A 71,410-nucleotide genomic window follows, 5' to 3' on the forward strand; every position below is an offset into this window, starting at 1 on the left:
CAGGTTTAATCTAAAAAGGTCTAAATTAATATATTAAAAACATTATTATTAGACTATTAACATTAATATTTTGTAAAGCGACCTTGAGTACCATGAAAGGCGCTATATAAAACAAATTTATTATTATTAATCCTGCTATCTACAGCCTGGATGGGCTATGAGCAAAATATAGAAACTACAGCAGACTAAGCCTGTAGGCTATATCGCCTAGCACAAATAACACCCCATCCATTTTTTTAAACAATCAAACAATCGTTTTTATTGCATTTTTCTTTTAATGCGCGAGGCTATCTCCTGCAGTGGCCGTCGTCCAGATCCCCCCGCCCGGTCTGGAGCGTAGCGCAGCCACTTCTGCACAGCTTGTGCGAATTCATGTATTTGCAGCACAGTGAACCCTCGCTATAACGCGGTTCATCTTTCACGGTCTCGCTGCTTCACGGATTTGCATCGTGCATTGTGTTCTGCATTCTGATTGGCTAAACAGTCTCTCGCTTCTTCTCTACCTGTGTGTCAATAACGTTGCGGTTTAATATGTACACGTACACGTTCATTACAGTTCTCAAACATAATCGATGGTGGCATGTCGGTATATATAAATCTTTTTGCCCTGAAGAAAAAAGAGCGACAACAACTACCGATAACGATGTCCTTCTCTCAAAAAAACACACCTGCACCGCGGGCTTTAGAAGAAAAAAACGCTACAGAGCGGGGTCAGGATGCAGCGGCTCAGTCAGAAGAGCAGTGAAATACACGTGAGCCACTATTTGTCCCACTGTACTTTGTATTTTTTTTCAAAATCATTTTTCATTTTCTCCTGTTCTAATCCAATGACTCGGGTCGCGGTGAGGCGGCGCTGATCTCCGCAATTTGAAGCCTTCAGCTCGTATTGATGATGAAAATGATTATTTTACAGTAGGCTACAGTAGTTATTTGTAAAAAAAAACAAAAAAAAACGTTTATACAGTACTTTTATTTGTTAAACAAATGCTTGGGCCTGTAAAAAGGTTTTGTTATTTGGTTTCAATGCATTATGCAGTATTTCATTGTATAAAAATTGTAAAAAAAAAAGGTTTCTACTTCACGGATTTCGCCTATCACGGGTTCTTTTTGGAACGTAACCCCCGCGAAAAATGAGGGTTCACTGTACTCAGTCGTTGAGTCAGGGCATCTAAAATAAAAAAAAAAAACAAGCAAAAAATACATTTTAGTTTAGCATAGCAGACTTCTGCCTGTGAAGGATATAAGCATATAGGCCATGTAGACAGAAACATTATGTGTGTGTGGTAGCTATCTTTCCCTCAAACATAGACATAGAATATCCTATCCATATTTTAAGATGAAGCTTATTAAACTGAGGACTTGCTTACTTGACGATGTGGATTAATGATCTGAAAAAAGAGAAAAAGTAAATCACAGTGTCAGTAAACAGCAATTTAATTCTGAATCAATAAACCACTAATTAATAAAAAAACGACGAGAAGATAGTGACAGCCACTATCCAGGCATCACGCAAGCTGATGTGTTGCTAGCGCATGCTAACTTATTCATCCAGACAACGTTGAATTCACGTCAATCTTCTGATAGTTGTGTAGCCTATTCAATCGTTTTTTTAGACACCTTGCCTCTTTGATCGCTGATCCTAGCTAAAGGTAGGGCAAGGATATGCAGATATACTGTAACACCCCTTGCTGGGAAATAAACCGGTGAATAAAGCATTGTTAGCTAACTGACTATTTCGTCAGGGTGTTTATGAAGCCTGCAGTTAACTTGCTTTTGACAACTTGCAGTGTTGTTGATCGGAGGAATTCTGCTTGATTTATAACAGAATGCTATGACAGTATCTAGCCTATGCACCATGTAAACTATACATTTAACTGTGTAGTGCAGTTCAGCATTCAAAAGATTAAATCAAAGTGCTTTCTTACCTGAAATTGATTCCGAAATGAATGGGATGGGGTGCAGTACCGCCGGTCTACCACATGATGGTCTCCCGGTCAACTATAAATCCATGACTTTTCGATCATCTTTCCCGGTCAACTATAAGTCGATGGCTTTTCGACATTTCCTGATTTCCCGATCAACTCAAAATCAATGACTTTTCAACATTACCATTATCACCCGGTAAACCAAATATCAATGATGCATCAATCATACTAAGGATAACTATGTATCAATGTTGTTTCAATATCACTGAGGTCAACATTATGTTGTGTCGGGTTTTCATCAGTTTTCCAGTAGTGATTCAACATTTATTTTCCATCAAGATTTTAATGTCAACCATTCTGATGATTCAGATGGAAAAACAATACCATTTCAATGTCAGCTTGCTATCTGGGTTATCAATTTATGGTCAGACTATGTGCATACAATGTGTAATTAACACAAGTGTAGTGCAATTTGGGCAATAACTCAAACATAGTGCTATAACTTATTTTATTTAACTCTCTTTACTTTCTATATCTTGTATAGCCTATATTCTTTTTTACACTTTGTTTTAGATTAGTCTATATTAATTATATATTATATTAATTATTCTATATTATACTGTATTTTAGATTTACAGAGATCCTATGTGTGTGATTGGAGCTACTGGGGACTTGAATTTCCCTGAGGGAGTCATCCCAAGGGATAAATAAAGTTGAGTCATGGGGCAAATAAACGTGAAATATTTACTTTTTATTAAAAAAAAATATATGGACTTCGTCTGTAGTGTGATAATTAGCTTACTACTTTGATGTTCATAATAACCTAAACATTTGAGAATTAAGCAAGTTATGTCTTGAACGTTTGAATGTTTCACCATCAACACAATGTTGTCAGTGGTAAGATGGCGGCCATCTGCAGACGTTCCACTCCGTTGCCCAGCAACGCGGACGAGACATTCTATACCTATGAAAATAGCAACAGAAAGCTACAAGCAGGTGAGTCCAGAAAAAGGATGAATTTAGTGGTTAGACGTTAGCAGAAATGTCTTCAAATTGCTCTGTGCCATTGGTTTGATTCCTGCTCCTGGACACGGGCAGTCAGAACATGCAGCAGAGAGTAAAAAGTTCAAATAACCTAGCTGCTATTCACAGTTAGCACGTCCCGCTAATGCTAATGCTAACGATCGTTAACCGTTAACCGCCAAATAAGATGGAGCTTTCTCCTTTTAGCTGTGTGTGAAACATACTTCTAGGCCCTTTTCTTCCTCTTTTTTAACCTTTTGGGGCAGTTTTTGACCATCCTGTCACATTTTCCACTAAAGCTGCAGTTTTCTTAACTTCTTTCTATAGTTTTGCTGAAATCTTTTGTGATTTAAAAAGTTTGATGATCAATGTCAAATGTAGAATGGTTCTTTCCAGACTTATCTGAGTATCATTTGGCTTTTGGATAGAAGTGTGCAGCGATGTGTTTGATGTGTTTAACGTACACAATATGCCATATTTCATGATTAGATCTTAAAATGACTTAATTATGGTCAATATAAATACTTTAATTACATTAAGAGTTTAAGTTGTGTGAAGAGGAGTCATAGCATTATTATAAAGACTTGTTGGTGATCCAGGAAAGTATAACAGGAGCAGTAGAAATCCAGTTCTCCTCAGTATCAGTGTCTGATTTCTCAGATTTACACTCAGAAGCCCATTAAAAGACAGTCTGACTGTCCTCTTCAGACGTGTCTCATGAAAGCTTCATTATTCAGTTTCCTTTACATATCCAATATTTTCTTTTATCCACGAATCAACAAGGACTGAGCACATGATAAAAAGGTTCTGGAAATGAGAACAGGTTTAGAAACGGAGAGAATCTGAACCTCAGTCTTTGGGATGATATTGGGACCCTTTCCTCAAACAGGATCATTGTCTTAATGTAGTAAAATGATTTAAGTTGATGGTGTTCCACTGACTCAGATGAGATTTATGGGATATTGCACACAGTGGGTGTCAGTTTACAGAGTATATTATTAAATTTTTTTCTGAATTTGATCAAAAAGCTACAAATATTTTGAACTGTGACCTTAGTGGGTCTTTAAAGAAGCATTTTACAGTTCACAGGGATTTAAATAAAAAGCACAGTATTGAGTTTGATGGAATGTGACTGGATGGTTAAAAACTGTGCAGAAAGGTTATCAAGAGAAGAAGAAAAGTGGGTGTGGTTTAACACGCTGCACGCCACAACTGTATCTTATCGTATGTGCTGATTGTTGCAGAGTCCATCAGTCGGAGAACCAGAATGGAGCAGCTGAAGCAGGAGCTGAACCAGGAGCTGATGCAGGAACTGATGCAGGAGCAGAAACAGGAGCAGAACCAGGAGCTGATGCAGAAGCAGGAGCTGAAGCAGGAGCTGAAGCAGGAGCAGAACCAGGAGCAGAACCAGGAGCTGAAGCAGGAGCTGAAGCAGGAGCAGAACCAGGAGCAGAACCAGGAGCTGAATCAGGAGCAGAACCAGGAGCAGAGCCAGGAGCTGAACCAGGAGCTGAACCAGGAGCTGAACCCCTCCACCAGGAACAGAGCCGGCTCATCCTCTGGGTCCGCCGGGCCACAGGTCAGTGTGGAGGACGTTTTTATTTTATTTCTTATTTATTTGGTTAGGACCAGTGGCGGCTCCTCCATAGGGGCGATTTGTGCGACGCACTACCAAACACGGAGTTTTGTTTTTTTTTTAATCTAGTTGCTAAGGCGGGACTGATCTACTAGGCAAACTGGTTGTATATGTCATTGTCCAATCAGATTAAGGTCCCGCCTGGTGTTGCTACGCCCATCGATTTCTGTCAGGGTCGAATTTGCACCAGGAAGTTCCCATTGACATGAATGGTCCGTCAGTTTTTTTCAAAAATCCTGCTCCCAATGCATTTTCTATGAGGGTTTATGTGCTCGCACAAACGACGCACAACGTGCTTTCGTCATATGTCTGTTGCGCGGGACCATGAACATTCTACGTTGAAAAAAAAAACATTCTACGTTGTAGGGGTGGAACGGTACAAAAAACTCACGGTTCGGTACGTACCTCGGTACGGACCCTACGGTTCGGTACATTTTCGGTACAGTGCCGAATGAGGCGTGTAGCGAGGTTCGAGCACATGTAATAGATATCTGAATCCTGCCTCTTCTACAGTGGAATATGGGCGCATAGCAGATAAGATGTAAATTCCAATTGCTTCTGTAATTTTTTTGCTCTGCATGTATTCTATCCAGGGGTTACTGTAATACATTTGGGAGACGTAATTGGTCGGGTCTTTTCATGGTTCTATAGAACACATACACATCTGACGTAGGTGTGTGGTGGTCGGTAGCTACGCCCCATGTCATGCTATCACGGCTGAAATGTTTCATCATACCACACAGACAGAACCGGCGCGTGTTTAATAAGTTAAACTTACACTGGTCTCCTTTGTCTGCGGCGCGCTGCTCTCCTTTCTTCCTTCGTGAAACGAAGAAGTATCGCCTGCGCTTGATCCTGAGACTCTGTGAGCTCTTCCAGCCTCGATATTAGACGCCTGATGTGATTGTCCATGATTAATATCACCATCATGCAGACCATGAACACGGTGGCCTCCCCGCTCTCCATATTAGCTTCTTGGTGGTGTTTTTTCTACTTTTACCGGTTTTGTTTTGTTTTTTAATGTAGCGCTAAACGGCTAACGGCTAACACGTCACTGACGCAGACGGCTGCGCGCGCCGCATCAGTCCCGACTCATGTGCGAATGAAGACTGAAACAGCTCCGCTGGGGAAGGACAGTTATCAGAACGAAATTCGAGTAGGACAGTTCTGATAACTGCGTTCTTATAACTACTCTGTCCGAAAGCGTATATCTCTACGGACCAATCAGAGCTTGCATGTGGCAGTGTTTAAATGGGTCCTGAAGGAAACTCTTGCAAAATAACAGTTCCGCGTTCAGAAAACTTCCGTACCGTGTGTATTCTGCGTGGAAATGCGCGTACCGAACCGCGACCCCCGTACCGTGACGGTTCGGTACGAATACATATACCGTGCCAGCCCTACTACGTTGTTGTTGTAACGTTGTGGTTTTCAATAAAGAAAAAAAAAAAACATTCTACGAAGAAGTTTGGAAGAATTTTGCGGGATTTTCGAGCTCGCCTTGCGAAGCAAAGATGAAACAGAGGGCTCCACCAACCCTGCTATTTTTCGAGGTAGTATTTGATGTAGCTAAATAACTTTTGTGCTCAGTCATTGACTTGTAATGATTTAAATCTTTTATATAATGTTGACAATGATAGCAGAATGTATAATGACACATTCATTGTTAATGGTGCAGTATTACATTTAAAAAAGAGAGAAATCTCACATAAGTAAGCTGCACTTAACCATGTTTGACAACTGGTTATGCTTTTCTAAGTCATATTTTCCAAAACTTCAATAAACACTTGACTTGGATTTATATGCTGTCATTTTAATTACATTCTTTAGAATGAAAATTGAATGAATCTTATCATTAAGAGCTTGTGTGTTTACCTATTTCATAGAATCCTGGAACAATATGAGGAAAATAAATAAATAATGGTTAAGGTGTAATACTAACTGATTGGCAAATTATGCAAAAAATAACTAAAAATGATTACAATAAATTATGCTACCTAGACAAATATACCTCAGTCCTATGGACTTTGATGGTACTTATGGACATAACGGGGGGGAAATTGCAGTCACTTTGGTTATTTGGCAGACCAAATAACCCCTCGACTCTGCGTTGTGTTTATTTAAGGAAAACAAGGAGTTTCTGGACGATTGGACATTTTATTTCCTGTGTGGGAACATAACAGGTTTGCATCAGTGCAATCGGTTCAGCTTCGCACAGCTCACTCTGATGCAGCTTTCACAGACTGGAAATTGCACTACCTAAAAAAAATGTCAGGAGCCGCCACTGGTTAGGACACTCAGTGTTTCCCACAGATGTGAAGGCAATGTGTGGTGGTGGGCCACGGGGGGGTTTAGAAATAACAATTCTTCAAAATAATTCCTTCGTTTATAATTGGTCACACAGAACTTTATTGTATTAATATTCACATCTTCATTGTAAACAAATGAATAACATAGCTAATTACACTGGTCGGACTGTTCAGCTGTTTCAGACTGATACCTCCGGTTCAGGCTGCTCCTCATCCTCAACACGCACGTCTCTTTTTCAATCGCAGAAAATATTTTTCAATACTCGTCTGGACTGAAGCAGCAAACATTCAGTGTAAGAGTTTAAAAAACCTACTTTATTTGATTCACAGCTGCTAGAGTTTTGACCTCGACAACTCAACTACTTTTTTTTTTTTTTTTTTTTACGGCAAACTTGCGACTAGTTAACTTTATAAAGAAGGCGTAATCGCTTGTTTGCTGTGGGTCGGGTTGGGACAACATTGTATTAAAAATATAAATTATTTTTATAGGACTTTTTAATGTATGATTTTATAGAGGCGCACATGATACCAACCTTTCGTGAATTTCGCCAGCCGTCTTCTTTCGGTTGAGCTAATCTAACGCGACGCTGAAGCTAGCAAGCTTCCACGCTTCCAGGGAATCTTTTGAAAGATTCACATCAAAGTTAAGCGTCCGTACACAAAAGAGAAAAGACGCAGAGGTGACCCATGAGAGCAGCTCTGGCTGTTTTCAACCACTGTTTAAGGGTCTTTTTAAAGGTGGTGGAATTGTCCCAGTTTCTAACACGAGTTGGCAGTGTGTTCCAGCACTGTTCCTCTGATGGACTCCACCACTTGGCCAAACTTAGTCCTGCATCATTGCACATCAGTCTCCTCTAGTGCTCTGGTGTTTACTGTAGAGGATTCTGTCTTTATGAAATCCTGTAATAGTGGAGGGGCTAATCCTTTGGAAACCTGAAAGATGAGACAGACATCCAAAAACAGCTGATAGCTATCAAAGTCCAAGATTTTGCACTCTGATGTATGTGACCATGTTGTATAACAGCAGGAAATACGAGGAAGTATCACTGCATGCGTAGAAGTCTTTGCTGACTCCATAGTCAGGAAGGGTCTCGCATGTTTGAAATTTGATAAGTTAAATTTAATTGTATTTGTGACTTTTTTAAAGTGTTGCTTAAAATTAAGATTAGAATCAAAGATTACCCCGAGGTACTTAAAGTGTTGAACCACATCAAGTAGGTTAAGTGTAAAGAATGTCATGTATTACCACCACTGTTACTTTTATTCCTTTAAACCAGCGGCCATCAACCTTTTTCAGCCCAACCTCTACATGGTGTTTAAGTGAACAACTTGGACAAGACTCTGGTTCCTTCCATCATTTAGAAATATTGTAGCTCAAGTTCCTTTTCAGTTTCATCATGACAAAAAGAATTAGTGAAAGAGCAAAAAGCAAGAGTTTACTGCTTAAAAAGCTGAACGTGTGCAGAACACATCAGAGCACAGTGCTGATAGCTGAGGGCACTTATAAACGCACCCTCAGCATTCACGTTTGATCTGAGATATTGAGACCTGTGTGGCTCGGCCTGTCCAGGTCCAGTTAGAATATGTTGGTTAGCGTAGGTTAGCTTAGATAAATCTTTTGTGTGAACTTCAAAAGGATCTAAGTCTTCTTCCTTTCTGTCATTGCAGAAACATGAAGCCCAAGAGGGATCCAGATGGCACTGCTGTAAGGACTGTGGGAAAGTTATCAAACGATCAAATCTGAGGTATCATCAGAAGCTTCATACTGGAGAGAAGCCTTTCAGCTGTGGTCAGTGTGGGGCAGCTTTCACTACATTAGGTAGTCTAAAGACACACCAACGTATACACACAGGAGAGAAGCCTTTCAGCTGTGGTCAGTGTGGGGCAGCTTTCACTACATTAGGTAGTCTAAAGACACACCAACGTATACACACAGGAGAGAAGCCTTTCAGCTGTGGTCAGTGTGGGGCAGCTTTCACTACATTAGGTAGTCTAAAGACACACCAACGTATACACACAGGAGAGAAGCCTTACAGCTGTGGTCAGTGTGGGGCAGCTTTCACTAGATTAGGTAATCTAAAGACACACCAATTTATTCACACAGGAGAGAAACCTTTCAGCTGTGACCAGTGTGGGGCAGTTTTCACTGGATTAGGTAATCTAAAGAGACACCAACGTATACACACAGGAGAGAAGCCTTACAGCTGTGGTCAGTGTGGGGCAGCTTTCACTCAATTATCTGATCTAAAGAAACACCAACGTATTCACACAGGAGAGAAGCCTTACAGCTGTGGTCAGTGTGGGGCAGCTTTCACTCAATTAGGTAATCTAAAGAAACACCAACGTATTCACTCAGGAGAGAAGCCGTTCAGCTGTGACCAGTGTGGGGCAGCTTTCACTAGATTAGGTAATCTAACGACACACCAACATATTCACACAGGAGAGAAACCTTTCATCTGTGGTCAGTGTGGGGCAGCTTTCACTGGATTAGGTAGTCTAAAGAGACACCAACGTAGTCACACTGCAGAGAAATGATTGGCTTAAATCAACAACAATTTTTACAGCAGATAAGCAAACATTCACCTGAGAGCAGCAACAGGAACTACCAATCAGAAGCCTTGCATTTGTTCAGATTAAAAATCTTATGTATCCTCTGTATTTTATTGTTCTGCAGTTCATTAAAGGTCAGATGTTAACTTTTGTCATGCTTTTCCTGTTCTTGCTACACTGATATTTTTGAAGAAAATGTGTGTTTGGTTACTAGGGAAAGTTGACCCTTATCATCTTCCCCAAAGACCCAGAAATCTTTAACGCAGTCTGAAAAAGGTTTGGAGTTGTTCCCTGTACTTCCCAGACAGCTGTATGATGCTCATGACTGAAGCTGAAAGTTAAGGCTGTTCCAACACTAAAAGGGCACGAGGCTCAACTTCAAGCTGTGAAACTCTTTCAAATGTCTGTTGTGTTGGACTCAGATGTGTGAACGCATTTTAGTCCAAACGTCATGGCTGCACTGAGGGAAAAGGCAGCTAAGCAGGCTAACGATACTTTGAATTGAACCGTTGAACACGAGAAAACTGAACTGATCTGTTTGTTGCTTCTACAACTGCTCAGTTACTCACACAATCAGGTACTGAGCAGATTTACCAAACAGACATTCTGCTGTAATCTCAGATGCTTTCAGTCGCGCTGCTCACATTGTTTTAGTCCACAACGCTTCTTCTTCTTCTTCTTCTCCTGCCCCGACGGCTACACAACTTACCCAGAACACCCGGTGGCAGAGTGTGCACATGACACCCTTATACTTTATTGGATTGTATCTACAAACTCAAATGCTGATCATGTAAACCTGCTTCGGCTGTTTTTGTTCCCTTTAGTTTTAAGCTGACTGTGTTTGGCGTACCCTGAGCATTTCAGTGGAAAATGTTCAGCACAGACTTGGAGTTGTATTGTGTTCTTGTGGTAACTACGTCCCCACAGCTATTATGTCCTTAAGAGTTTCTTAGAAAGTGCTTTCTGCCGCTCACAGTGGGAGAATCTCACTGACAAATCCCACTTTGGCCTAAAGATGTGATCAGCGGTGACTTTTGTGTGTTAGCGACTGGCGCTACGGTCCTGGCTGAACAGGAAGTAGCCACCAGAAATGCAAGACAGTCGCTGTAGCGACTGAATGTTACGCAGGACTGTCTTCCTGTATGCAGATGGTCATCAGTGAAGTCACCTCCCCCGAATGAACCCCGTCATGTTGTGTATATGTGGCAAAACATGGCGAGGCAGCCGGGGGGCTGTGAGCGTGACAGAGACAGTCCCTCAGTCAGAGACCAACCTCAGAAGTTAAACCCAGTTTGTAACTGAGCTGACTCACAGTGGAAGTCACACGTTAGATCTGGTTCTCAGTGAGTGTTTCCTGTTGAGATCCAGCCGTGTCTGATCAGTGCTGCAGTTTCTTGTTTTGCATTATTCTCTCCTCTTACTCAGACTACACCTGAAACTAATCAAAATCAGGAAGCAGCATGAAGAATTGTCTCATTAGCCAATTCAAATAAGTAATAACAAGTGCTTGAAAAAGGCAAATGACTGAAGGGACGTAAAAATGAGGAAAATACCCTCAGTCCCCAGAAGTCTTTCTGGGGTTCCTGCTCCCAAAGCACACTGAGCGCTGCTTCTGTGCTTCAGTGTTTTTCAGTAGTTTGTGTTCACTTTTTCCACCTCTGTAATCATCTGTAAAACTGAAGGTTGTTGAAGAACACAGTGCTGGATCCAAACAATAGTGTAATGTTCCAATTTGACCTCCTGGTGGCAGTGTCGTCTCACTGGGGATTTCTCATTGATTCTTTTAAAATCAGGAATCAATGTCAGATATTCATAATCTGAAGGGGATGAACTCCTGTGCTTCTGCAGAATACCTGAGTTTCCTCCAGTGCGACCATGAAGTTAGTGTTTTTCGCCATATATATTTATATTTACACTAACTTATAGATTTAATCTGCTGTAACTCCTGGTTAAATGGAGGTTTTCCTCTTTAGTTAAAAAAATAAAATAATAAACTCATATGTCAGCTTTAGTTAATTATAAATGTAGATTGATGATACAAATTGGATGGAAGCTTTTGGCTCCGGATGAAATGTTGTGCGTTCAGGTGGAACCAAACCAGGTCAGCACCATTATTCCAGAATTCTTTGCATCTTCTTCAGATTTTCTCTGTGAAAACAGAAACTTCTAAAACATGTTTCTGAGCTGGTGTGGATGCTGCTGGAAGGACTTCTGCTGGTCACTCTGGTAGTTTTTCACATCTGTTATGATGCGTAACCGTAGCAACGGGAAAGTTGTTCACCTGTTGGTGCAGGTAACTGAGGCCGTTTCTCAATACCAAGAATGCAAAGAACAGACTTGTGTTCTTGAGGAGAATGTTCTTGCTAGTCAACCTCGGAAGAATGAACTCGGGAGATCACAAGTACACATGCTCCGTTTTCAGTTTTGAGACGATGCGTTCTTCGTGCCCGAGGCAGCCTGCTCTGATTAAACAGCTGGGCTTTTTCATCCAAGCGCTGACAAGTTTGAGGTGCAGAATTCTTCCGAACAAAATTATAAATAGCTGGTATTAAGACAAATTAATGATAAAATCGGGATCTAAAGGGCTACTTTCTCGCCTCAAAATGTTTTAAACGTGGATAAAGTGATATATTTAAAGAGTTTAGAGCTAAAATGAAATCAGCTTCAGCCTGTTGATTTCGGCTCGGGTAGGAGCGCAGTGCATTGGATACAATGCAGTGGGATATTTGCGCTGACAAGTTAGCACAAGTTAGCTACCGATGCATCCTCGGTAAAATGGGCGTGTCGAGAACACATCCGGGAACTTTCACAGTTCTCAGCGAAATGCGAACTTGTGTATTGGGACAGTACTTGGGCTGCGACTGATGACGTTTCACAAGAACACAAGAACACAAGTACGGACAAGAACGTATATTGAGAAACGGCCTGAGCTTCACAAAAGCCCAAGAAATGGCTGGAAAAATACCCCAAATCTGGATGAGCTGAAGAGGAGACGTCTAGGATGCAGAGCAGGAACAACATGGAGGAAAAGGAGGAGGAAGTTTAAAGCATTTCTTACCTCGATCATCAGGGGAAATGTGAGGTCACTGGTGGATAAGACAACTACATGGATCAACTACACACTGAAAGGTTGAATCCTAAACTTTCTCTTTTCATTTTCTATTCATAGGGACTGAGTTCAAGCCTTTTCCAGATTCCACTCAATTTTTTCAGTCTTCAAAGTTTGAAACCAACAAGTCGGAGCCTTTATTGGGATACAGAGCATGAGACAGAACACCAAGCAGCTGAACAAACCAGAGACAGTTGATGAGCAAAGCTGCTTCACAGGAAACATGTTGGAAGACTAATGTCTCCAGGTTTTAGAGGCCAAAGCAAAGAGTGAAAAGCTTTAAGGTGGAAAGTTTCATTCTTTGATTTAATGGCTCAAACTGGTTCTGAACAGCTTTTAGTTTGTCAAGATGAGGGATGAAAGCTCCTAAAGAAATAAAGTCTGCAGTTCAGCATCCCAACAGAAGAATGGAAGCAGCTCAGAAAGGAGGCTGAAGCTGTGATTGGGCGGTTCAGGCAGATGCAGAGCAGCTTCTGGAAGCAGAGGGAGGGGCTTCAGCTCCTGTGGATGCTGATGGCTGTTAGGAAAGGAAGGGCAGGTTGTTCAGCTCAGAGCAGGCTGGGATTTATCAAGCCAAAATGAAAAGAGAAACTTTAGGATTCAACCCTTCAGTGTGGAGTTGAACAGCTCAGGCTGTCGGCTGAAAGCTTTGAGCCTCAGAGAACGTGGAAACTACGACCAGACGACTTTTAAAGTTCAACAACACTGCTCACAAGGAGCAGCTCAGGATGATGGGACGCTGCCTGGGGTTGGACTCATCATGGGTTCAGTTCCCTCAGATGCTCTGAGTCACAGCTGTCTTTCAGCTCGCAGCCCAAGCCGTGCGTCCAGATGCTCAGTCATACATCAGTTAAAGGTAGATGATTTATCTGATCTGATTATTTACAACATGTTCATTCAACTTTGGACATATTAATGGTTTATGGCTTGTATCTTTAAAAACTTTGCCCCCTGGTGTATGAAGAGAAGAAGAAACCACAGGGACCCACTCAGGAAGAGGGCGGGCTTTATTTGGGGCTTCAACAACCAGCTCAAACTGGCCAAATGAGTGAGAGACACAACACTGGAAACAAGTGTTCAGCAGCTGCTCTGTAAGTAGAGAAGCTGTGTTTTTCTGCTTCAGCTGAAATCCTTTAACTGTTCCTGCTCTGTGGAGAACTTCTGATAGTGGAGGGGACATTAAAACAGCTCAGGCTGAGGTCGGATGGAAAACACATGATGATGAGCTGCTTCAGGAGGAACTTTACACAACTCAGAGCGGACAGAAACTAAGTGAAAAGAATGCAAAATAAATGCTCAGTTTGATCCAAACTCCTGCAGCTGAGCGTGTATAGAATAAACGGTGTGAGTGGTCTGTGGGGGGGGCAGCAGGGCTTTACCACTCCTCGCCCCACCTTGTTTCAGCTCAGGTGTTTTCTGCTAAAGTCGACAGCAGGAAATGTTTGAGGAACTCTAAGAGACAGTGGTGTCAGATAGAGATGGGCTTTAGGCCACGCCCACACAGAACCTTATCAGAAAGTAGAAATGGACTGTTCCTGTACAGCACTTTTCTGATCTTAATGAGCACTCAGAGCTTCAACACTACCTGCCACATTCAGCCACACTCACACAGCACGTCTTAGTCTGTAAATCATGCTTTCTACTCGCCCTCATGACGTCACACTCAGCACCTCTCACAGGATCCCTCGGGGGACGTGGTTATACGCCTTCTCTAAGTCAACAAAAACATGTGGACTGTGTGTTCAAACTCCCACGACCCCTTCAGTAACTGCGTTGATGAATATCTGGTCCGTTGTTCCTCTGAACCGCAGGATCAACAGTGGGCTGGAGGCTCCTGGAGTAAACCTTCCTGGGAGGTGAGCTCCTTCTCTAGGCCTGACCTGATTATCCCCCAAAGTGCTGCAACACTTCATTTCAGTCATTTCAGAGGGGGAACATGTCAAGGTTGGCCCGTTCCAGGTGTTGTTTCCAGAGGTGCATCTTTGGGCAGAATCCATTGTCGTGCTTGTGAGCGGGTTTTCATGTCAGTGTTCAGTTCATTCAGATGCTCTAAAACTCCGTCTGAAACTGTGTTCTCTGACGGAGGAACTTTAGCTGCTTGTTAAGCAGCGTTAGGCCCGAGCATCTCATTACAAAGGCTCTGCAGGCAGGTAGTATTCACGCCTCTGCTCCTGTGTGGCTGCTTTTATTTGCTTTGAGTTCAGCTTCCACGTAGCAAACATTCAGAGAAACCTCAGAGGTTTTTCTCATGAAAGTTGCCTGTTCCTCAGTGTGTTGATGCAGGCAAACCAAATACTTGGTGTTCTTGTTCTGAAGTGACGGATGTTTAGTTTGGAGATGAAGTTTGAGCTGGTTTGGGACCATGTTAGACGGTTTATTTCCACACAACAAGCAAATGTTACTGTATTGCCTAAAGATGTATTCTGAACTTTGCCAGAATAGTCCTGTGGAGTTAGAAAGTGTGCATGTGAAAGCACAGCTGCAGCTTCCTCCTGCAGATGCCCGTCTGTTCTCTGATGCTGAGACTTCTCACAGCTGCAGTCTACTCTGCAGTCAGGACAGACCACCTCACTTCTGGACAAACAGTCATCAGATCCAACAGGACCAGAGGTACAGCTGCTCTTTATTCCCAACTCTGCACAGAAGCAGCTCAGCTGTTCACCCTGCTTCCAGCCTCTATGCTCAGATAACCCAACCGGACTCCAGCTCTGCTGCAGCTCCACTGCTGGACGTGTCCCACTGCTTTATCCACCATCAGTGCATCATTTTCACACTCACCAGGTTCCCAGGACTTGGGATGGGAAATGTTAGAAATTGACCAATTCCGGTTCCATTATCGATGTCGCTTATCGATTCTCATCCAGTTATATAAAGTGCAAATATAGTACAAATGTCTTTGGCTGCAGAAACACTTTCATTTCAAGTATGCAGCAACATTTGATGTATTTGGTCTCAGTCCTTTGGCTTTTCCTGCCTGGATGAAAGGGGGAGCTGCAGGTATGCGGGAGCCTCTGATCCTGAACGTCCCAGAGATAATCAGCTTCAATCCTTTCTCCTGGAGTTGTGTTTCCTGCAGCTGGAACTGTGTGTGTTTGTTTTCAGAGTCTCCAGCAGAGCCAGATGTCCTCTACTCTTCACTGAGGTAGTCCACCAGTCCAACCACTGATGTCCAGCTGCTGGGACCAGTTTGCTGCACCAAACCACCAGTTTAGCTTAATGAATGGATCCGAATCTGACAACAAGCCAAAGCTGTTTAATGTCCTCAGAGACTTTCCTGTTATTCATGTTGTATTAATGAGTTCTGGACTCAGCTGCTGTTATCTCCGCAGCACTCGGCTTTCTTTGTTGTTTCTCTTGTGCAGAAGCAGAAGGCAGAGAGAATATTTGTCTTGTTCCGCTTTAGCTATGTCCCGGACCATAATTATCCCTACTCAATAATTCCACTTTGCATTCCATATTTTGAAAATACTGGCACCTAAAGGCTGAAAATTTGGGCTAAAAAGTTCAAATTGGCATCGAAAGGGTTCATTTTTTTTAAAAATAATTGAAAACTTGGAAGTTATGATTAGAACTGAAGTGCAATAAAAGGTTTGTGAAAAATAAAGTGGAAAAATATGAATATATGATGTTTTTAGGTGGTTTTAAAAGGGGACAAAAATGTCCCTTTTCAGAAATTAAGTTGTGTTTTAAATCAGGTATGAGGGTTATATTATAAGTATTATATTAGCTGTCAATAATATTTTATGAGGAGAAACATCCAATATTGAGAAAAAATACAGTATTTGGAAAAAGTCATTATCCGATTCAGTTAAATATCAATAGCATATTTCAGCTCTTCAGATTTTGTGATAAAACTTTTCTTATACTTTTCTGAAGAAAACATTATTATCTCTTCACCAAAACTACGAACTTCAGGCAGTAATTGTTTACATTTGTCATGATTTTTAAGACTCAGCGACCTCTTCATGGTTCCCTGGTGGACAGGACACAGAACACTGGGTTGTGATAGCTGTAATACGTTCTCATGACACCTGAGTGGAGACATCGCTGTGGCTGGGAAATGAAAATAAGGTCAAGCAGCGTGTTCCTGTCTGTGGTGGCAGAGGTGATCAGCTGTACATATCCCTTAGACTGAAACAGATCTACAACTGGCTTTGTTGACCTGAGTACCTGATTCTCATTGAAGTCTCCACACACAATAACAGGGTGACAGTCCATCCAAAAGGCTTCCCAGGTTCTCCAGGAACGGTCTCAGACTGTAGTCAGGAGGTCTGTACACAGCTGCAATCACTGCACAGACTGGAGCCTCAACCTTCAAAGCCACAAACTCCAGATCAGTCACATTATGCAAATACTGTCTCTCACGCACCTGAATGTGCTTTCTCACATAGACAGCAACCCCGCCACCTGCTCTGCTGGCCATCTGAGGATACTGAGTGTAGGACGTGTGTCTGTTGCGCTTGAACATGTTGTAGCCGTCCAGATGCAGCCTGTCTGCAACAAAGGAGCCCTGCAGGTGAGTTTCTGTCAGACACAGGACATCTGCCAGGCACAGCTCATGATGTCTCCTGATGTCACCGATGTGAGATGGCAGTCCCTCTGTGTTGTGCTGAACAAGGCTCAGAGTGTCGGGCCTGTGTACTGTTTCTCTCACCTGAAGAAGAGGCATCATGTGATCCACATCGGCTCGTCTCATGGTCTGGAGCGCTGCGCTCACTTCAGCATTGGCGTATATTTTCTTTTCATCCAAATCCAGTAAATCCAGCCCACTGAGAGACGTCCCCCTGCTGAGAGCTACATAAGCCATACCTGCTTCAGAGACTTTCTGCAGGGACACCACGGCTGCATGTGTTGTGAGGCCCTGGGTTTTATGGACAGTGCAGGAGAACGCCAGCCTCACAGGAAACTGTCTACGCAGCACTCCGTTCTGTTTCAGCTTCTCCTCTGCTCTCTCCATGTAAACCAGATTGGCAGATTCTGGAGCTCCACTCTGGATTCTTGCTACACCTGTCTGATTATCCATCCTCAGGCCCAGCTTAGTGATGTGTTGAGCATCCTCAGAAGTCACTATGCACATCAGTGTGGCAGAAGCACCGTTAACCAGACCGTTCTGAATGTCAAAGTTTCTGGTGAGCATGACATGAGCACCTTCAGCAGCTTTCAGAGTGTGGGCTAAATCATTTCGGCCTCCCTTACATGGTGTGTCTTTACGGGCCATTCTGCCTGTTCGGGATCTTTCTGGAAGTCATCTGCATCCATCGTGATAATGTTGGAATGGAACAAAGCCAGTGTTGCTGAGTTGTGTTCATCAACCAACTTATTGGAGGGGAAAATGTGCAGAAGCTCAGTGGGACAAAGAGCTGGTTCAGTGATGGCCTGTGACAACAAATCTCTGTCAGCCTGAGACAGCTCGTCTGCCTTTGGTTTCACCCCAATCCTGTTCAGCACGTCTGCAAAGGCAACATCATCCTTCTGTCTCATGATCTCAGTCAGAGTGATCATCTGAAAGTGTTCCTGCCACAGGTCAGTATCTGCTGGGTCGTGTACACACAGAGGTTTAGACTGGCGCACAGGCGGCAGCTGATAGAAATCTCCAACAGCTAAAACTGACATTCCACCAAACGCTCTCTGATTGCCTTTGATCTGTTTCAGTCCTGCGTCCACATAAGCAAAAAGAGGCTTTGAAACCATGGAGATCTCAGCGATAATGATGATTTGAGCATTAAAAAGTTCAGATCTGAGTTCATCCAGTTGGTTAGCGAGTCCTTGGATTGGTGCTTTCAGACTGCGTGGCAGCTTCAGCAGAGAGTGCAGTGTTGTGCCACAGATGCTGAAAGCTGCAGTTCCAGTGAAAGAAGAGAGTAAAACAGTTGGCTTTGATATGTCAAACTCCTCTGCATGTAGCTGCAGTTTGCTCAGTATCTTAGATGCCTCTGAGTAAATGCATTTCATCAGGTGGGACTTTCCTGTTCCCGCACCACCGTTGACATAAAAGAAAAACTGCTCTGGATTTAGGCCACACACAAGTTTAATGCAGCAGTCTCTGATAGCATGGAACACACAGGCCTGCTTCTGCTTCAGGTTCTGATACATCTGCCGCAGCACAGCTGGATCCACAGCTGGGGGTTCTCTGATGGCTCTCATTTCTGTCACAGCAGCAGACTGAGGACAATAGTCGGGCACATGTTCCTGCTCATCGTCTGGCTCTCTTTGCTGCAGCTCATCATCACAACTTCAGATTCAGGAGCCAGATTCCACCATTCATCCATCACATGCTCTCTGCTCTCCTCAAACTCTACAAGTGCATTCTCAATCTCCTCAGTGTGTTTCTCATATTAGTCTCTGTGTGTTTGTATAATGTTTTTCACGCTCTCAGGACGGTTTGAGCCTGGGAGCTGCACCCAGCCAGAGTTGTACAAAGACTCGTAGGTTGGAAGATGGGCACTTGGTATTTCATACTCGGATCGGTGAGGAAGGTACAGTCTCAGTAATCTGGCATAAAACTGCTCGGGGTGTTTCTCCTTGGAACATTGGTAATATCTGATGACAGAGGGCTTATCATTTTTCCGCCTTTGGACAAATCCCAGCTCATTCAGAAGTGGTGAAACACCATCACGCTTTGAGTGGTCTGCACTGACAAACCTGCAGCTAGCAGCAAAATCAGCCGAGCACATCTCCTCATACTCTGGGGTCTCGGGTCTGGCTTTGTATTTGTCACTCAAACTCGTCCTCCAGACATTACGAGACTCTGACGGGGTGTCCTCCAAGAATGACATGGGGCGACTCATTTTCACTGGACTGTCATCAGTAGGAATGAACACAACACTGCGTGAGCACTTCTTCATCTTTATTGATATATGTGTAACCTGGACATCTTGTAGCTTTTATTTAAGAGTCGTAACCTTTAATTTTATCACAATAACATGGTGTGTTAGACTTAAATGTTATAAAATGTAATCTCAGCAAGAGACATTATTAAAACTTTAATCAGAGTTCCCCAAAATGACTAATACGGTGCATGATTCTATCATAAGTTCAATGGATACAGTCAAATTTGCATGAGCTATATACAGGACAGGTCCGAGGGATCGGACCTGTCCTGCATAATGTTAATCTCCCCCTTTTGTGTAAATGGCAGAGCAGAGCCTTCCGTTATCAGGCCCCTCTCTGTGGAACCAGCTGCCAGTTTGGCTTCAGGAAGCAGACACCCTCTCTACTTTTAAGATCAGGCTTAAAACTTTCCTTTCTGATGAAGCTTATAGTTAGGGATGGCTCAGCTGAGCCTGAAACATCCCATAGTTCTGCTGCTATAGGCCCAGCCTGCTGGGGGAGCTCCCATGATGCACCTCTCCTCTCCATGTACATGTGACATCATTGTTGTCATTAACTTGTTCGTCTCTCTCAGCAGGTGTCCCTGGCCTGGTGTTACGCTGCTTGTTGTCCCCTCTTTTCTGTCCTCTCAGCCCCAGCTGCTCCAGGCAGATGGCCGCCCTTCCTGGTTCTGGTTCTGATGGAGGTTTCTTCCTGTTAAAACTCAGTTTTTTCTTCCCACACTTCTGTGCGTGCTCGGGATTGAACAGAAGTTACGGTGCATTTTGTAGGATTCCTTAGCTAAGCTACTTCTTTTAATTGTGTCTGTGTTAATAAAACTGAACTGAAATGACAAATAAATGAACATGTGCATCTGTACTGTTATATGTTACGTTAAAACAGAGTACTGAAATATATCTTTATTGAATAGATGAATAAATCTGAAGTCTGATTGTGTCCAGGGTTTCTTCCAGGTGTCCTCCCTCTGTCACCATCTCACATCTGAAATTCCTGTCAGTAGTATTTCAGAGCTGAGCCTCGGTTGGGAGAGTTTTTATCTTCACTTCATCTTCACAGACTATATTACCACAGCAATACAACTGAGCCAAATGCTGGATTTAAATTCATTTTTATTATATTTTCAAAGAAACGTCATTAATAAAAATAGAACATAAAACAATATTAACTATGTGTAAACTATATACATATATATGAAATTTATTCTGCCAGAGGGCAGGGTCTTTCCACTGCCTCAATGTTAATGATTTTTTTCCCAATATATTTTATATTTAGAAAGACTTTAGAAAGACCCTTTTCAAGGGCTCCCACAAGTCCTGGGAAATATAAAAGACTTCGGTGCTGGACATGAGGAGCTCCAGCACCCCCCTTGTGCTGCTCTCCATCACGCCCATCACCTCCACTCCAGCTGCCTCATCAGTCACAATCAGCACCTGCCAAAACAAACAGCACTTATGTCCCATAATACCTTGCAGCTAGATATTAAACCCCTTTCTTACTCCTTGTTTATTTCTTTAATCTCTTTCTCAATTGTGTCAGATCATTTGCCATTTTATGTCTGTATAATATACACTAGATTGCCAACAGTATTCACTCACTCATCCAGATAATTAAATTCAGGGGTTCCCATCACTTCCATGGCCACAGGTGTAGAAATTCAAGCCCCTCGGCATGCAGACTGCTTCTACAAGCATCTGTGAAAGAATGGCTCGCTCTCAGGAGCTCAGTGGATTCCAGCGTGGTGCCATGATAGGATGCCACCTGTGCAACAAGTCCAGTGGAGACATTTCCTCGCTCCTAAATATCCCACAGTCAGCTGTCAGTGGTGTTAGAACAAAGTGGGAGCGACTGGGAACGCCAGCAGCTCAGCCACCAAGTGGTCGGCCACGTAAAATGACAGAGCGGGGTTTGGAGGTCTGTAGCAATGGACTCTGCAGAAGGTTGGCGACCTTTCTGCAGAGTCAATTGCTGCAGACCTCCAAACTTCATGTGGCCTTTTACATGTTTAAACCAGAGAAAACAACTCCTTGTATGTGCCTACCGACTTGGCAAATAAAGCTCATTCTGATTCTGATTAGAATGTGTTTTTAGATTAGATGAATTAGAATGCTTTTTACTTCTACATTGCTGCTGGGTGTTGTGTGCAGGAAGTCCCCTCCTGCATCCATGTTGGACTTTAAGTGGGTAATCCTGCACTGGCTGCCGAGGTCCAGCTCCTGGACTGCAGCTTCCCGCCACAGCGTGAGGGAGGCAGAAGCTTTATCCTGTACAGAACACAGTATGAGATGTCAGAACTATAAAGGCACCAGAGATTACTCTGTAATGTGCAGCCTACAAGTGACCACAGTAAACATATAAACAACCAGCGCCGCAGAAAGAGACAGTTAGCACACTCCCATAGACTACTAAGGTACTCACAGAATATGAAAGTTATCTTATTTTATCTTCCCTTATCTAGAAACCACAGAGGTTGTCCCTCCTCTCCAATCCTCCCGTTCTCTGGTCTTACCTGCTGCAGCTTCAGCTCGCGCAGCGGGACCTCCTCTCTCCCACTGCGGACCTTTTTCACAGCAGAGAGCTAAATAAGAACAAGTTCAATCACTTAGTGGTCTAATTAGACCTAAACATGTCATTGCAACAGCTTTTCTGTAATAAAACATTTCAAATACTGGTAGGCATTACTTTGTCTACCTAAAATGTTTGTATCTCTGAATTACAATTAAGCACGGTAATTTATCTGAGTGTATTAGTGTGTTCTTCTGATGAAGACAAATCAACATACCTGAACAACTTTGCCCTCCAGTGTGAGGAGGCCCTTTGTCCCCTTCACATTCTTTATAGTTGTGTGTAGGGACGGGGGACAGAGGAGGGCTTTCCTGCAAAGGGGTCCATCCTGCAAACTTTGCAGCACCAACCCCGCTCCATGCTGTCAGAGGTGGAGAAGATCATTAGGCTTTCCCTGGCCCTGCCCATATCTGTCACAGCATCTGAGCGCTCTGTCTCAGCCTGAAAACCTGGCTGCGCAGCACCATGACGCAGGAGAGACTAACACATTTGGCCATTATGAACACTCACAGTGACCTTACGGATAAATTGGCTTAAACAATTTATCAAGAACACATCTTCAATTTGGAACTTCATATCGAATTTAATTTTCTCTAAATTAGGAGGCCTAAATTTCTTTTTACTTTGTAATTATAATGTTCAAAAAATCCCCTCAAAACTATCCTACTTTCATAAACAGATGCTTCTTTCTTGGTCATTGATCTGCAAACATAATTTTCCCCCACATAGATACTACATATGGAACAATATTGGTATGAAGTTCCAAATTTAAAATGGGTTCTAGATAAATTGTTGCCAATTGCCAATTTATTTTGAAAATAGTAATACCACCTCAAACCAACTGGGTTATGTGTAGCACACGGAGCAAGACACCTGAGCTCAGCCACTCTGCTGGGAAATAATATGGGCACGGAGCGCAAAAAGAGCGAGATGAGGAGGTAACTGGGCTATTTAGTCCATCCCACCTGCAGTAAATGGCTATTTACCCTTATTGCGGTGTGCAATTAGGGCCGTCATGACTCATAAGGTGCGAAAGCATCTATGCTACTACACCAGCCTTCACCATTTCCCCAAGGAAAGACAGCGCCAGTGCATTATGAACCTCATTTATCCTCCTCTCTGCATCAAACACATTCATGCTGCCTTAACTGAAAACCGTCATTTCCACCTTGCAAATTTGAAAGTCAGGCCAAAATGCCATCGCTGTCAATTTGGGGAAAACGGAAAACTCATGCTACAACATTTCAAATGTGAGACTTTCAAAGTAATTAGGCTTTGGAACTGTTCAAAGGTTTTAAGATAATCACAGGACTATGGTGGGAAACCTCCCAAACTCGCCTTAACCATGGCCTGAACAGGCTAACGTTATGCCTGTTTGGTTCGTTAGCTAGCTAACTAATGCTAACGTTAGCTAGTGAACGCTAACAGTCAGAGCAGTAATTAAAACATATTAACAAACACACTTGCTTGATAACTTACCTTATTTATTCTTCTTCAAAAGAATTTAAAAAAGTGGACTCAGCAGGCTGCCCTCAGTGCCCCGGCCTGTGTGCTGGACTGCTGCGTTGCTGACATAGACCTAATATACTTTGCTGAGCGGGAGAGACTGAATGTTGCACCATGCACACTTCTTCTTTGAATGCGCAGTGGGAGTGAGACTGTGTTGCTACTTATTGTTGAATGAGCTTCACTCTAAATAAAGTCATCTTCCCTCTAAACACTAAGTTTTTTGCATTTTTCACCATGCAACTAACTTTTACTTCATAAAAATCAGTCATAAGTGCATATGGTAATTAACCTAGTAAAGTTAACGAATGTATGTATGTCAGGGCAGCTATTGGACTTTACAGTGAAGATGTATTGTATATAGATAATCCATGAGCCTAGTCAAGCGGTGAAGTTGTAAAGCAATGAGATTGCTGAGATTTTCTCATGAGAATGAGAAAAAAGTGATCAGAGCTTCATCCTCTGTGGCTGGTTGACTGTTAGAGCTTCCAGCTGCCTCTAACTCCCACACCTCAAAAAACAAATGTCCCTCACAGGGTAGACATCTCAGGTGATGTTCTGACTGGGGTGGTTTATATAATCTATGTGTAGAACTGTTTGTGTTCTACCACCCAGGTATAGACAATAGCGATCCCTCAGCTACTATCATGCACTCTCCTTCACAGTGACGGTGCTGCTGTCAACACAAATAATTATTAACTTCCATCACAGAAATGGATGTTAATGACATGATTTTTATCCACAAGGACAATTCTTTCCAATTCTAAAAAAAAATACAGTTATATTTACTTCTGCATCCTGCAGGTCTTTTGTTGAAACATCTGAGATCACCCTGTGACACACACACACACACACACACACAGACACACAGACACGAGGAAGTTAACCAGCTTGGGCTGCTGCTGATTGGTTGGCAGACACCTCTCTTTCTATTGGCTCTCAGTCTCCATGTTTCTGATCCTGGACCTGCTGAGATGTCCCAGGCCATTGTTGGCTTTGATCCTCATACATTTAACTTTGTCCTGAGCGGGCGGGAGTGCAAAGTTGTACCATCTGAAACGGCTGAAGAGTGACGTGAAACAGTGGAGGGTTATCGCTTCTCGGCCTTTTGACAAAGATCAAGTGTAGTATCTGTTCTTATCAGTTTAATGCTTGCTTGCTGTGCCAAGTGACTTCTCGGAGTAGAGTCACCTTATTTGTTGAGACCGTGCCCGTGTTCAAAGCCTGGAGCGCTAAATTGTTGTTGTTTGAACGGTGCTCAGTGGAGCGGGCGGGAGTGCAAAGTTGTACCATCTGAAACGGCTGAAGAGTGCTCACTGCAGCGGGTGGGCGGAGGTGCAAAGTGACGCTTTGTAGGCAAAAAAAGAGCACCGCCACAAGTGCGCATTGTGCCAGGAAGGGCTCTCGGACGTGAAACAGTGGAGGGTTATCGCTTCTCGGCCTTTTGGCTAAGATCAAGTGTAGTATCTGTTCTTATCAGTTTAATATCTGATACGTCCTCTATATGAGGACTACATATTAAATGGATTTTTAGGCACAGGGGTTGAAAAAGGGGCTTGCTCCGTTCACTCCACGCATCGACCCGGTACTGCAGTGCCGCCGGGAACGGTGCACTCTTCCCAACTCTTGTGAAATAACAAAACCAGCGGTACATGGTGGTAGTTTCAGGGAGCCATTGTATTCTGACTTCTAAAATGGAACTATAATCTTTAGAAAAGACGCAGTTTATGAGCACGTCGTGGGATTGAGCTTCCCTGGTTTCTCTGTATGACCATGAACACCAAACTACACACAGAGAACAGAGGAGCTTGACAGACACACACTAAGTTATCTGAGAGTCCCATTTTCAGCTGCAGAGAACAATCACATCAGGGAAGTCGACGTGCAGGCTCAACATCAGCCTCTCAAGCCAACTCTCTGGTAAAATAGGGGCAACGTATGGTTCCAGCACCTATGTAACACATATTTGTCACGGGGACTGTGGCTTACGGCCACACCGCCCTGAACACGCCCGATCTCGTCCGAACTCGGAAGCCAAGCAGGGTCGGGCCTGGTTAGTACTTGGATGGGAGACCGCTTGGGAATACCAGGTGCTGTAAGCATTTTTCTCTCTTGTCTTCTCTTCTCTCTGCATGTCTTTTGTTGAAACATCTGTTGATCACCCTGTGATCCATCTTGCTGATCCTGGATCTGCTAAGGTGTCCCAGGTCATGGTTGCCTTTGATCCTCATACATTTAACTTTGTCCTGACAAAGGAGCAGTTCCAAAAAGTCAAACAGGGACTGCCTTTGCATTTGACGCAGTCAAACTGCATGCGCCTGGAGAAGCCAAAAGGCTTACAGCACCTGATATTCCCAGGCGGTCTCCCCATCCAAGTACTAACCAGGCCCGACTCTGCTTAGCTTCTGAGATAAAACTCTGGCTTTTAGTCTGCGAAAAGAGAGTGAAAGTGAACTCCACTTTGAGATGGCTCTGGGATTGGGCCGACTGGGAGAATTGCTTGAAAAAAACCTCTACACCCAATGAGCGGTCAGAACAAAGCCTCAAGACCCCTAGTCTTTTGCACAGAGTAAAAGACAAAGCAGCCATTGAATAGGGCCCGATTGTTCCTACCTGGTCGGCCGAGGAGCCAGCGTCTCAACCAAGCAAAGCTCACCGTGGGGAAGGTGGCTATGCCAACTAGCCTGATGCACTGCTCCCGCAGTGTCAAATACTCGTACTCTGGTTTCTCTTCATAACGTACAAGTCTTTCGCCTTTTACTAAAGACTTCCGTGGAGAGCAGCATTAATGAGTTGTTTCTATTTTTGGAAGGCTTTACCTTTGCGGGTGAAGCCCATTCTGTCTGTGCAAAGGAAATCTTCTTGCTGTGCCAAGTGACTTCTTGGAGTAGAGTCACCTTATTTCTTGAGACCGTGCCCATGTTCAAAGCTGGAGCGCTAAATTGTTGTTGTTTGAATGGTGCTCAGTGGAGCGGGCGGGAGTGCAAAGTTGTACCATCTGAAACGGCTGAAGAGTGCTCACTGCAGCGGGTGGGCGGAGGTGCAAAGTGACGCTTTGTAGGCAAAAAAAGAGCACCGCCACAAGTGCGCATTGTGCCAGGAAGCGCTCTCGGACGTGAAACAGTGGAGGGTTATCGCTTCTCGGCCTTTTGGCTAAGATCAAGTGTAGTATCTGTTCTTATCAGTTTAATATCTGATACGTCCTCTATATGAGGACTACATATTAAATGGATTTTTAGGCACAGGGGTTGAAAAAGGGGCTTGCTCCGTTCACTCCACGCATCGACCCGGTACTGCAGTGCCGCCGGGAACGGTGCACTCTTCCCAACTCTTGTGAAATAACAAAACCAGCGGTACATGGTGGTAGTTTCAGGGAGCCATTGTATTCTGACTTCTAAAATGGAACTATAATCTTTAGAAAAGACGCAGTTTATGAGCACGTCGTGGGATTGAGCTTCCCTGGTTTCTCTGTATGACCATGAACACCAAACTACACACAGAGAACAGAGGAGCTTGACAGACACACACTAAGTTATCTGAGAGTCCCATTTTCAGCTGCAGAGAACAATCACATCAGGGAAGTCGACGTGCAGGCTCAACATCAGCCTCTCAAGCCAACTCTCTGGTAAAATAGGGGCAACGTATGGTTCCAGCACCTATGTAACACATATTTGTCACGGGGACTGTGGCTTACGGCCACACCGCCCTGAACACGCCCGATCTCGTCCGAACTCGGAAGCCAAGCAGGGTCGGGCCTGGTTAGTACTTGGATGGGAGACCGCTTGGGAATACCAGGTGCTGTAAGCATTTTTCTCTCTTCTCTCTGCATGTTGTTACATGCCAGGCATGTATGTGTGAGTGTGCGTTGTGTCTGTGTCTCTCCCCCCCTCCCCTGTGTCTTTTAGGTGCTTACAGCAGAAATGCTGTTCACCTGTGCAAGCAGGCTCGGCTGCTCATTGGCTCTCTACCTCCCCAGCTGGCCTATGGTGACAAGGGAGAGACCTTAAAATGGAGGACATCCCAGACCTTTGGCCCCTTTTTGGTTTTTGCTTGTGCTTGTGCTTGTTGCTGTCCTCGTCTGGCTAAGTAGTGTCTCTGACTCTTAATTTGGACTGTATGTGGTGGGAGGTTTTGGGTCTAGGTAAGTTGGGGTACCCTTTACATTTGTTCATGCACGTAGGTGAAAATTGTTATCTCACTAGGTTTATTGGTTGTGCCACTCCTGTAATGTTTTGAAATGTTCTTTTGCTAGAGAAGCCAGTTAGCCATTTTGTTTGCACTTTATTTTCTTCAGAGGTAGTTTAGGTAGGCCTCCTTTTGTTATATTAATTTCATTTGTTTTGGCACAATCTCTTTATCCCATCCTCCCCCACTTCAGTGTGTCTTTTTGTTTTAATAAACCACGTTGTTCACTTTCACTAAGACTTGTTTGATTTCATTGGTTGTCGTGTTATTGTCTGCTGACTGGGTCACCAAGTGGACGTAACAATGTCTTTTGTTGAAACATCTGTTGATCACCCTGTGATCCATCTTGCTGATCCTGGATCTGCTAAGGTGTCCCAGGTCATGGTTGCCTTTGATCCTCATACATTTAACTTTGTCCTGACAAAGGAGCAGTTCCAAAAAGTCAAACAGGGACTGCCTTTGCATTTGACGCAGTCAAACTGCATGCGCCTGGAGAAGCCAAAAGGCTTACAGCACCTGGTATTCCCAGGCGGTCTCCCCATCCAAGTACTAACCAGGCCCGACTCTGCTTAGCTTCTGAGATAAAACTCTGGCTTTTAGTCTGCGAAAAGAGAGTGAAAGTGAACTCCACTTTGAGATGGCTCTGGGATTGGGCCGACTGGGAGAATTGCTTGAACAAAAACCTCTACACCCAATGAGCGGTCAGAACAAAGCCTCAAGACCCCTAGTCTTTTGCACAGAGTAAAAGACAAAGCAGCCATTGAATAGGGCCCGATTGTTCCTACCTGGTCGGCCGAGGAGCCAGCGTCTCAACCAAGCAAAGCTCACCGTGGGGAAGGTGGCTATGCCAACTAGCCTGATGCACTGCTCCCGCAGTGTCAAATACTCGTACTCTGGTTTCTCTTCATAACGTACAAGTCTTTCGCCTTTTACTAAAGACTTCCGTGGAGAGCAGCATTAATGAGTTGTTTCTATTTTTGGAAGGCTTTACCTTTGCGGGTGAAGCCCATTCTGTCTGTGCAAAGGAAATCTTCTTGCTGTGCCAAGTGACTTCTCGGAGTAGAGTCACCTTATTTCTTGAGACCGTGCCCATGTTCAAAGCTGGAGCGCTAAATTGTTGTTGTTTGAATGGTGCTCAGTGGAGCGGGCGGGAGTGCAAAGTTGTACCATCTGAAACGGCTGAAGAGTGCTCACTGCAGCGGGTGGGCGGAGGTGCAAAGTGACGCTTTGTAGGCAAAAAAAGAGCACCGCCACAAGTGCGCATTGTGCCAGGAAGGGCGCTCGGACGTGAAACAGTGGAGGGTTATCGCTTCTCGGCCTTTTGGCTAAGACTGCGATCTCCTCCTTTGGGTGGACTATTTTATGCCTTTTCGGCATTAAATTTTTTTCGCTTTGGAGGTTCTTTTTTGCGTTCGATCAAAGTATTCCAAGTCGTTTGTAGTTGGAGTTCTTTGTCTTTAAATTTTCTTGTATTACCCCTTTTTTTTCCAGGTTTTTGCTTTTTGAACGAGTTTCAGCTGAAACAGGGTCGGTGTTCCGTTTTTTTAGAGGAAGGTAAGTATCCATTTTTAGTACCTTTTCATCCACTTTTTACTCTTTTATTGGGCTTTTAGTGTGATATTTATTTTTGTTCTTTTAAGCATTTTATTTAAAAACTGTTTGTGGTGCCTCCATCATGTCGGCAAACTATGCTGGCATGAGGAGGCACCACAGCGCTAGATTTTTATTTAAAGAAAAAGAAGGAAAGCTCATAGAGATGTCCAGATTGGACTTCTCTCGGAAGCTAATTCAAAACATATTGAACTTCAAGCCAGACGATTTGAATTGCATCCTGTCATTGCCTTTTAACAAAGGTTTCGATGTAAGTTTTCGCACTGCAGCTTTGCTGCAGGAGTTTTGGATGAGATTTGGTAATGTGCAAGCCCAGTTTTCTGCGTTTACTGTTGAGAAACTTACTGACAATACTCTGAAGACAGTAATTGTCAGAATGTTCAATGAAATTGTGAACGCAGAAGATATCTGTATATGGTTGGGAAGATTCTGCACTGTTAAAGGCCAGGCAATGAAGGTGAGGGATGTTGACGGCATCTGGAACTGCGCCTGGAGGGTCCCCATCCAACAATGGCAAGACCCCCAGGGCTTCCAGGGCCTGAAACATCTCCCATCAGTGATTGTCTTGGGAGAAAACAGAGGCTACATCCACTACCAGGGACAGCCCAAACTTTGCCGCAAATGTGGGGAGCACGGGCACCTGGTGGAGGCCTGCACGAAGGTGTTTTGTGGCAAATGTAGAGGAATCGGTCACACCTTCGAAGATTGTACGAATGGCAGAAAGTGCAATCTCTGTGGAGAATCAAACCACCTCTTCAGAGATTGCCCAAAATCCTTTGCCAACAAATTGAAATCCAAAAAAACGCGGGAAGGAAATGGAGGGCAGACCGAGGCAGTTAACGAGCTACTTGAAACAGCTGGGCTGGAAAATTCAAACTTCCCGCCAAAATCCCTGAATGGTGGACAGCAGTCAGGTGAGGCCGAGGAGGGGGAGGGGCCTGCTACACCCCCACCAATGGAGAGTTCTGGAGAGGAGGAGGAGGAGGTGGTGCAGGCAGAAGGCGGAGCTAGTTCAGAATGTGAAGAAGTCCAATCACAGGATGATAGCGAGGATGCCTCCCTCCCAGATGCCCAGCAAACAAAGAGGCTTGCATCAGAATTGTCCTCTGATTCTCCTATAGTCTCAGAGAAGGGGGGAAGAGCTGGGACTACCTCAGACAGTTCATCTGTGGAGGAGCCCAGAGTCTTCCCCTCCAATTCACCAAATGAGGTCTCTTTTTTAAATGTAGTTCTGCAATCAACCCCTAGAGACTCAAAGTTTAACAAAACCTTGCAACAGAGGCCAACCCCCAGAGTCCGACCGGGGAATAGAGCTCAACACCCTCGCCTCTCACCTGTAGAAGTGAAGGAAGAGCTCCGTTCACAAGAAATTACATAACTGCTTTTAAGACATTTTAAATGTTTTAACCCTCATTTAGTCTTTTAAGATGTCATACCTGTTGTTTTTAACCATACTCATGACACTCACTCTCTCAACTATTAATGTGAGAAGTGTAAAGTCGAAAGTTAAAGCCCAGAGTGTTTTATCCTTTCTTAGTTCTTCTAAGTCAGATGTTCTTTTAATACAGGAATGCGGCCTACCGTTTTTAAAGCACTACAGACAGTGGGAGGAGATGTGGCCACAGACATCATTGTGGAGTGGATCCAACCAAAACAAAAATGATGGAGTGGCCATTTTGATCAAAAACCCTCAGGTTCTGGTGAAGGGCAGCACTGTGGTGAGAGACGGACGGGCACTTTTAGCACATTTGACTTTTATGGGACAAGATTTTAACCTCTTAAATATTTATGGCTTTAACGAAAAAAATGACCGGTATGACCTTTTAGAAGACCTGCAGTCCCACATGCTAGGTAGGGCACCACTAGTTTTAGGGGGTGATTTTAACTGTATTTTAAGCAGGAGTGACAGAAAAAGAGCAGGGGAATTTTTTAAAGTTGACAAAACATCGGTTTTATTACAGGGCATATGCAAGGATTTTAAACTTCAGGACTGTTTTAAAACCATGCATCCCAGAGAGGAGGGCTTCACCTGGTTCAGTGGTGATGGCACCAGAGCCTCTCGTATAGACTACCTTTTTACACGGGACTGCCCACCAACCGATGCTAGATTGACCCCCGTTTTCTTTTCTGATCACCTAATGCTTTCCTGCACCCAATCACTCTCTTCGGGTGTGACTTCCGGAAGTGGTCTGTGGAAACTAAACTGCTCCCTTTTAAAAGAAAATGAAATGGTTAGTCAGTACCGGGAGCAGTACCATGAGTGGCAGACCCTTCAAGACTTTTACGATACACGTGCACACTGGTGGGAAATGGTGAAGGAAAAGACCCAGACTTTCTTTAGACAGGCAGGTAGGAGAAAAAAGAATAGGGAAAACAGACGCATGATGGGACTGCAGAAGCGACTACAGCGCTATTTTAAATTAAACCAACAAGGGATGGATTTTAATGATGAAATAAAACAAGTGAAAACAGAGATGTCGATTTTAGCAGATATTAAAAGTAAGGGTGTCATTTTAAGAAGCAGGGAACGAGAAATAGAGGAAGGAGAGAAGTGCACAAGGTATTTTTTTAAGAAAATTGTGAATAAAGGGGGGGGCATTTCAAAGCTAACAAAAGAGAACGGGTGCACAGTTGATTCAATGGAAGAAATTAAACAAGCTGTTGAACATTTTTATCGTGAACTGTACGAACAAAAACCTGTTGAAATGGACACCATGACAGAAGTTTTAAATTTCATAGAAAAAACAGTAAAAGACAGTGTGCTTTTAACCCAAGATTTTACAATTTCAGAGTTAAATAAATGTTTTACAAATTTTAAGAAAGGGAAGTCCCCAGGACAAGATGGACTTCCCTTGGAATTTTATTTGACCTTTTGGGATATTTTAGCACCTGACTTGTTTACTGTTTTTATGGAATTTGAGCAACTTGAGCGACTTCCTGACAGTTTTAGAGCAGGGATAGTGACTCTTCTTCACAAAAAAAAGACAAGACTGACTTGAAGAATTGGAGACCCATTACACTTTTAAACTTTGACTGTAAACTTTTTAGTAAACTTTTAGCCTCACGTGTGTCCTTGTTTTTAGAAGACCTGATTCACCCGGATCAAGCCTGTGCCATCCCGGGGAGGAAGATAACCGACAGCCTCGTACTGATCCGAGACACCATCTGTTATGCGAGAGACAGAAACATTCGGCTAGCAGTCCTAAATTTAGACTTTGAGAAAGCCTTTGATCGGGTCTTGCACCAGTACCTTTTCCAGGTACTGCAAAAAATGGGGTTCCCAGAAAGGTTTATAGCTTGGGTGGGTCTGCTGTACCGGGGCATTACCATCAAATTCCTTGTTAACGGGCATCTGACAAAAGCAGTAAAGATCCACTGCGGTGTCCGTCAGGGTTGTCCGTTATCTGCCCTCCTCTACATCATCTGTGTGGAACCACTGGCACAGAGCTTGAGAAGGGACCACCGAATCAATGGGGTGAGAGTCCCGGGGAGCGGGGGACTATCGACAAAGTGTGTTTTATATATGGACGACGTAAACATTTTATGTACAGACCTAATATCCATCAATAGGACTCTGGACTTGACTGACTGGTATGGACGGGCCTCTGGGGCAAAACTAAACAGAAACAAGACCCAAGCCCAATTTTACGGGCCATGGACAGCGACTGAGACTGCAGGACTCCCCGTGACTATAACCCAGACAAAACAGAAAATACTGGGGATTAATTTTGACAAGGAAGGGGGAGGGACATCAAACTGGCCAGATGTGGTAGGGAAAGTAAAGCAAAGACTAGGATACTGGGGACTTAGAGGACTGACCATTGAAGGAAAGGTTTTAATCATCAAAGCCGTGATTTTACCTTTGCTTTTACTAATCAGTTCTGTTTTTATCCCACCTAGAAAAGTGCTTTTAGACCTGGACCGAGCCATTTTTTATTTTCTGTGGGGCTCCAAGTGGGAAAGACTGAGGAGAGATGTAATGAAGAAACAAAAAGAGAAAGGAGGAAAAGGAGTGCCTGATTTTTATTTGTTTTTAGGAAGCAGATACACTACACTGCACATCCTACAGGCCACAGACCCATCCGGAAACCCCAAAACTAAAGCAATGACACGATTCTGGATGGGTTCTTACCTCAGAAGACTGAAGATTTTACCCACCGACTTAAAAGTGCCTGTGTCTTTTAGCCTGCCACCATCCTATGCTTTTATCCAGACGTTCTTAAAGCATTTTAACTTGGAGGCAGAGGAGTTGCATGTTTTAACAAACCACCGCTCTTTGATTTCTGTTGTGCAGGAGCGGGAACCAGTGAGTCCAGTGCGTGGGCTCGCGTTCGGCGAGCCCTCAACAGTTTGGTGCAGCGTCAACCATTCCGCTCTCCCAAACAGACTCCGGGACCTGTCGTGGATGGTGGCTCATGAGATCCTCCCAGTCAGGTCCGTTATGCACTCCCGGGGCATGTCAGCGATCTCAACCTGCCCGCGACCTGGTTGTGGCGCGCCCGAGTCGGTGAGGCACCTGCTCTGGGAGTGCAGCGCTGCTGCAGACCAGTGGGCAACAGCCGGCTCCTTGCAATTCCCGTACTTGCCAGCAAGGGAGGTCCTCACAGCACAACTCGTGCTCTATGGGGTGAGCCAAACAAAAATAAAAAAGAATGACTTTGCCAAGCAGTGGCTCACCCTAGCCGCTATGAAAGACGCCATGTGGACCTCCAGGAACTTGCTGGTGAGGAAGCGCATGCAGATCCCCCCCGTGGCTGTGATCCGGATGGCCGCAGCGGCAGCTCAAGCGGCCGGAGCTGCAGGCGGCGGGCCTAGGACACATCCACAAAGAAGAATCGCCTCTGTGCCCATTCGGATGAAGGAGCCGGAGCTACACACAAAAAGGTCAAAGCAGCGACGGCCTGGCTCTCCGGGTGAGGCAGGTGGGAAGGAGCAACAGGGTGGGGATCTCCTCTGAGCACCACGACAGGATCCCGAGAGACCTACTGTTTGGGGGAGCGAAATGAGTTTCCCTGGGTAGGGACTCACTGCGCTCCTGCACAAAAAAATGGACTTGGAAGAGAGCATTTTAGCTAATGCACTCCTTTATAAAGACACTCAATACAAACTGCTACTCGCATGAGAACTACTTCACATGTAACTTTTACCTTAGACAACATTGACCTTATCTGTAATATCCCATGGAAAACTTGTTTTATTGTTGTTGTTTTAAATGTGGTTATACAGATTACACTTATTTATTGATGTTTTTATTCATAGGTAAAACATATGTCTTAAATATGAAGTTTTTATGAAAATGTGATGTATTAGTGTCAATAAATTTTTTCAAAAGAAAAAAAATCTGTTCTTATCAGTTTAATATCTGATACGTCCTCTATATGAGGACTACATATTAAATGGATTTTTAGGCACAGGGGTTGAAAAAGGGGCTTGCTCCGTTCACTCCACGCATCGACCCGGTACTGCAGTGCCGCCGGGAACGGTGCACTCTTCCCAACTCTTGTGAAATAACAAAACCAGCGGTACATGGTGGTAGTTTCAGGGAGCCATTGTATTCTGACTTCTAAAATGGAACTATAATCTTTAGAAAAGACGCAGTTTATGAGCACGTCGTGGGATTGAGCTTCCCTGGTTTCTCTGTATGACCATGAACACCAAACTACACACAGAGAACAGAGGAGCTTGACAGACACACACTAAGTTATCTGAGAGTCCCATTTTCAGCTGCAGAGAACAATCACATCAGGGAAGTCGACGTGCAGGCTCAACATCAGCCTCTCAAGCCAACTCTCTGGTGAAATAGGGGAAACGTATGGTTCCAGCACCTATGTAACACATATTTGTCACGGGGACTGTGGCTTACGGCCACACCGCCCTGAACACCCCGATCTCGTCCAAACTCGGAAGCCAAGCAGGGTCGGGCCTGGTTAGTACTTGGATGGAAGACCGCTTGGGAATACCAGGTGCTATAAGCATTTTTCTCTCTTCTCTGTGCATGTCTTTTGTTGAAACATCTGTTGATCACCCTGTGATCCATCTTGCTGATCCTGGATCTGCTAGGTGTCCCAGGTCATGGTTGCCTTTGATCCTCATACATTTAACTTTGTCCTGACAAAGGAGCAGTTCCAAAAAGTCAAACAGGGACTGCCTTTGCATTTGACGCAGTCAAACTGCATGCGCCTGGAGAAGCCAAAAGGCTTACAGCACCTGGTATTCCCAGGCGGTCTCCCCATCCAAGTACTAACCAGGCCCGACTCTGCTTAGCTTCTGAGATAAAACTCTGGCTTTTAGTCTGCGAAAAGAGAGTGAAAGTGAACTCCACTTTGAGATGGCTCTGGGATTGGGCCGACTGGGAGAATTGCTTGAAAAAAACCTCTACACCCAATGAGCGGTCAGAACAAAGCCTCAAGACCACTAGTCTTTTGCACAGAGTAAAAGACAAAGCAGCCATTGAATAGGGCCCGATTGTTCCTACCTGGTCGGCCGAGGAGCCAGCGTCTCAACCAAGCAAAGCTCACCGTGGGGAAGGTGGCTATGCCAACTAGCCTGATGCACTGCTCCCGCAGTGTCAAATACTCGTACTCTGGTTTCTCTTCATAACGTACAAGTCTTTCGCCTTTTACTAAAGACTTCCGTGGAGAGCAGCATTAATGAGTTGTTTCTATTTTTGGAAGGCTTTACCTTTGCGGGTGAAGCCCATTCTGTCTGTGCAAAGGAAATCTTCTTGCTGTGCCAAGTGACTTCTCGGAGTAGAGTCACCTTATTTCTTGAGACCGTGCCCATGTTCAAAGCTGGAGCGCTAAATTGTTGTTGTTTGAATGGTGCTCAGTGGAGCGGGCGGGAGTGCAAAGTTGTACCATCTGAAACGGCTGAAGAGTGCTCACTGCAGCGGGTGGGCGGAGGTGCAAAGTGACGCTTTGTAGGCAAAAAAAGAGCACCGCCACAAGTGCGCATTGTGCCAGGAAGGGCTCTCGGACGTGAAACAGTGGAGGGTTATCGCTTCTCGGCCTTTTGGCTAAGATCAAGTGTAGTATCTGTTCTTATCAGTTTAATATCTGATACGTCCTCTATATGAGGACTACATATTAAATGGATTTTTAGGCACAGGGGTTGAAAAAGGGGCTTGCTCCGTTCACTCCACGCATCGACCCGGTACTGCAGTGCCGCCGGGAACGGTGCACTCTTCCCAACTCTTGTGAAATAACAAAACCAGCGGTACATGGTGGTAGTTTCAGGGAGCCATTGTATTCTGACTTCTAAAATGGAACTATAATCTTTAGAAAAGACGCAGTTTATGAGCACGTCGTGGGATTGAGCTTCCCTGGTTTCTCTGTATGACCATGAACACCAAACTACACAAAGAGAACAGAGGAGCTTGACAGACACACACTAAGTTATCTGAGAGTCCCATTTTCAGCTGCAGAGAACAATCACATCAGGGAAGTCGACGTGCAGGCTCAACATCAGCCTCTCAAGCCAACTCTCTGGTAAAATAGGGGAAACGTATGGGAATACCAGGTGCTGTAAGCATTTTTCTCTTCTCTCTGCATGTCTTTTGTTGAAACATCTGTTGTGACACAGATTTCTGAATAATATGCATCCTATTCTAATACAAAGCTTTTATACTAGTCTCATGCCATTACTACATGGAACAATTTTCTATTAATATCCCATAGTTATACAGATTTATAACTACAGTAATGCAATCGTGTCAGCCTCTGTGCTTTTTTCCCCTCTATAACTTGTAAACTAAACAACTGGTTATACTATACAGGATGGCTGTGTGTGTGTGTGTTAGTGTGTGTGTGTCTGTCTGTGTGTGTTTACAGAAGCAAATGGATCCTCTGATGCCTGTGCTGTCCATCCTGGACACAAGCTTCCCTAAGGACAGGCAGCAGTGTGTGCTTGGGATGACCAAGGAGGCCAAGGACTTCCTTAAGGCACATGCACGGGACCGTGAGACAGTGGACAGTAGGCTGAGAGACTCAGACAAGGCTTACAAAGAAGGTGAGAAGAGTGCATGCACAACCCTGTGCTTACAACTGCACTACTGTCTAGGCATGATTACTTTAATTTTGTTCCCCCTTATTTATCTGTCTACAGCTTTGAAGAAATGCCAGATCGTCACACCCTCTCCAACTGAGGCGCAAGTCCTGGGGCAGCTGGTGACGACCTTTGGCCAGTACACCAGCAAGAGCTTCAAGTGGCTGGTCGAGAATGATGTCGGCTACTGCAAATAGTAAGTGTGGTACACTAAATATGATCGCCATGTGAATAGTGTTATAACTTAATAGTACTGTATCACTATGTTACATTACTATGCCATTTCAGCATCGTCGACCGCCACATGAAGGAGATGAGGCACCCTGAGAAGAGGAAGACCATCAACGACGAGTGGCTGAAGGAGCAGCTGGTCAAGTACGCGCACCTCTTCACCACCGTCTCGTGCCACCTGGAGGTGAATGTGGACCGGGCCATCTATGGACAGGGGAGGTTCAAGTCGTTCACCTACCTGGAGATGTGGCAGTGGTACAGCCTGCACAAGAGGCTCCTGGCGGATCCTCAGGCTGGCAGCGACGCTGAGAGGAAGAGGGCGCAGGAGGCCTACACGTCGGTGACACAGTGGCTCCTCATGAAGGAGGATGACATCAATTCAAAGGCCCTGAAGAGGTTCAGAAAGTACATTATGGACAAGGAGGTATGTGTGCAGGTGAACATGTGTATAAAGGAATAACATAACAAATGTATTGAGCACAACTGAAATGTAATATTCCTCCTAATACCTCAGCAGGGTGTAGCCACTCCTTCCACCGCATCTGCTTCCTCCAACAAGCCCCCAGCAGCATCTGCAGCAGCAGCAGCAGCACCACCCACCACCAGCAAGGCCCTCCATCACCTCCTCCTCCTGCATCTCCCTCCATCACCAGCAAGGCCCCAGCAGCATCTGCAGCAGCAGCAGCAGCAGCAGCACCCACTGCCACCATCAGCAAGGCCCCTCAATCACCTCCTCCTCCTGCATCTCCCTCCATCACCAGCAAGAATCGTCCATCAGCCACACTTACCTCCACCACAAAGCCCCCTTCAGCACCAGCAGCAGCAGCAGCATCCCCCACCACCACCGCGAAGCCGAAGAAGAAGGCCTCCTCCAAGTCGGCTGCCCCAACACCATCGCCTGCCACCCCAGCACCCCGTGCAGCTGTGCCTACCTCTTCACCGGTACCCTCCTTCTTTGCGCCCCGTCCATCAGCCACCACTGCCAGCTCAGCAGACCCCAGCTGGGAAGACGACGCTCTGCTTGTGGAGGCTCTGTCCACCTACGAAACACAAGGTACATATTCATTTAACACAAGTTGTATTAGTTTACTGGCTAATAGCACACAGATCGTGCATGTCACATCCAGTGGGCTGCTGTAATGAAAAGCCTCATTCCACAGTGTGGATATACTATAATCAATGTGTTTTGGGTTTTTTTGTATTTACAGAGAGCCAGTCACAGGAGGCAGTTGGTGGTGAAGACGCCATCCTGTTTGAAGGATGGCACAAATCCTGGGAGGCTGAGGACAGCGGGCTGCCCGAGCAAGACATTAAGTGGCTGAAGGAGGATGAGGAGAGGGGGCTCTTTCTGAAGCCGCGGCCCTTCTCTGACATGTACGGCAGGAAGAGGTGGAGGAAGGTCCTGAAGAGTGAAAAGATGTGGTTCCACCCTCCCGAGATGCCCGGTGTGGTGGATGGCAGCACGGTCCCCGTGGCAGACAGTTTCTTCCGACACCGCGTCTTCTTCTGGAGGCCAGTTGGTGTGTGGTGCTACAGCGTCCGCTGCACCGAGCCCGGCTGCCCTGCCAAGGACAACCCGAAGGCTTTCCTGTACCGCTGTGGCTACGGCAACACGGTGAGGCCCATCTGTGACATCAACGGCTGGTAAATGACTGATACTGAGGCCCAGTGACTGATCTTGACTGAACTTTTTTTTTCTCTTATCTTTGATGTCACTTTATGTTGTTGTTTGTGTATATAGTTTCCTGATTGCACTCCTACATGCACATGTATACAGTTCTCATTTTTATTGTTCACTTACACTTGATTTCTTGTTTGTTCCCATATCTGCTGTGGCACATACTCCACATGGCTCTTCTGTCTGCCGACTGCTCCTGGTCAGTGAGTCTGTCTGTCTCTCTCTCTCACACACACACACACACTTAATTTCAAATATCTTTTCATGACAAATGTGCACTATACATGTCTTCACTTTGTTTACCAAATGAGCACGCAACTTGTTTGTTCCCATATCTGCTGTTGCACATGGCTCTCTCTCCTGTCTGCCCACTGCTCCTGGTCAGTCAGTCTGTCTCTGTCTCACACACACACACTCTCCCTCCACCTCCACCTCACCCGCCCCCCCCCCCCCCCCCCCCCTTCTCGCTCTCTCTCCCCCTCACACACTTAATTTCAAATGTCTTGTCATGAAAAATGTGCACTATACATGTCTTAACTTTGTTTACTAAATGAGAATGCACTTGAATAAATGCACTTCAGCCATTAAAGTGCCTTGAATCGCAGTAGCAGTGTGTTGTGTCATTTCTTATTCCAAGTCAACACTTTCAATGTTCTCCTTCAATCTATTCATTATAATGTAACCTACCAGTAATTATAATCATTCATGATATACCATCATCTGTAATAATAAACACATGAACAGCATACAACTGTGAAGAAATAAAAAAGTTTATTGACTTAATAGACAATGTTGCAGAGGTAACAGTGTGTCATTTCGCCCATAATCAATGTCTCCATCACCATGTAGGCCTCAAACCAGCGGGTCGACCTATGGAAAGACAAAAATAAGAGCTTTAGAGGTTTTGTTTACGTTCACATCCACATGTTTCTAAAAATAGCCACACCAATTAGTCTCGTGTCTTTTTTTAACCACCTTTTTCTTTTTTTCATACAATACCAAGTACCAGCTGGTGGGTGAAAATAAATAAATCACTCAAATGAAGTGATCAATAGACAGCAATGCAAGCATTAAAACACGATTCAATGTCCAACACTCCCAATTAGACAAAACACTTGTATAAAACGATCATTTAAGTCGTATTTTGTACATTTCCCTAGATTCACCCTGCCACAACACTTCACCACATGGCCTGGCAGCTTTTGACAGCTAATTGACCAATAGTACAGCATGCCCATGATTTCCCATCCCTCCCTCTCCATGGATTTGATTGACAAATCTTTTACCCAATAATATTCCTTATTTGTCTTACAGTCTACATCCGATTTTGCACTTTGTACGCGCTGAGGGCCATTCGCAAGAATCAGCACAGCCGGTGTGCAATGGCTGAGCCTCATCCTGGGTGAACCACCTTCTTGATCATGGTATCTCCCCTGCCAGGTAAGTATGAGTTGGAACTGTCAGAGGCTGACACCTCTTTTCCAGGTGCCTCACTCGGCCGGACGGTGCAGCAAATTCAACTGTCTGCAGTGCCATGCCAGCAGCTAACCTGAATCTGAAAAGCTTGCAGATTAAAACAGTCCGGCTTTTCTTCATCTTTCTGATCAGTTCTTGTTTCAACAACCAAGGAACTTGGAGCACAAATTGATTTAGTTTTTCCACTCTCCCCATCTCTAGAGCCACACCCACCCACACTGGGAAAATTCTTAGTTGAGGCAAACCCTCACGGCTTAATATCTCCAGTGCAGAAATGCTGCCGTATTCTCATCTCGTTGTTGCCATCACTAAGGCAACGCCCACCTGCCTGGGGTGACTGCACCGTATGACCTCACCTGACAACTGCGCAGCTGCATATCAGCTGTGCAGACCTGCCGCAGCATTCAGCAAACCTTGCAAAACATGGGTTTTAAAGATGGAAAGGTGTCGTTAAAGCAGCAACGCCAGGACAAAAACCAAAGTAGAGTTGCCCAGGGATATTCACGTTATACAGTCAAATCAGGGGAGAGCGCGAACGCAGTCCCCAACTACCAGAAATTATGCAGTCGAGATTCCCACATTTGGGGAATTCGCAAGGGTCAGTACAGCCGGTGTGCAATGGCTGAGCCTCGTCCTGGGTGAACCACCTTCTTGATCATGGTATCTCCCCTGCCAGGTAAGTATGAGTTGGAACTGTCAGAGGCTGACACCTCTTTTCCAGGTGCCTCACTCGGCCGGACGGTGCAGCAAATTCAACTGTCTGCAGTGCCATGCCAGCAGCTAACCTGAATCTGAAAAGCTTGCAGATTAAAACAGTCCGGCTTTTCTTCATCTTTCTGATCAGTTCTTGTTTCAACAACCAAGGAACTTGGAGCACAAATTTATTTAGTTTTTCCACTCTCCCCATCTCTAGAGCCACACCCACCCACACTGGGAAAATTCTTAGTTACATTACATTACATTTACATTACGGTCATTCTGCAGACGCTTTTAACCAAAGCGACTTACAATAAGTGGGTTCAACATTGGTAGGCAAAAGAACTTCAGGTCACAAGAAATCATAAGTGCATTTCCTTCTAATACCAAACAGCTAAGAGCAAAACTAGTGCTAGAGTAAGTGCGTTAACCAACCAGCCTCTCACGAACTGCACACCAGTCACAGCGGGGTGGGGATGCAAACCCTGGTTCGGGTAGGGGGTAATGAAAATATAGAGGGTGCCAGTGGTGGAGGAAACAATAAGTGCGTAAGGAACTAGGACGGCGCAGGTGCTGTCCTAAGAGGGCGGATCAGGGTAGTTTTTCCTGAAGAGATGGGTTTTCAGCCTACGGCGAAAAATGGGCAGCGACTCAGCTGTCCTGATATCAGTCGGGAGATCGTTCCACCATCGGGGTGCCAGAACAGAGAAAAGCCGTGACCGTGTCGATCGTGCGCAGGGACCCCTGAGTGACGGGGCAGCCAGGCGCCTGGTGGCCGCAGAGCGAAGTGGTCGGGCGGGGGTGTAGGGCTTGACCATAGCCTGGAGGTATGAAGGAGCTGTTCCTTCCACTGCCCTGTAGGCCAGCTCCAGAGTCTTAAACTGGATGCGAGCAGCTACAGGGAGCCAGTGTAGAGAGCGGAGAAGGGGAGTGGTGTGGGAGAACTTGGGGAGGTTGAATACCAGACGAGCAGCAGCTTTCTGAACCAGCTCCAGAGGTCTGATGGCAGAAGCCGGGGCGCCAGCAAGGAGGGAGTTGCAGTAGTCCAGGCGGGAGATGACAAGAGCCTGGATGAGCACCTGTGCTGCCTTGTCGGTGAGGAAGGGGCGAATCCTCCGGATGTTGTAGAGGAGGAATCGGCAGGAACGGGTCACTGATGCGATGTTTGGCGAGAACTGTCGTTCTCGCCAGTTTAGTTGAGGCAAACCCTCACGGCTTAATATCTCCAGTGTAGAAATGCTGCCGTATTCTCATCTCGTTGTTGCCATCACTAAGGCAACGCCCACCTGCCTGGGGTGACTGCACTGTATGACCGCACTGTATGACATCACCTGACAACTGCGCAGCTGCATATCAGCTGTGCAGACCTGCCGCAGCATTCAGTAAACCTTGCAAAACATTGGTTTTAAAGATGGAAAGGTGTCCATAAAGCAGCAACGTCAGGACAAAAAACAAGGTAAAGTTGCCCAAGGATATTTACATTATACATTTAAATCAGGGGAGAGCGCGAACGCAGTCCCCCACTACCAGAAATTAGGCAGTCGAGATTCCCACATTTGGGGAATTCGCAGAAGATTTCCTAACTGAAGTGCAAAAGTCTACGTTTCTTGTAGACAGTTACGGCCTGTCATTGGCCTAGAGTCTACGTTAAATGTAGACTCTAGGCCAATCAGAGAGGAGTCTACATTCTAAATGTAGACTCTAGGCCAATCAGAGAGGAGTTTAATTCTAAACGTACACTCTAGGCCAATCAGAGCGGCTCTTGGCCAATTCAAGCCAAACCAACTCGCGAAATACTGAGAGGCTGCTACGAAGGTACAGTTTGTTACTACGATCATATTCTAGCGATATACCTCTGTAATTGATAAAAAATGTCCCGCATTTACCTACTACGATCATATTCTAGCGATATACCTCTGTAATTTATCAAAAAGATCACCTGTTCATTTGTAATAGGCTACAAGGTTTTTAGCGTAAAGCTGGGTGACCGTAGGGTGTTAGCAACGCTATAAAGTTTATTTTTTAGCAACAAAAAAAAAATACAGCATGGCTATATTTATATCGTTTTCCTTTCTACTTTGTGAATGTCACATCAACAGATAACAGATAACGTTTTTAACGTTGTAACATGGAAGTCGAGTGACACCAGCGGCAGTACAGGTCTGCAGCCAGACCCTCTTGCTCGTCTGCGATCATATTCTGGCGATATACCTCTGTAATTTATTAAGAAGATCACCTGTTTATTTTTAATACAAGGTTTTAAGCGTAATGTTAAAGCTGGGTGACCGTACGCTGTAAATATCTCCGCGTTGCTCCATGGGTGTTTTGTTTAATCAACGCTATAAAGTTTATTTTAGCAAAAAAAAATATACAGCATGGCTATATTTATATCGTTTTCCTGTCTACTTTGTGAATGTCACATCAACAGATAATAGATAACGTTTTTAGCGTTGTAACATGAAAGTCGAGTGACACCAGCAACAATGCACAAGCGCTCTTTCAAGCTGCAACTCTGTCAAGTGCGTCTGTGATTTGGCCCGGTGACATTATTTATGCAAAAAAAAAAAACTATCCACCTCGTTTGTATGAATTTTAATACGTGTTACATTTGCCTATTGTACATTTTCAATTCTGGTGGCAATGCTATGGCTTTTGCCTCCATTTGTCTAATAATAGTGACTATTGCAATGGTTATAATGATCATGATATTGCTAAAAGTCTGTTGACAATTTCAGGACATGGATACTTTGCTGCCAGCCCTCAACATACTGAACACCAGCCTGCCGGTAGAGAGGCAGCAATGCGTTCTGGCAGCCTCCAAGGCAGCCAAGGCCCAGCAGGGGAGAGGTCAGGTTTGTCCGATGGACGACAAACTGAGGGACCCCAAGACTGCCTTTGAGGAGGGTAAACATCTTGGCATTGCATTTATACTATAAATATATAAGTAATGACAATGTGGTGCACTAGAGCTTTTGCTTGCCTGTTCACTGAGGTCATAACATGTTTCGTCTTCAGCAAAGAGGCGCTGTGGCGTACAGAGGCCGACTGAGGCCCAGTACTTTGGGCAGCTGGTCCTGACCTTCGGCCGCTACACCGGCCGGACCTTTAAGTGGCTGGTCGAGAACGACGTGGGCTACGTCAAGTAGTAAGCATTTACAAGAAAAACCAAAGCAAGCCAGGAACAGTTTTCCCTTCACTGAAACTAACAGCGGTGTGTGTGTGTGTGTGTGTGTGTGTGTGTGTGTGTGTGTGTGTGTGTGTGTATTTCAGTCTCGTCGACCGCCACTGTAAAGAGAGCCGGCAGCCGGAGAAGCGTGGGGCCTTAAACGAGGAGTGGCTGAAGGACAGCCTGCTGCAGTACGTGGAGCTCTTTCCGGCCATCTCCTGCCACCTCGAGAGGAACATGGACAAGGCCATTTACGGCATGGGCCGTTTCCGGTCGTTCACGTTCCTCGAGATGTGGCAGTGGTACCAGCGCCACCAATCTGACCCTCAAGCCGGCAGTGAGCAGGAGCGGAGGATGGCGCAGGAGGCCCACACCTCAGTAAAGCAGTGGCTGCTGATGCGGGAGAGTGACATCACCTCGAAGTCACTCAAACGCTTCAGACAGTACATACTGGATAAAGAGGTAACTACACTGCATTCTGTAACTACACTGCAAAACCCAATAATAATGTAATAGCTCACACTCACCTGTAATTCACAGAGCGCCACTCCTCCTCCTGCTGCTGCCGCCGCTGCCACTTCAAGGGCCCCTGCTGCAGCTGCCACCTCCCAGGCGCCATGGTCTGACGACGCTCCGGACGACACTGCTCTGGTGGATGCCCTCGTCACCTTCGAGAGCCATGGGGAGCCCATCTCCGCCAGTCAGCCTCCTCCTGTGTCCACCGAGGGTCCCGAACAGCCGTCGCCACTCTCCACCAGCGTGCCAGCTTCTCCAAAGAAGTCTACCGGCAAGAAGGGAAGGCGCAGCAAGCAGCAGAAGCCGTCCTCACAGCCCTCCACCAGCACGGCTGCCTCAAAGCAGCTCCTGCTGTCCTCACAGCCCTCCACCAGCACGGCTGCCTCAACACAGCACAAGCAGCTCCTGCTGTCCTCACAGGCGTCCACCAGCACGGCTGCCTCAACACAGCACAAGCAGCTCCTGCTGTCCTCACAGCCCTCCACCAGCAAGGCTGCCTCAACACAGCACAAGCAGCTCCTGCTGTCCTCACAGCCCACCAGCAAGGCTGCCTCAAAGCAGCACAAGCAGCTCCTGCTGTCCTCACAGCCCTCCACCAGCAAGGCTGCCTCAACACAGCACAAGCAGCTCCTGCTGTCCTCACAGCCCACCAGCAAGGCTGCCTCAAAGCAGCACAAGCAGCTCCTGCTGTCCTCACAGCCCACCACCAGCACGGCTGCCTCAAAGCAGCTCCTGCTGTCCTCACAGCCGTCCACCAGCACGGCTGCCTCTACTGAGTCTCCTGAACAACAGACGCCCGTGCCGTCCTCAGCGCCTGGTCAGGGTCCCCCTGATGCTCGTCCCGAGGAGCCGCCGTCGACCTCACAGCCTGCGTCTGCCACCACCTTGTCACAGAGTGACTCTTCTGTAAGTGTAAAATCACAAAATACACAAGCAATGTTAATGCATTTCACAAAATCACCACATTATGGAAAATAAATAACTAAATGTTGTGCGTTGTTGTACACCTTGTGTCTTGCAGGTGGAGCTGGAAGGCTGGGTGCGCCTCTGGGAAGACCCCAACGGAATCCCCTCTGCCGACATCCCCTGGCTGAAGGAGGACAGCGAGCGAGGCCTCTTCACACCAGTCCAGGTCTACAAGGACATAAAGGGCGCCATTAGAAGGCGGCGAGTGTTGAAGTCAGACCGGATGTGGTTCTACCCACCCGAGCCACCCGGCTTTGTGAGCGGCGGCATTCCCACTCCACAGGCCTTTTTCCGAGGCCGCTTTTTCTTCTGGCGTCCCGTCGGAGTGTGGCGGTGCTCCCTGAAGTGTCCGCGCGGAGAGAAGTGTGCCGGGGCTGGAGGCAACTCACACCTCTCCAAGTCTGGCTACCACTCCCGGGTAAGGCTCAGTCTCTGCACAGCTGTGCTCAGAGAAATACACACATCAGCATTGACTACTTAACCTTGTAGCACCCAAGCATACGAATAATCATTGAAAAAAATCATTTTGGCTCTTCTTGCATCTTTTTGGGTGGGAATACACCAATATTTTTGGAATTTTTGAAATTGGGCTATTTTTAATCATTTTAGGCAATGTTGCATATTTGCAACTGTGGGCTTTCCTGATTAATTTTGTTCACACAACCAAGTCATTCTCTGCAGATCGTTTGGCAAAAAAGGTATAGTGAACTGCCGCTACCACAATAAAATGTATGTAATAGACCTTTATTGAACATTCTTAATACAAAGTGCGGAACGCAACCATCATAAACTTTCCATTCAACAACAAATCAAACAGATTTCACAGATCTTTGTTGTGAAAAAGTGAAGCACACATAAAATGCAAAAAATGTAATGTAAATAAATAATGTAAATAAATAAAAAGCTTGTTGCATATCTGCAACCTGTGATTGACCTGTGATTCTCTCTCTCTCTGTTTTAGGTACGTCCCATCTGTGATGTGTTGGGCTGGTACACCCTGGCGACAGAGGTGTTGTCGTGCGGGCCGTGTCTCAAGGCTGCCAGAGGTGGAGAGAGCGGACCCATGGGTCGGTGGCTGGCGTGGGACGACGCCATCCTCCGGCAGCTGAGCGAGGCACATCGGGCCAGGTTTCCCGCCATGCTGACTGCCAGGCGAGGGGTGGACAAGACCATCATTCGCCTCCTGCGTGACAGAACGGAGGGTAACACGATGGTCAAGGTGTGGCGGCAGGTGCAGGAGAACCACCTGGAGGACTACCACGAGAGGAAGGACCTCTACACCACACTCCTCATGGCCCTGGTGGAACCCAGAGGCATCGTCTCTGCGCTGGGCCACAGGGAGTTCCAGGCACCGCCCCCTCCGAGAGCGGTTCCCTGCGCCCGGCTCCTGCGCCACGCCTTCCTCCTGGCCGAGGCGGACAACGTGCAGGATTACAGGAGCCAGATCCTGTCCACGTTCGGCAAAGTGCTGAAAATGGACTCCACGAAGAAGGCAAGTTAACCAAAAGTGTGTTGCATACAAGTACTCACAGGGAAACACCACATTATGCAAAGCTAAACTGTATTTGTTTGTTTGTTTTGTTGTAGGTGGTGAAGAAGCTGTCTGGGGAGGGCAAGGGCTCGGCTGAGTGGTTCACCAGCATCGGCAACGAGCTCTCCCAGATCGTCAGCTTTGTGCTCACCTGCGAGGAGTCGGTGGAGAAGCTGGGGCCCATGTGTCGTGGGGTGATGGAGAGGTTCCGCCTCGCAAACCAGCCCGTCCCCCAGATCCTCTACATCGACCGCGGCTGCTGCAAAGCACAGGGTCCGACCGCGGTGGAGATCATGTTCCAGTCCTGGGTGGATGAGGGGATGGTGGTGAGGCTGGACATTTTCCCATGGCTCCACCGCTTTGACGCCGCTCTAAGAACGGAGGCTCACTCCAAATACGGCCCCTTTAAATCCGCACTGGTCGGGGCGGTGCTGGCCTACAACCGCGAGGACATCCAGCTCCTCATCGCTGCCATCAGGGCCAGAGACCCAGCCACCATGGAGGTGGTGAGTGATGAGGACGTGGTCCGGCGGTACGTCTCCCGGGACCAGCTGAAGCACCATGTCCGGCGCGTCACCCTCGGGGCCCAGGAGACGTTTCGCCTGGTCCACCTCCTCATCGAGGACCTGAAGGGTCCAGCAGGGCAGGATGAGAGCGGCGTCAGCCTCTTCAAGTCTCCTGGTAAGAAAAAAAACACCTCACACACGCACACACACACACACGCGCAAAATGACTACAGCTCAACATGTTTGTGTGTTTACAGCGGCCATTGATGAGATGTGGGCAGCCCAGCAGCGACACCTGGAGTGCATCCAGGACCCCCCAGGCATGGTCATGTATCGTGTCGCCCGCACCACCACCATCAACGGTGTGGACCTCCCGTATTATAAGGGCCTGCGTGGGAGCAACAGCCTGGAGGGGTTCCATAAATCTTTGCCCCACATGATTCCAGGTAATCTAAGGGGGAAAAATACCCCCCAAAAAACACGTTTATCACATTGCATCATTCTGATAATACCTGTTTGTTGTGATGTTCAGGTCCCCACTGTGCGGCGCGGCCTTATCAGGTTTACCTGATAAGCGGCATCGCCAGGTGGAACGCTGACCGCAGCTCAGACGCGGTGTTTGGGGGCGGAGGGCGGCACCACCGGGTGTACTCTGCGCCGCTCATTGACCGCCTGAACTCCCGCTGCCAGCAGCTGTTGGGCGAGCCAGTGGAGCGGAACTTCCGGGCCCCGGCTGATGTCCGGTCCGATGAGCTGCTCGGGCTGGAGTACCTCTTCAGCCAAAGCACGGGGGAGGCGTTCTCGCTGGAGGGCATCGTCAGCGACGGTCCTGGGCCGGAGGAGGAGGTCGTTCAGCCTGGGGAGGTCGACCCAGACGCTGACGAGGCGTACCAGAGCGAGGAGGACCGTACTGATGTGGAGCCCCACATCAGACTGACCAGCAGCGAGACTGCTTCGGTCAACCCTCCTGCCTTTGTGAGTCCAATACATACTGATAGAAGAGAATACAGCGATACATGTGACCCGCTAAAAAAAACAAGACATCGTATACATTGAAACTTACCTACTTTTCTGTGTGTGTGTGCGTTTTACAGGACGATGTCTGCAGTGTCAGTCCTCTGCCCGGGTTCCAGAAGCTGGAGGCTTTCTGTGCTGCGCTGCTGGAGGTCGGCTTGACAGAGCAGAAGCTGCTCCTCAGCACAGCAGAGCGGAACAGGGTCCTTCATGCCTGGAACGCGGTGGAGGAGCATGACAAGCAGCCACAGCGGTACCACCAGCTCTACCGCACCCACTGGGGCAACACGCTATATTGTCGGACCAAGAGGGACGACCTGGCTGACGCCGCCGTGGTCCAGCGGGTAAAGATGGCTAGGAGGTACGCGCCAGCTCAGCAGGACATCAGCCCGCAGCACAACAGGCTGATGTACGTGCTGGTCAAGCTGCTGTGGCTGCGCAGCCCTCAGGCCTCTCGCTCCAGCCCTGAGAAGGCCAACATTCTCAAGGCCTATGAGAGGATCCAGCACCGGGTCTTGGTAGAGGACCCCGTCCTGTGCAAGGCGGGCATCCCTCTCCCCAAAATTAACACCAAGACGGTGAGAGACTTCATCCGCCAGCAGGAGAGGCTGGTCAACCTCCACGCCACCAGGCAGCCAGCTGTGACCTCAAAGGCCGCGTCTGTGTCCTGTGAGCAGCTGCCTCCTGCACCGCGCCAGCCGGACGTCCTCCCTCCACCCGACTACCCCGTGATGGAGTACGTCCCCACGCCCAGCACAGCCGGCACCAAGGTGTTGAAGGGTCGGACCAACCTGCTGCTGGAGACGCCGCAGCCTCCTCCACAGCTGCTCCGTCTGCCGGTGAGGAGAATCCCCACCACCTCCACCATCACCAGGCCTCCTGCAGTGCTGCCCCTCGTCTCCTGCTCTGCCCCGTCCACCATCACCACGCCTCTGCTGCCCCTCGTCTCCTGCTCTGCCCCGTCCACCATCACCAGGCCCACTGCAGTGCTGCCCCTCGTCTCCTGCTCTGCCCCGTCCACCATCACCACGCCTCTGCTGCCCCTTGTCTCCTCCTCCACACAGCCTGCTGGTCAGGCCTCCATCCCGCAGGTCACGGCGTCTGTACCCATCAGGCCAGGTGTAAAGCCGCCCTCTGGACAAAGTGCTGTGGTAGGGTTGTCGTGGTCCCGATCGACTCTGTACAAGAGAAAGCTGGCAGACCCCCCCACTGAGCTGGGCGTGAAGGTGCAGCGTCTCCCGGCCTGCAAAGTTTGCGGGCACAAAATCCAGGGACACAAAAAATATAAAAAAAAGACATATTGCCCTGAGATTCACCGTTCACCCTCCAAAGGACTGGAAGACATAGTTTTCAAAAACTTTGAACACTTCATGTCCGTTGTGGACGGACTGGAGGAGTGAACGGTCGGCCCTTTGTAAATAGTGTATATAGTTGCTGTGTTCATGTTCTGCGTTCTGTGTGTTGTTCTCTGCACTGTTGCCCTGTTTCATTCACTTTATGTGGGGTTGTTCTCTGCACTGTTGCCCTGTTTCATTCACTTTATTTGGGGTTGTTCTCTGCACTGTTGCCCTCTTTCATTTACTTTATGTGGGGTTGTTCTCTGCACTGTTGCCCTATTTCATTCACTTAATGTGGGGTTGTTCTCTGCACTGTTGCCCTATTTCATTCACTTTATGTGGGGTTGTTCTCTGCACTGTTGCCCTATTTCATTCACTTTATGTGGGGTTGTTCTCTGCACTGTTGCCCTATTTCATTCACTTTATGTGGGGTTGTTCTCCGTGTTCTGGTCTTAAAGTGCCCTTTAAAGTTGCACTTCTGTGATGCTCTGTAAACTGTGCCATTACATTTTGTATTGCTCCACAATGCCATGCAATTCATGGTCCTCTGTGCCCTCTCTGAGTGCCCTTTAACGCAGCACCTTTTGTTGTTCCTCGGCACTGCACCCTCTGGTGTCAACATTGCCCTTGGATGCTGTTTGCTGTGGTACTGAATAAAAATGGTCAGTGCTACAGTCACAATAAGTCGTGGAGTGTCTGTCAATTGATTCAACAATAACAGAGCCTAGTTATCAGAAATAAGGGCCATATAAATAAATGGCTTCTAGGGAAGTAGCATAAGAGGCATAGGAGTAAGTGATAATCAACAATACTTTATTGAAAGAAAGGGAGCAAAAAAAATACATGGCATGAATTTTGAATAGCTTTTTGTTCATACACACACTTGAGATATAGCAAAAGTATGACAATAAATGCATTTAACACTTTATTCTGTTGATTGACATGACAAAACCATGCAAAAGCATGCCAGGAGGGGACTTTTGTGTGCAAATGGATGCAGGGGGCTTATGGTTGGTGCAACTATAAAATTGTGTGCCATTTGTGCTGTAATATCCTGGTCCTTCCTGGTCCTTCCTGGTCCACAAGACCTGGGGGAAGGCATATGCAAATTACTCTTGAGGTCAGTGACATCAGAATTCTTAATTGCACCTACATGGACTCTAAGCCAATGGCGTGCAGGATCAATTGCACTCCTATTCAGCACATCGCCGTTCCCAGAGCCGGACAGTAACGGAGTACATTTACTTGAGTACAGTACTTAAGTACAATTTTGAGGGATCTGTACTAATGTACTCGAGTATCATTTTTGGGGAGTACTCATGACTTTACTCAAGTACATTTGAGAGGCAAATATTGTACTCTTTACTCCGCTACATTTTTATCCTTAACCGTGAGTAAAAAAACAAAACAGAAAAAAAAAAAAACTCAATTTGTCGTTTCTCTCTCAAACGTGATTGGATGGTGCAGGCACCACTGATTGGGACAGCCTATCAGCAATCACCTTCAGCTTTCCGCCAAAGTCAACTCCATGGTCAGATTAGATGAGAGAAACCCTGGACACAACAATGGAAGAAGACGCAGCAGGTCCATCCCAGGAATGTGCCAACTCGTGGCCCCACCTCGCCAGACTATTTCAATTTTCTGAACAAGTTAATGATAGTTTTCGCTTCAAGTGTTTGCTCTGTTTACCAAAAGAGAACTTCATCACCGCCTACAAAAATTCATCCTCCAACTTGCGGAAGCATGTCAAGGTATATACATTGAAATAAACTTCCTTACATTTCTAAGCTAGATTCCAGCTACAGAAAAGTGCACTAAATGATTGGCTATCTACGATAATGCAGCTTTTTACATTCTCGGTTACGTTTGAGTAGTCAAAGCCACATGCACCCGCCAATTTGCCACCTGTAGCTAGCCATTCAGATGGCTAACTTTGGCCTGACAATAGTGAGCATAAGCCGAGACAAGCTAATCGTGTAACACCTGCTGCAAGACAGAAGCCCGTAACATCAGTTACGGTATTTTAGCTTTGTTCCGCTGGACTTTAGAACGCTGGAATTAAGTTACAGCGGAGTTACGGCCATGGTTACTGCACTCTGCCTTTGTTTTACCATGCACCAATGTTAAGATAGGGTTCGAGTTTTGTTTACTGCGCTGGAGTTACGGTGTTATGGTGGCTAGCTGCCTGCCAATCTGAACTCACTGACAGAAAACAACGCGAATGGGTTGCTATGCTGCGTGTATAACACGGTCAGGTTCAGAGGTGTGTCAACTCAGAACACTGCTACATTGCCTTCTTTTCTGGTTTAGGTTCATTGATTTGCTTGATGAAAAAACACATACATACAATTGTTAGCTGAATTTTCTGATAATTTTCTGAAATTACACATTTATGTAAGCTGAGCATTTGTTTTTATGTTCTTGAGTATAGTATGTGTTTAACAGTCTGGTTCAAATGTGGATGCAAAAATCCATTAAAACTCTAGCAGAGGTTTGCCAGTGTTGCCATTGTGCTATTGCCTTGCAAGTGAGAAATGTTAAATAAAGCAACATGATGCATCTTCAAACATCTGACTGTAGTACTTTTACTTGTACTTGAGTAAAATTTATCAAGGGGTATCTGTAATTTTACTCAAGTAAGGAAACTGTGTACTCTGTCCGCCTCTGTCTGTTCCACAGAAAAATGCAATGTTTTTTGCTTGTTTTTTTCAATGAAAAAATCAAATCTATAAGTCTAAATATCAACATAAATCAGCAAAATAATAAAATGATGCAATCCTTAAAACCACCTAGGAATCAATCAACTATGATGTCAGAATTCAATAGAGTTGACCAAAAAAACATAGAAGAAACAGTCCAGCATCTTAAATCATCAACATCCTGTCTTGACACAATGCCATCTGACTTCTTTAAAACTATTGTAAGCTCTGTCCAAACAGATTTGCAGCAAATAATAAACTGCTCACTTCAATCAGGCACGTTTCCTAAACCCTTAAAGGTCCCATGGCATGAAAATTTCACTTTCAGAGGTTTTTGAGCCTTAAAATGAGTTCCTCTAGCCTCCTTAAGTAGGGTGACCATACGTCCGTATTTCCCGGGACATGTCCGTATTTCACTTCCTGTCCCGGGCGTCCCGTGAAATACGGACATGTCCCGGGAAATACGGACGTATGGTCACCCTACCTTAAGTCACCCCAGTGAGTAGAAATTGCGAAATGTATTCACAGAGCAGTACAGCATTTTCTCCATGTTTTGAACAGAGCGCCTCCAAGTGTCTCGTTGACTCAAGGCTCCTGGTATGACGTCATGCCAGGATAGAGCTCATCAAAATTTCCCACCCCCTCTCTCCGCCACGCCCTCTGTCTCCACCCACTGCTGGTAAACTACCTGTATCTTACCCGCCCAACTCATGTGGAGTAGACCGAGACTCGCCACGACTGAAGACAGTCACAGAAGATACAGCAATGGCTTCCAAACGACATTACCATGCGAAATGTACTGTGCCAGGATGTGAAGATGAAGAGAAGAATATGTTTCCGCTTCCATCCTCTGTCCCTTTGAAAACGGAATGGCTTAATTTCATTTAGAGGGACGGGTGCCCATGCATGTTCCAAAGAGCGTCAGTGTTTGCGCGACACATTTCAGAGGAATGATTTCACAACTTGGGACAGTACAGGGCAGGTTTTGCCCTACACCTGAAGTTGAAGCCTGGATCAGTGCCAAGCCTTGCCGGTCCATCAGCTACCCACACCGATCAAGTAAGTCATAATTATTTGCTAGCCGCTAGCACTTTATGGGTGACAGCTAACTAGCCAACATTAGCTGTGGAGGTATTTATCCATGAAACCTACACTGCGCTACAAAACCAATACTCTGTTAAACTGGTTAGATTTAGAAAATTGGTTGTAAAACAAGACATTTGTCTTTTGACCAAGTATCTTACGTGTAGGGGACTACATACAGCATGAATACTTAGGTAAGCAAGTCTAGTTATGTTCTGCGGCTAGATACGTCTGTTACACGGAAAATGACGCCCGACGATAACAATTCATATTTTGTAAGCTTTCTTTCGATTGGTGACTTTATATTTTGAAAGCATTTGTTACGGTTTGGTGACTTTTTTTTTTTTTTAACGTCGAGTCGTTTCTGCGTCTTTCGTGTGTGATATGCGATCGGGTGTTGTGGCTAGGTGAAGGATGTTTAGCAAACGTTTGCTGACTTCCCTCGAACATACACCATTACGTATCTGTCAATTCGAACACAATTTTGACTTCAAATCTGTCGTGACTCGTCAGTTTATCACGAGTGTAATGCTCGGCTTTCGAACCATGAGATGTGTGCTCTCTGTCTGCATCAGGTTCACTCTTCACTGGCCAGCACATCAAGTGCTCACGTCCAGACATCCCGGAGCAGGGATGCTGCCTGCCAGACTGACCCCATTGTCAATAGGACTGCAGCCACACCGAAGAATGTTGTCTTTCTCTATACTGGAATGCTTTGCAGGTGAGATGTTTTACCTTGTAGTTGTTGAAAGTTTTTGTTGTCTGAAATGTCATTATTGAGCCGGGTTTCTCCAGCACTATAAGGCACAAAACACCTAGACCAGGTCCCCTGAAAAGATTGTCTTGTGAATGTAATTTATATTTGATTTACCAAAAAATGTATACTTTTAGGGGGTTTTCAGATCATAGTTCCTATGAAACTTCACAATATATGAAAAGCTTTTTCCAAAATGTTTTATACCTACTTTCAAAAATATTGTTTTATTTGTTACTACCATTAAAAGCAGCATTTAAATGTTTCAACATGTTATGTAAATCTCAGCTGATATCACTTTCCTGATGCTTGAAATCAGATTTTTAAAAAGTAATAAGAACAGCTTCTATAGCATTTTGGAAAAGAGCTTTTCATATGCTCTCCCATGATGATGCATGTGTCTCTACCAGCTAACCCCCACCACCATGACAAATGAAAATTCTGTGAGAAACACCGTTTACATTGTTTCTTGTACTTTCAGACTGTACTTGGCGGCGATCCACTTTAATGAAAATGCAAACCGACCACAGGCCCAGACAGCAGACGGTGTCCCTCTCTTCAAAATCTCCTTTCCCAAATCCAAGAAGGGAGAGTGCACAGTCAAACGTCAAAAGACTAAGCCAACCTTTGGTAAGACCTCAAAAGTTCAAGAATTCAAGTCCAACTACTTTGGCCTTTATCAAATTTACTGAGGTTAATTCCAACAAATAGGAATACAAAAAATGTGAGAAATAGAAATCTAAACAAAAATATATAGAACAAATATAAATATATAAATAAACATTGAAATGTACAAATGTTGTGTGTGTACAGTGTGTATGAATGTTCTGTGTGAAAAGGGAATGTGGATGTCCTGATGGACCTAATTTTTCACACGCGAGGCAGTCTAAACCCGGTGCAGTGTCCTTCATCATCGGGGTACTCGGCACGGATACGCAGGACCACACAGGCAGGAATGACCACTCTGATCCGGCGACCCAAAAAGCCCCAGCACCACGCCACGAACCGCCTGTAGGCCAAATACCTGAAGCGCCTGGAAGAACAGATAGAAAAAATGACACTTGAAGAGAATGTTGTTGTTCTTCTGTTATTGCTATGTTGTACATATTTACATATTCCTATGGATTATTCTTGATTGTGTTTTAATAATGTCTTGTAAATAAATCTACAAACACTCTTCATACTGTCTGCATAGTTGAATTATCAGGCTCTGTTGGGTGGGTGTACTGTAAACTCTATGTATGTGGCTATGAGTGATTATTTTACAACGCTTACCGATGCGTTCTTCTCAGGCGTAAACTGCCAAACAGGTAGATCCAATGTTTACAGTGTTACCTGAGGGATCTCCATGCAGCATCTATTCTCCCTTTCTGTGGGCATTATCTCGCAAATTCCACATTTACACCTATTATTTAAAAAAAAAAGGCAGTGTAATGATATTCTGTTTTCAGGTAATGCCGGCAAATATAACAATGAAACATCTTTAGTGGCAAGTAAATGAGTTAACATGTGAGCATGGAGAATAATTACATGCTGGTCAGACTACTATCATGTTTTTTGCATGCCATAGGCTACTGTATAACTACATGGGCAACGCACAGCTGGCTGTTCCCAGTGAAGACAGGCTACTAAAAAGGGGTACACAGAAATATGTGGCATAAGTTTCACTTCGTGTAGTTACACTTTGGATCCAGCACTTGGTCAGGATATGATGAGGTATGTTTTTTTTTTTTTTTTGTATATTACAGCATGTAAACCTTTTTGTCTAGAAAACTTGGTTATAAATCGCTCCCCTTATGTCAACACTGGGTGGAGAATCATTTGCATGTTGGCAATGTGTACTATGGGAAATACTTTGGCAGTGTTACTGTTGTACAATGCAAGGCGACATTGAGAAAGTTACTTGGTGTAGAGACTGGAGATGCCAGCAGCCATACTCACTAATGTTAGCACTGCAAGTACGTGCCCACATTGCAAAATAAGTTGGGAACTTATACGTTTTGTAAGCAAAAATAATATTTTAGGTAGTCCTGATGTAGTGACTAATTTCTGCTCTAATTAGGCTACCGTAGGCTAAGCGACTGCTATCTGCGCACCTCAGTGGTTTGGACCGACCCAACTATAAACGTTTCCAGACATAACATTTCAAACTCACCATTCTGAGACGTTTTGCTGAAGGCGCTGCTGATCTGCAGTTTGTTGCTGAACTGCCTGCGCCTCGGCTTCAGGGTCCGATTCCGGGTCGAAGGCGAACGGTACGATGGTTTGCTCACCTGCCATTTCTATTTTTTTTCCTACTAGCAGGCAGCTAACATGCGCGGAGCCAAAACAGAGAATCAGACACGCCCCCATTCAGCCATGACACACCCCTCGCGCTCCTCCTTGCTTCTCATTAGGAAAACAGGGCACTGGAGAGAGCGCTGAAATGCGGCTTTCTTCTAAGTGGCCAAATCTGCGTTTTTCGGGTGAATTTTGAGAACGCCTGGGGGTATAACATCCTGAAGCCTCCGAAAGCCCATTTAAAGCGCCGCTACTATACCATGCCATGGGAACTTTAAGAACTTAAAATCAAAATTACTATTTAAGATAGTAATTAAATCTTTTAGGCGATGTGAAAACCGTTTGCTGTGACTTTCAAATATGATTCAAAAACGGGACGTGTTTCTTCAGATAAACTCCTGACCAACTGTGAAAAAGCAGTGAAAATGTCTGGCCTGTATAAACTTTGTGATGTCAAACAAGATCAGAGAGACATCGATTGTGATGTCACCACAGTGATGACATCACAACTTTGTGAAGGCTTCTGTTCTGTCTCTTCTGGTCTGTGGTTCCAACCACAGATTCTGGATGGAACTGAAGTCCGGATTCCAGAATGTTGATTTGTGTTCTCTGTTAATCTCTGGACGACTTCAGCTGATTACTTCCTGTCACTGTCACGTTGGAAGGTCCACTTCTGCCAGTTTTTCAGCAGCCAGTATCATGTTTTCCACCAGCAGTGCTTTCCAAGACAGAATAATGTCAGTTTGTTTAAAATGTTGCCAAAATAAACTATTACAATTACAACAAATGTCATCTCAGGGCACTTCAGTAATAAAGTCCAATTCAGGCCAATTGGAGTTCAATTCATTGAAATTATAATCCAATTAATTCAGAATGAATCCAATTAATTCATACAGAGCAATTGAAAAACTATTTCCTAGCTAAGGAAACCAACAGATGGCACCGAACTGGCACTATTTCTAATTAGATAGAACTTTTTAATAGTTCTAAGATCATATCTTTCTGGTTTTATTTGCATTTTACAAAGAGTCCCGAGTAATTATGAAAGTTGGGTTTTAATTTGAAGAAAAAGCCTCAAAATAAAGTGATTTTTAGGAGTATGCAGGGATTCATTTCCATCTAATGAACAGCTCAGTTAAATTAAACAGTGGGCCGTGTGAGCAGCAATCAGGGGAGTAAGGAGTTCACAGATCATAGACAGAGGCAACCGTCCAACTATTCAAAGCTTTTAAAATGATTTATAAAATCTGACAGGTAACCAGGGAAGGAAGTCCTTTAATCCTGGAAGTATTCTCCAGGTGATAGTCGGCTGACTTCCTAACTGACCTGATCTGGCTGCTGAAGTTCAGCTCTGAGTCCATAATAACAGCCAGATTCCTGCTTGCTTTGTGCTTTTTAACATCACAGCCTGAAGCTGAGCTCAGATTTTTAACAGCTGACAATGACCTCTGTTTTATCTTTGTTTAGCTGCAGGAAGTTCTGGATCATCCGGTTGGTTATTTGTTCGAGGCTCTTTGCTGGGCCAGTTATTCCTCTGTGCCAGCAGCTGAGCACCAGGGGTCCGTTTCACAAAGCAGGTTCAACCAACTCTGAGTCTATTCCTGATCTCTGAGTTGATCTACTCTGAGATAGAAAACCCTGAGTTTTCGGTTCCAGAAACGCTGATTTGAGTGAGGTTAATCAACTCTGAGTAGGTTCACCTTGAGTTTAGCACGTGCACCACAACTTTAAAAAGCCAGCATCAATGGAGCCCCGATTCGACGAGTCACCTTGGCAACGGGGAAGAGGAGGGGCTACGTTGTTCACCAACCTCGAATTGGAAATCTTAATGCGCTCATACGGCGAGTTTCAATACGTTTTTAGAAATAAGTGCAACACCGCTGCAGCAGCAAAAGTGTAAGTTTAAATGTAGTCCTTTGCAATCCCAATAATATTACAGGGAAACTGCTTGAATGGTAGCCCATTCATTTATTTCATTTAGGTGCAATCCCGCAGGGGAGAAGCGCACTTGGCAGCAGCTTAAGATGAAATATAAAAACATTGTTCAAACAGGTGAGACCTCGGCATGGAGGTTCCTCATTTTGATCATGTTTTACACTGTAAAATAAATATTAAGTGGCTATTTGACTGTGCAGTTCACTTTAAGCAGCCTTACTGGGGCACCAAAGGGAACCCGAGCATTGCACCTGTGCTTCTCATTCAGTCTGCTCAAAATCTCTGTAGACGAGGGAGGTGGAGCTTTTAACTTTACGTCCTAGGAAACTGGGATGTCAACATTCTGTGCTATCAGAACTTCTGCTGTGAAAAGGACTAATTGTGAAATGTCTCCACACAGAAACCCAGTGGGCTATTGCTCCCTCAGTCTTTGGGGATGCGTCAGCCCAAGCCATTTCTCTACACCTACACCTTCTCTACATGGCAGCCAGACACAACCCCTTCTATGCAGTGCATGCTTCAAATTGGTACAACTTTGTGCCACCACGTAACTCCGGGCACAGATTGCTGCGTGCACGGTAGCCAACCTGAAGGCTTGCTAAAAACATTGTGCTTGAAATACTTGGCTGGATACTCCTTAATGTCTTGTAAAGTGTCCTTAAGCGTTGAGAAAGGCGCTTTTTTTTTTTTTTTTTTTTGTAAATTAACTGTATTTTTATAGTCCTTGCTGGCCCCGGTTCAACTCCCGCATCGGACAGCCCTGTGCTGCGTGTCGTTCCCCCTCTCTCTGCCCCCTATTTCCACAGCACAGAAAAGCTTGTTTTAAAGTGCTTACGACATATATATATATATATTTATTTTTTTTTATGTACAACAAAGATGGAGGTAAGTCTTTTCTTTTGATCTAAGATTTAGTTTTTAAGAATTTAGCCGGAATGGCATGTTAAAGTTTAAATGGAAGATCACTTGTGTGGTGGCAGAAAGCGTTGTGTTTTCAGTTCATTGTGACACTCCAGATGTTATGCCCTTCCATATCCTGGAAAATAATTTTTTAATCCTCTTAACATACTTTCTATTGGATTTGACCTCGATAAGATGCGAGGGGTCTTCCGTTAGAAGGGGTGATTTTGTCCATGTCCTTTATGGCAAGATATTTCTCAGTGTCCATCAGCTTTAGCCTTTCCTAAGCCTGCTTCTTTCCTTTGCGGGATGTTTAGTTTTCAACTTTTGTTGCATGTTTATTACTGACAGTTGTAACCTTTGTCACCTTAAGTGCTCATTTCAAGTTTGTACTGGATGTTCCGTTCATACTTAGACTTTCCGTGGCTGTTGCATAACACTCGACTGTTACTTTCTCTAGCTGGGACTCCATGTTTGTGTGTGCTCGGCTTACATTGAAGCCGTGAGCAAGGTGTTTTATTGTTATAAAGTGATGACCAAGCGCTTCGCTTGGCGTGATCCTTTTCCTTGGATTTATATGCAGCATCTGCTTGAGGAGGCTAATGAAAGCGTGAGTGTCCTTGTCCTCGGTGAGATCTTCAACTCCAAAGTGCAGTTTTGGCAGCTCATCTAGAGTCCTTATCTTATCACAAAGGCCCAGATGTGCTTTTCCCCCCGTTGTTTTAACATATTCAGCCTCCAAGAGTTCTGGGTAAGAGTAAAAAAGAGTTCTTTGTCCAGTGCTTCATTCAGAAAATCCTTGAGGCATCCCTAGCCACTGCACAATAGCTCTAATGGAACCATATGTGTTCCCAGGAAACAAGTTTTGGCCAATGAACAAGAAGGCCAAAACACAGCCAACAGACCACAAGTCAATACCTTCGTCCATTGGGAGGCCCAGGATGACTTCTGGGGCCCTGTAACCAAGAGCCTGAATGTTAGTTCCCATAACAAGTTTTGATGTATTCCTTGCCAAGCCAAAATCAATCAGCTTCACATGTAATGGTTGTGACTGATGGTTGACCAGCATTACATTGTCTGGCTTTATATCTCCGTGAACCATTTGAATTCTTTTCAGTTCCTTTAAGGCCGCCAGCATCTGCTGAGCAATAACGCTGATCTCAGACACATTCAGTGGCATGAAATCCCTTCCGTAGAGTAGGTCCAATAAGCTTTTGTCAAGCTTTTCAAAAACTAAGCAAACGTGACCCATGTATTTGAAATGTTCATGAAAGGTAACCAAGTTCTTTTCAAGATCAAGCTCTCTGACTTTTTTAAGATTTTATGTTCTCTTCTTCCCATGTCGTGTCTGTCTCTTCTCACTATTTTGACTGCCACAACTTCTTGTGTGTGCAGATTTCTACACTTGGCCACTTTCCCATAAACACCCTCACCCAAGAATTCGTCTGACATAACCACCGCTTTCAGTGGGCATAAACATGTTTTTCTCAACGTGTTTTTTTTTTTTTTTTTTTTTTTTTAAACGGGGCATTAAATGATAAATTGAACATTCCGGTCGCCATTTCTGTTCAATGTTGTACGTCTCCAAAAAAAAAATGGATTCAGTATAATCAAATTTAAAGGGGCACTAGGTAGCATTTTCACCTAAATTTATAGCCTTCAGGAGTTTACCAAAGGTTAAACAAGTAAGCGAATGAAGCCTGTCTCGCTCCCAACAGGGGTCTGTATGCTGAGAATCCCATATGTAACTTCGGCAGGAGCGACCCGCTTCTGAAGTCTCGCGATGCGCGAGAAGAGTCGTTTGTGTTTACGGCACTTAGCTAGGTACTGTATGCTAGTTGTAGGCTATGTGTTCGCTTGTGTTGAAGAGCCAACACCAAGCGTTTCATATTCTGCCTTTCACAGACTGAATATGAAACGTTCGATGTTGGCACTTCCCATTTTTGTGAAATTTCTCCAAGCGTGATCTTGTTCATCTACCATAGTGATCTGCGTTTTAGATCGTAAAGAGACAGGTGATGATGGTGCTTTCCTGTAAGTGTCTGCTTATACAAAGGAATCACTCCACAAATACACCATGATGAGGGAAGAATCCCATTCAAAATCAGCAACAGTCCATCCATCCATCCATCATCATCCGCTTGTCCGGGGATCGGGTCGCGGGGGCAGCAGCCTGAGCAGAGAAACCCAGACGTCCCTGTCCCCGGCCACTTCCTCCAGCAACAGTATTATAGCATATTATCTTGAGTTCTCTCTTTAGAAAATCTCTGATTATAGTATCTTACGTGGGCAGTCTACACTTGTGAATCAGATGACCTGACTGCACTGACTAAATAACACAACGGCAGCATTCGCCCCGATGTTTAGTTAGTGGATGTGTATAATACAAACAAGCAAAACAACCAAATTATCATAGGGAAAACGGACAATGTACCTCAGAAGACATGGTCGCTGTCGTTTATCTGCCAGGTTGCACGAATAGGTCAGAGGTCTCATACATTCATTGCGCTTTGGGGGGGAGGGAGGTGGGCATTTTTACGACAGTGTAGAATTTCAGGTTGACCAGTAGAGATCGCTATACTGCCGCTAAATTACCTTGTATCCCTTTAAAGCTGCAGTCGGCAAGTTTTCAAAATAACGAGTCTAAAGTCGGAAAATTCGAACTGATACAACTTTCAGGTCCCTCCCCCAACCTCTAACAAGCTCCGAATCGCCCCCCAAACCCCTCCCCCTCTGTGGACGAGGATTGTGCACGTGAGTTCACACCAGTGTGAGCGCACACAAGCTGGGGCAGACTCACGCTCAGCAGCGTGTGCACAAGCTGTGATTGACAGGTAGGATTCCTCCACCCTAACTTGATTGGTTAAAAACAGCCGGGAGCGCTCGGTTTTTGCAAGCATGATTACAGGCTTCAGAGGGAGCTACAGATTTCGTTATTTTTCCTAAACAGCCTATTTAATATTCTACTTCGAGAATCCCATGACAGTTCAAGCTAATATGACTAAAAAAAAGTTGCTGCCAACTTCCGCTTTAAATCTTCTCCAAAAAAAGTTCGAGAACAAACTGAAACAGGACACACAGAAATCAAAGTGACACCTCTGAGAAGGGCGTTCCTACCAATGACGTCACCCTCTTACACACGTGTTCTGCCTCTGATCTCATTGAAAAAGAAAAAGAAGTCGAATTCGAAGGTGGATTATAAGGCACAGAGCACGCAACTTTTCAATATCATCTCTGGTCTTAGAAAATCAAGCAGCCAAAAGCTTGGCTTTTCAAATCCTTGACAGGATCAAGAAGCTCATTTGTTACTAACAAAATGCCCCATTCCAACTTTGTGTCTATCTGTACTGTTATTCTCTTATCGGTTATCCTCGGTTATTGTAAAGATGTTTGCGCATGTTGCATGTAATTTATTAGATATTCGGATCAAGGGAGTAGGGTTTCAGCAGAACCACGGACAGCGCTGTTTGTTTGCGCTGTCCATAGCACTGAAAGCTGAAACTGAATAACCTCTCAGAACGCCGCTGTGAAGCTGCTTTTAAAGACTTCCCACGTATCTGTTCTGTTAAGTACTGTGTTAAGGCACGTATTGTATGGCATATGTGGTGTAAAGTTGGCTAAGCATTTGAGTGAAGTTCTTTTGATGGGAAAACTCAGTAGTACTGAGTCTGCACTACTGTGTGGTTGTCGCTTGGGTTTGTCATTGTCACAATTCATGCAACACAACTCTTTATCAGCAGTGCATTTCTGATATCTGCTTTACAGTAGCTCTTTTGTCAGCTCAGTGAAATACTAAAAATATTGAACTAAAATACAATCATGACTAGTATTTGTAGTCGTAAAGATCCGGCTAACTTCATTGCAATGCCAATTCATCATCACGCTTCAATTATTGTTCAGAAGACTGTTAAGTCCACTCTTAAGTAAAACCTCTCGCCTTTTATTTGTCATTACAACAATTATCACTCAAATCAGAGAACTGAGAAAATGAGTCTGTTTTCCTTAATGTTACTTCTTGAATTTAGCTTTGAGCATCTTTATGGTCTTCACTGTTATAAAGTCTTCTATTGTTATAAAGACAAAGCCAAGTATGTCCCCGTAAACTTTGTTTTTCTCTTCATAAAACAACGACCAGCAGGATGGTTTTATTTGGATAGCCGTATCGTATTAGTATTTCTGTCTGAATGTGACTGAAAGTGGCTTTTCTTGTACAAAAGCCATTCAATCTGTGATCATTCTGACCGTAACATGTTAGGATGCAGGTGGCTTATCATCTCACCTATTTGGTCATGAACCTTTATTCTTTTTCTTTTCTTCTGTCTTGCTATTTTCCACCTAAAAGAGGTCTTCATTGTCCTTGTCTCCTTCCCCTGTCCCCAGGTGCCGCTTCCCTCACTTTTTACATGTTCTGAAATCAGCATGCTTGCATCCACGTACCTGATCATCCCCAGTTGTATTCAAACTTCCAGCTTTCTATCAGTCCTTTGTGCAGTTTCCTCCTGGCTACCCAGTTTTGTATTGAAATGGAATGGAATGCAATAGAATGAAATAGAATAGAATGAAATAGAATAGAATAAAATAAAATAGAATAGAATGAAATGATATTTTATCAACACAAGAGTGAAATTCTAATGTTGTTGTTTCATTGCATGGAATTATTAGCCTAGAAATCTAGACGCCCCTAGCGGCCGCAAATGGAATTTGCTCCGGGGCCAGTCTAGTCACTTGTGGTCGTTTTGCAACGTTCCAAATCAAAAGTTGATCGAGCCAATCAAATCGTGAGGAGCGGGGTCGGAGGCCGGGCTACCTAGTGACGACAGAGGTGCGACGTTTCAGTGTGTAGTTCCAGAGAGAGGTTAAAAAAAAAAAAAAGTTCAAGAGAGAGGTAAACAATGGCTGCGCCCGGCGAACAGGCTTTCCCCAGTCGATTGCGAGCATGATGTACCGGAGACAGCGGGCCGATCTTCGTTTCAGAGCTGACAAAACTCTCCGGTAAGGCATTTGAACGGTCAAATTCCGTTAACGGGACAAGAGCAGTCAAAACCGGAAGTGCGTTACTCACTGCGGCTAGCTTTTGTAGCGCTGAATTCGTGGGAACAAAATTGTAAATAGCCGGTATTTTGTCAGATTTTCAACACCTTGGGGGTCTAAACGACTACTTTCTCGCCTGAAAATGTTTCAAATGTTGCTAAAGTTTACAGAGTTTAGAGCTTAAGAGAAATCAGCTTTCAAGGCCATAGACTACAAACCAAGTCGCGTTGACTACGTAAAACTTCTTCATCGCTCTGATTGGTTGTTGCGCCATCCTATTGCATGGCGTTGAACTTGACAGACAGCTGTATATCCCGCCCACACTGCTATCCAGCGTCACTAGACCCCTGTACAGCTTTTTGCTGTACGGGTCTGGCTTGCTAGGCTATGAAATTATTGCTGTTAGCAGGAAACACCGCCCCTATCGTTCCATGTTGCAGCAAAGCTGAAGAAGCCTCTGACAGAACACACGTCACTCTTTAATTACTATGAAGAGAGCGTGTAGCGTTGTTCTTTATGTTGAGCAGCTTTTGCAACATTCTCCTGTGCACAACCAGCTCCAGGGCAGTACCCAGCACAAAGTCAGTCTTCTTTATTAGTTAGTTCAGTTTCTTTGAGCCACTGGCTCGGACATTCAAGAGAAACTAATTGTTTCCATGCCATGTATGGGACGACCAGTTCACAGTACTCAGCCTCTTGTCCATCACCAACACATTCCCATGACTGCAACTTTTTTTGGATTAATGAGCCCTTGACATGATTTCAACGATACATCTAGTATCGTCCCTCATCCAGGCATAAATATCTGTCCTCATCTAAATTGAGACTACATTTACCCCAAAGCAGTTTACTCATTATTTCTTCTTCATGTAAACCATGTTTCAATCATAAAATCTTTTTCATCCACTTTTCATTCACCAAAATTAGATAAGCAGACAGTGGTAACCAAGCAGCCTGTGGAAGTGAATGAGAGGACGGCAACTCGTGCATCTTGGTCATGCTTCTGTAACTAAGATGCCGAAGCAAACTGGAAAAGTGTTTCTCTGTCCACGTTTCTGTTTAGAGTGTAACTACTGTTCACTTTGTTGTCACTGCAGTCTGTGGCCGCCAGCATGAACTAGAAATTGACCGCTACTAGGTCTTTTTTGGATGGTTATAAACAAAAAACAGAGAGGATGTAACTTTATTCTTTCAGTTAGTGTTGTGTGTATCTTGGGCGCATGAAAGAAGTTAAACTCATGTCTTTATTGGCAAAGGTGGAACTGATTGATATTCTCACAATTCTGTAAGTGGGTGACATTCCTTCTTTATCTATTATATTTGGAATTGATATTCTTCAAAGTATATACATATATGTACTGTTTCTGTATGTTTTCAATTTAGTTCCACAGCTCGTCCAAGGTGTCCATAAATGTGATGTGCTGAATTTGAATGAACTGGAATTTTACAGCAGTACCTTTACTTCTACGCAGGTAAAATATCAGCAAAGAAAGATACTGCAAGCAGATGGTGGTTCCAGGTTTGACTTCATGGTGACACCTCCTGACAGGAACTGCAGCTTTCAAATAATCAAAGCCTAAGCGATTATTTTACAGTATAATAGGGACACACAAAAGAGCGTAGATATGTCAATTTTGTTTGTTTATTTCACCAGGAAGCCCAACTAAGATGTAGTTTGTGCCACAGACTGCAGTACTAAGCGCCTCAACAGTAGGTGGCGGCAGAGTACCGCACAATCTGCTGATAAAGAGAAAGAAACTAAACTACAGTACTTTCTTGTCAGTGGTTGGATCAGGTCCTGCATTTGGCAGGGATATAGGTACTTGGCCTCTGCCAAGTGTTCAGTAGTCTTAAGCCCTATTCGGACGGGACTAGTTTAATGGGGGGACCTGGGGTAAAGTAATAATAACCGGGAAATCTAGTCCCGTCCGAACGCGCCATGTCAGTAAAGATAACGGAGTATGTCGGTAAACTTTGCCGAGAATTCTACCTCCTGTGAAACGGTCCGGAGTATCTACCATAGGTAATACTAATCCCGTGCGAATGCGACCTTCGGTAATAAGTACGGAATATGTCATCACATCCTTTTAAAGAGAGAAACAATTAGGTGTAAAATAGAAAATGACACTTAAGTTTCGTTGTGCAATCCTTTTTTTTAAACTATACTTTACATTCAGGTAAAATAAGTATCCTGAGCAAAACTTTTGGTGAACAGTACTTTACATTAAGGTCAAAAATTAATAAATCTTCTGTTCTGTTATACTGTACAATACGTTTTGGTAATACTTATCATTCAGGTAAACAAACAAAAAAGTCCTCTGCGTTTGTATACAATAATTTTGGAGCAGAATGCTTTACATTCAAGAAAACTCCTCCCATGTTAGATGAATATTACAGGGATTTCTTGTCCCGTCCGAATTGGTCATTTCTTCTCCCTGGCGTCGTCTGGTTAACCAACATTACCTTACGTCCCCCCATTGAACTAGTCCCGTCCGAATAGGGCTTTATACTTGGTCCTTTTACTGACCCATCCAAAAAAAGAGATTAAGTTTATTGCTTACTTGCTATCTAAAATGAGTTAAACTTATTTTTATAACTGTAAGTTAAACATTAATAAAAAAATAACAAATGTTTTAAATAACTGATGAATATATAGAAGTCTTTTACATGAGTTGTACACTTAAACGCCTAAAAGTCATACTTAACATTGGGTTTTATTTTGCATCACTTATCCTAATGTAGCTTTCAGCCTGCATCACACAGCCATTTTGTTGAACTATCAGGGTAGGGATTTCTTTCATCTTCTGCAGAGCGAAGCAATGCTGGTCGGTCAGTGAATATCCAGAATCACTGTCTTATAACATGAAAAGATGGTAATTATGTTAACAATCAAAATTGTAAGTTGTGTCCCGTAATGGCTTCTGTGTAGCACCAGAGGGCATCACAGACTCAATTGTCAAAGCTGTGTCTTCTTGCTGAGGGAGAATTAAGTCTTATTTCTTATTCGTGTGTGTGTGTGTGTGTGTGTGTGTGTGTGTGTGTGTGTGTGTGTGTGTGTGTGTGTGTGTGTGAGAGAGATTTTTAGACTTTGTATCATCAGCAAAGCCTTAAATGAATACCACATATTGTTAAAATCTATCAGAATGACTGATTTACTGAGTCACTAATTTCAGTCCTTGGTATTACACTGAAATATCACCTCAAAGGATATCTGGAGAAACACACCAGTCTGTCCCATAATGGGGGGCACACATTAGCACACTCTTCCACATCCTGTGGCACTGTGGCAGGTAGACATATCCACCACACACTTGCACTGTGCACCGGCAGACCAGCCTGTCTGGCACCAACAATGCCCTGCCACGTTCAAAGTCCCTTTAATCCCCGTTCTTCTCCATTCTGATGCTCGGGTTGAACTTCAGCAGGTTGTCTTGTCACCTCTACATGCCTAAATGCACTGAGTTGCGACTGTGGAGGCCATTGGAGTACAGGGAACTCATTGTTATGTTCAGGAAACCCTGAGCATCCCTGGTGCTTGAGTTCAGGTGAGTGTGCCTGGACCAGGCAGCCTGGTGACTTTAAACATTTTCAAAGTGTTTCATAGTACCAGGGGCGCGGAGCTCCGGCAGGTGCGGACTGGAGTGTAAGCCGGGGAGGGGTGCTTAAGTGTGGGTACACAGGGCCGGCTGGAGGGCCTGGAGCCTCTCGGGCTGGATGTGTGTGCGCACAGGGCACGAGAGCCTGGATGTTGGGAGAGGAGAGCAGCCGTGAAGGCAGGTGCTTATTGGAGTTCCTGTTGCCTTCCTGTCACCTGGAACCAGTCTGCCCATTCTCCTCTGACCGCTCACATCAACAAGGCGTTTTCACTGGATATTTTCTGTTTTTAGGACCATTCTCTGTCAACTCCAGAGATGGCTGTGGGTGAAAATCCCAACAGATCAGAAATGAACACGTTCAATTTGACATATTTATAGAAGGTGCGCACGTTAATCATGTGTAAAAAGCTCATTTTGCGTAAAAATGGTAAATTTCAGTTCATTTGTTTTGAGTTTGAGACCCCCCAGTGGTCCCAGCATTGAGCCCTCAGACAGTCCTCCACTAATAGGTCTAATTAACTTTTAACATTCACTGTGTCACAAGCTTCATGTAAACCTAGAAAAAGGGCTGCAAAGTGTTGCTTGTTGTCCAAGGATTCTATCCATGCATTCTTAGGGCAGAAATATACCTGCTTTTGATCATGGATACACGTGTTTATCCTGGCTGCCTCTTTGTTTGGAGCATCCCTTGCGCACATCCTCAACAATTAGCGCTACGCGCTCGCAAAGCTCATTTTTATGTAAAAAGGGTAAAAAAAAGGGTTTCAATTTCAGTTATTTTGTTTCATTGAGAGCCTCCACAGGGGTCTCACAATGGAACAAACTGACCCGGTAGCTGCATCGACCCAAAAAAAAAAAAAAAAAATTTAATCCGTCAGCGGAACTATAGAGGAAATGTCATTTTTCCGTTCCGCCACTAAATCGACTGCGACTGAAATGGAGACTCGTCAGGCCAGGCAGCGTTTTTCCAATCTTCTACTGCCCAGTTCCAGTGAGCCTCAGTGTCCTGCTGTCAGCTGACAGGAGCAGCACCCGGTGTGGTCTCCTGCTGCTGCTGCGCAGCTTCTTCTGCCTTCCTTGGTTGGAACGAGCGCTTATTGGAGTTCCTGTTGCCTTCCTGTCACCTGGAACCAGTCTGCCCATTCTCCTCTGACCTCTCACATCAACAAGGCATTTTCACTGGATATTTTCCACGTGGAGTACCCCCCAAAAGATTTGTCTCAATGTTTGAATCTTTGAATGTCGGTAATTAGGCTCTAACCTCCATAGTAGACACATGTGCATGTCTATGATAATCGCTGATAGACGCTCACTTTTCTTGTACTCCCACAGCTCGTGCACAAATCTAAACTATCGAAATGGTGCTTCTTTAGCTACTACTGACCATCATTAAGAGAAATAGCTTACAAATCAAATAGTGAGACACTGGCAACTTTTATAGTTGCGTTTCAAATATGTGCATTGAGAAACCACCTTGAACAGTGCAATTGACAATAAACAACATTACAAAAGAGACAATGGTGAACAAACATCAAAACAGCTGCAGCTTTCTATATTTCTATAGCAGTAAAGTATACATATCTCAAAAACATTTATATAGTCTAATATAAATACCATAATATATAATATAATATAATGACTCAGTATTATGTGTGATGGAATAACATATGTATGATATATATATATATACATATACATACAATATAATATAATTTCAATATAGGTATATATATATATATTAGTGGTGGGCATAGATTAATTTTTTTAATCTAGATTAATCTCACTGAAATCTTGAAATTAATCTAGATTAATCTAGATTAAAATGGCTCATTCAGGGGTCCGACAATCCGCGGCGTTCACGGAAACAGACGTGTAAACTTTGGTTCCTATCCAAACAATAGTCGTTTAATCCTGAGACTGTTGCAATTGCCGTGTCGAGTGCTTCAATACAATAGTGTAGTAACCCCACACATACCTTTCTCACTGCAATTAAGTTTTATTTCGGATTTATTTCGGATTTTATTTCGAATTTAGTTTATTTTCACAGCTGCCTCTGCTATTCCTGCTCTTCTCAGGTGTACCTAATGTAGTTTTACATAATTTGTAAAAGTGATGTATATCTTGTATAACAAATTGTAAATAACAACATGTTTATTCGTGTTCCTGCCCTCTCTTTCCTCATGTTTTTTTCCGCGGGGGTGCTGCACAGCCGCGGGGCCTTTAAGAATTGAACATTCTAAATGTGACGTCACGAGCTACCAAAGCAAATTCTCAAGCGAAGCTTCTCCAGCGAGTCAGCGACCTCTGCTACCAGGTAGCGGAGGTCGCAACATTAGGGCAGACCAGCTTATTCACATGCATGGCTCCAGCAGTTTCTCTAGCTTCGCCAACTTCTCATATTCAGCACTTGTTGGGAGGGCCAGATGGTGCTGCTGTTGAGATAGCGTTGTGTGCAGTGCGTCTCTGTTGCGCCACACGCGCAGTATCCTCCCTGCGGCCACCATATTAGGAGCACTGTCTGTTCCAACAGGGCAGATTTTGTCAACTATCCCCCACAGATAAGCGACCTCCATAAACTGCCTAGCACAGGCTTCTGCAAAGTGGCGTTCTTCTGTTTTAATCACACCTAACGGCAGACAAAGTACATCAGCCCACACCCGAGCTAAAATATCAAGGTAAAAGTCATCACAGTTTGCTTAGGCTACCTATTTTGACCCAGTTCCCAACC

At 44.8% G+C, this 71,410-nt stretch overlaps 10 non-coding genes and 4 pseudogenes across 10 annotated transcripts; 11 read left to right on the top strand and 3 right to left on the bottom strand.

Annotated features, from left to right (window-relative positions):
* Window positions 1–24,540: 24,540 nt before the first annotated feature.
* Window positions 24,541–24,644, top strand: LOC142370754 (U2 spliceosomal RNA; annotated as a pseudogene).
* Window positions 24,645–24,876: 232 nt separating this feature from the next.
* LOC142367864 (U2 spliceosomal RNA) lies at window positions 24,877–25,067 on the top strand. The gene has a single exon (XR_012767195.1). It is a non-coding gene; the product is annotated as a U2 spliceosomal RNA (small nuclear RNA).
* A 364-nt stretch (window positions 25,068–25,431) lies between these two features.
* On the top strand, window positions 25,432–25,550 carry LOC142373587 (5S ribosomal RNA). Its single transcript, XR_012768526.1, has one exon. It is a non-coding gene; the product is annotated as a 5S ribosomal RNA (ribosomal RNA).
* Window positions 25,551–26,164: 614 nt separating this feature from the next.
* Window positions 26,165–26,277, top strand: LOC142373343 (U5 spliceosomal RNA). The gene has a single exon (XR_012768459.1). It is a non-coding gene; the product is annotated as a U5 spliceosomal RNA (small nuclear RNA).
* A 304-nt stretch (window positions 26,278–26,581) lies between these two features.
* Window positions 26,582–26,772, top strand: LOC142367870 (U2 spliceosomal RNA). Its single transcript, XR_012767196.1, has one exon. It is a non-coding gene; the product is annotated as a U2 spliceosomal RNA (small nuclear RNA).
* Window positions 26,773–27,136: 364 nt separating this feature from the next.
* LOC142373650 (5S ribosomal RNA) lies at window positions 27,137–27,255 on the top strand. The gene has a single exon (XR_012768546.1). It is a non-coding gene; the product is annotated as a 5S ribosomal RNA (ribosomal RNA).
* Window positions 27,256–28,521: 1,266 nt separating this feature from the next.
* On the top strand, window positions 28,522–28,634 carry LOC142373350 (U5 spliceosomal RNA). The gene has a single exon (XR_012768460.1). It is a non-coding gene; the product is annotated as a U5 spliceosomal RNA (small nuclear RNA).
* Window positions 28,635–34,559: 5,925 nt separating this feature from the next.
* LOC142370375 (U2 spliceosomal RNA) lies at window positions 34,560–34,737 on the top strand (annotated as a pseudogene).
* A 364-nt stretch (window positions 34,738–35,101) lies between these two features.
* Window positions 35,102–35,219, top strand: LOC142401307 (5S ribosomal RNA; annotated as a pseudogene).
* Window positions 35,220–35,822: 603 nt separating this feature from the next.
* On the top strand, window positions 35,823–35,935 carry LOC142373354 (U5 spliceosomal RNA). The gene has a single exon (XR_012768461.1). It is a non-coding gene; the product is annotated as a U5 spliceosomal RNA (small nuclear RNA).
* A 304-nt stretch (window positions 35,936–36,239) lies between these two features.
* Window positions 36,240–36,430, top strand: LOC142367875 (U2 spliceosomal RNA). The gene has a single exon (XR_012767197.1). It is a non-coding gene; the product is annotated as a U2 spliceosomal RNA (small nuclear RNA).
* Window positions 36,431–40,501: 4,071 nt separating this feature from the next.
* On the bottom strand, window positions 40,502–40,644 carry LOC142366549 (U1 spliceosomal RNA; annotated as a pseudogene).
* A 548-nt stretch (window positions 40,645–41,192) lies between these two features.
* LOC142402588 (U1 spliceosomal RNA) lies at window positions 41,193–41,356 on the bottom strand. The gene has a single exon (XR_012773398.1). It is a non-coding gene; the product is annotated as a U1 spliceosomal RNA (small nuclear RNA).
* Window positions 41,357–42,863: 1,507 nt separating this feature from the next.
* On the bottom strand, window positions 42,864–43,023 carry LOC142366718 (U1 spliceosomal RNA). Its single transcript, XR_012766859.1, has one exon. It is a non-coding gene; the product is annotated as a U1 spliceosomal RNA (small nuclear RNA).
* Window positions 43,024–71,410: the final 28,387 nt, after the last annotated feature.

The sequence above is a fragment of the Odontesthes bonariensis genome, chromosome 2 (genome assembly GCF_027942865.1).
Source record: "Odontesthes bonariensis isolate fOdoBon6 chromosome 2, fOdoBon6.hap1, whole genome shotgun sequence".
NCBI lineage: Eukaryota > Metazoa > Chordata > Actinopteri > Atheriniformes > Atherinopsidae > Odontesthes > Odontesthes bonariensis.